The sequence below is a fragment of the Miscanthus floridulus genome, chromosome 9 (genome assembly GCF_019320115.1).
Source record: "Miscanthus floridulus cultivar M001 chromosome 9, ASM1932011v1, whole genome shotgun sequence".
Classification (NCBI taxonomy): Eukaryota; Viridiplantae; Streptophyta; class Magnoliopsida; order Poales; family Poaceae; genus Miscanthus; species Miscanthus floridulus.
Window position 1 is genome coordinate 373,189 of NC_089588.1, and position 70,569 is coordinate 443,757.

General features: G+C 43.6%; 4 protein-coding genes, 2 long non-coding RNA genes and 1 pseudogene across 6 annotated transcripts; 3 read left to right on the forward strand and 4 right to left on the reverse strand.

Annotated features, from left to right (window-relative positions):
• Window positions 1–33,892: 33,892 nt before the first annotated feature.
• LOC136481175 (uncharacterized) lies at window positions 33,893–35,178 on the reverse strand. The gene is made up of 3 exons (XR_010764641.1): window positions 35,130–35,178; window positions 34,773–34,910; window positions 33,893–34,682 (listed from the first exon to the last, which is right to left on the reverse strand). It is a non-coding gene; the product is annotated as an uncharacterized lncRNA (long non-coding RNA).
• Window positions 35,179–35,298: 120 nt separating this feature from the next.
• On the reverse strand, window positions 35,299–36,481 carry LOC136481174 (uncharacterized). The gene is made up of 5 exons (XR_010764640.1): window positions 36,248–36,481; window positions 35,977–36,054; window positions 35,792–35,872; window positions 35,435–35,511; window positions 35,299–35,348 (listed from the first exon to the last, which is right to left on the reverse strand). It is a non-coding gene; the product is annotated as an uncharacterized lncRNA (long non-coding RNA).
• Window positions 36,482–43,057: 6,576 nt separating this feature from the next.
• LOC136481176 (ethylene-responsive transcription factor ERF110-like) lies at window positions 43,058–45,620 on the forward strand. The gene is made up of 2 exons (XM_066478528.1): window positions 43,058–43,374; window positions 44,631–45,620. The coding sequence occupies exons 1-2, from the start codon at window positions 43,200–43,202 to the stop codon at window positions 45,395–45,397; spliced, it is 942 nt and encodes a 313-aa protein (XP_066334625.1). The 5' UTR covers window positions 43,058–43,199; the 3' UTR covers window positions 45,398–45,620.
• A 3,200-nt stretch (window positions 45,621–48,820) lies between these two features.
• Window positions 48,821–50,031, forward strand: LOC136483993 (ethylene-responsive transcription factor ERF110-like; annotated as a pseudogene).
• Window positions 50,032–60,489: 10,458 nt separating this feature from the next.
• On the reverse strand, window positions 60,490–61,363 carry LOC136483994 (uncharacterized). The gene is made up of 2 exons (XM_066481155.1): window positions 61,039–61,363; window positions 60,490–60,959 (listed from the first exon to the last, which is right to left on the reverse strand). The coding sequence occupies exons 1-2, from the start codon at window positions 61,361–61,363 to the stop codon at window positions 60,490–60,492; spliced, it is 795 nt and encodes a 264-aa protein (XP_066337252.1).
• Window positions 61,364–61,961: 598 nt separating this feature from the next.
• LOC136483995 (L10-interacting MYB domain-containing protein-like) lies at window positions 61,962–63,840 on the reverse strand. Its single transcript, XM_066481156.1, has 3 exons — window positions 63,472–63,840; window positions 63,072–63,377; window positions 61,962–62,555 (listed from the first exon to the last, which is right to left on the reverse strand). The coding sequence occupies exons 1-3, from the start codon at window positions 63,838–63,840 to the stop codon at window positions 61,962–61,964; spliced, it is 1,269 nt and encodes a 422-aa protein (XP_066337253.1).
• Window positions 63,841–64,936: 1,096 nt separating this feature from the next.
• Window positions 64,937–68,326, forward strand: LOC136481177 (ethylene-responsive transcription factor ERF110-like). The gene is made up of 2 exons (XM_066478529.1): window positions 64,937–65,269; window positions 67,261–68,326. Exons 1-2 carry the CDS (start codon window positions 64,960–64,962, stop codon window positions 67,983–67,985), a joined length of 1,035 nt encoding a protein of 344 aa, XP_066334626.1. The 5' UTR covers window positions 64,937–64,959; the 3' UTR covers window positions 67,986–68,326.
• Window positions 68,327–70,569: the final 2,243 nt, after the last annotated feature.

Genomic DNA, 70,569 nt, shown 5'->3' on the forward strand with positions numbered 1-70,569 from the left:
TGGTTTCTGTGGTTCATATGCATTTCGGTGTCGTACTGGTCTCAAACTTTTTCTCAGGCTTGCAGTGCCATAGGTGAAGGAACCACCAAGATTGGGATTTTTCTGAGATGGTTTGGTACTTCCTACTATTTAATTGAATTTCCGCGCGACGTCACCAATTAATTAGAGGTTGAACTGAGCCTACCCCCGAAACGATCCAAAATGGTGCTAAACTTTTGATCTAAAATGGTGCCAAACTTTTCCACAAGATATCATGTGCCCTAGGGACCAATTTTTGGTAGAGGTGGATGCAAAATTCTAGTGTGTCCAACATGTAATTGCCTCTTTTGTCCCGTCTAGTACAAAGAAAAATATAATAATAATGAAAATGATAGAAAACCCTAAGATCTTGTGTGGGGCCATAATTTGGATGTACATGCTTGTAAAAAAAATTCAAGCCATTTGGATATAGGTGCAATAGGAATATAAATGCATGAATTTATTCAGTTTTAAAAAGAAAAAAGATTATATATCATCATCACTGTCGGTTTCACAAACCGGCAGTGATGGGCCCAAAACTGACAGTGATGGCAAGTATCACTATCGGTTCCTTGTTGAAAACCGACAGTGATATCTATATTTTTAAAATCAAAATCAAAAAATTGTGCCCAGCCCCCAAGTCCAGAGTGCGCGGAATTAACCGCTGCGGTAGTCTAGGGAGTTCGTTAGGTTTTGTATTTTTTTTCTTTTTTATCCTATTATAACGCACTATTTTAATTAGAAAATAAGAAAAAAAAGTTTGGCCCACCTGGACATCAAACACGGGTCTCGGGGTTGATAGTGTGCGGCCTTAACCGCTACGGTAGTGTAGGGAGTTCATTAGGTTTAGTTTTTTTTGTTTTTTATCCTGTTCTAATGCACTATTAAATTATAAAATAAAAAACAAAAAAGTTTGGGCCGCTTGGCATTCGAATGTGGGTCTCAGGGTTGAGACTGCGTGGCCATAATCGCTGCGGTAGTGTAGGGAGTTCATTAGGTTTAGGTTCTTTTTGTTTTTTATCCTGTTCTAATGCACTATTAAAATATAAAATAAAAAACAAAAAAGTTTGGCCTGCCTGGGATTCAAACGCGAGTCGTAGGGTCGAGAGTGCGCGGCCTTAAACGCTGCGCTAGGATAGGGAGTTCGTTAGTGTAGGTTGTCTTTTTGTTTTTAACCTTTCAAACAAACCGGCAGTGGAGTTGCACATCACTGTCGGTTTGTCTTTGGCACCGGCAGTGATGCTACATCATCACTGTCGGTTTGCCGTTGGCACCGGCAGTGTTGTGCCATGAGTATATAGCCCGATGGCGCGGGGTGAAATTTTTCTAAGCCATTTGAACCCCGCACCATCCAATTCCTCCAAGCCGATGGAGCACCGCCACCCCCCCCCCCCCCGCGCTGCCGTCCACCACCCCCGTGCCACCGTCCATAGCCCGAGCGCCCTCCTCTTCTTCAATAACGACGTCCGCGTGTCCCCATGCGGCCCGTGGTAGCGAGGAAGACACATGACGCTATCCTCCACCCTGGCATCCCCCACCGCGACACCAGCAACTCCCAACGCCAGCAACCCCCAACACAATGTGGATTTGAAGGAGCGTGCGGACAGTGGCGTCCCCAACAAACAGGGTGAGCACCTCCCTCATTGTGCCCCTTAGGTGTTCGACGGATTGCTGCTGACAGTCGCTGTCATCCTAGCCACACCCACACCGTCATCTTCCTCCACACCGATGGAGCTCTACCACCACCCGCACCGCCGTCCGCAGTCATCGCGCCATCCTCTTCTTCAACGCCCAATGCCGTCCCTGCCACGCCAATGCCCTCTTCTTCCTCTACACTCCTAGAGCACCGCCGTCGCCCTCGTCTTCCTCGTCACCCCATGGTACTCCACGACGTAGGCTGTGCCCCCACTACCACACCTGCATCTCCCAAGACTGAGGCCCTCAGGAGCGCACGGAGAGCTGCTACTACCCCCCACGGTAAGTGTGCCTGGCACTGCCCCTTAGGTGTTCATTGAAATGCCCGTGAGGATGACAACAGCTTATTTATCCCATTTTCACTTCATTTCGTGTATAAACACTTTAAATTTCCTTAGTAGCAAATGTTCTTTGATCTATGGTGAATAAATTAGCTTAAAACACTATGGTCGTTTGAAGCATGGTTGAATACATACTAGTGCTCAAACATACATTGAAATGAGTTAGATGTTGAAATTCATGATTTCGTTGTGATGGAAATTGAAGTTTGAATATTTGAATATAGTCTACAACTTTGCTTGATGCACTAAACTTAGTTTGCTTGGTCTACAACATGTTTGAATAACATAGCACTATTAACCTATTTTGGTTAAATGTATAGGCAACCATGGCATGGTATGTAGTGCGTGTTGGTCGGGTGCCTGGGATCTACTAGATCTGGGAAGATTGTTATGCTCAAGTCAATCAATACCCAAATAATTGTTACAAAAAATACAACACAGAAGCTAAAGCTTTGAGGGCATACTATGGTCCAATGAGTGCAAACCATGGCCATCCGCCGGCACTGGAGATTGAAGAGGAGCCACCCACCGGAGATATGAAGATTAGGAGAATTGTTCCATGGTCTTGGAAAGAAGCTATGCTTTTTATTTATGGTTATGGTCATTACTTTTCTTATTTGGAAGTTGATGTAGGCTTTGTTTCATAGAACAGTAGGTGGACTTTGTTGTATGGAGCCAATCAAACAATGCAATTGTTGTACGTGAACTGTATGTGGACTTATTATTAGACTTTGAATCAAATCTCTATTAGTTGGGTAATATATATATATATATATATATATATATGCACAAATGCTACTAGTAGTTGTACGTAGCCAAAACTGACCACGATCATGTCACAGCCATGACTCCTCGTCGCCCGTTAACCCGTCGCCTAAGAACTGATAGGCAACAAGAAGCGGTTGATATCGGTGGGACGGGAGAGCAGCATGATCTGACAAACGGTGGCGGTAATAATCAGGACGGTGAGAATGAGGTACCATGGACCCCTACCACTCTTCTTGAGCTGGATCAAGATGACCAAGATGACCAAGTAACTTAGGTATCATGTGACGAGGTAGCCACACATGCTAATTAATTGAGAGTCTATTAGCTTACTTGGTGTCTCTAGCAAGAGGTTCAGCCGACCGAGCAGCTAGATGGTTTGGGTAGCAGCAAGGCCAGAACCAAGCAAGGCTTGTCATAGCTTCCTACAGGTAGGAATACACACTGGCACATCACTGAGTTTGACCAAGTCGGGGAGCTGCTCGCACCTAAAAAAGCTATGGCCAAATACAAGACTATCATCGGGGCACTTGTAAGGGACTACATCCTGATTAAGTATAGGAAGTTGATTGGGAAAGTTGATGACCCGTGGAGGGTTCCCGAAAGTGAGAAGGATGACATATGGGAGAAATGGATCCCATAGTATTTCACTTTCCCACAGGACTATGGCAAGGAGCAAGTCAAGAAAAAAACAAAAGAAATCATGGGGACATGCTTCAAGACTTCCAAGGGGACATTGTACAAGAAATTTATGCTCGAGGATAAATAGCCAAATTGGGATGGTGGAGAGTATGCCAAGCAGAAGGACTTCTGGCAGGAATTCAAGCAATACAAGCAATCTGAGTACTTGGAACTGAGCAGGAAGAATAAGGAGAACTCGCTTAAAGCGATGAATCCTCATAAACTCGGCTCTCATGGCTATGCTAGTAAGATGGATGAATTTGAATGGGAACTTGAGGTGGTGGAACGCCTTGGCATTGAGCCTGAGACTGCCAATTGGTAGCCTAGATTGATATATTTTTGTATGGCGAGGGGGGTACACCATGGCCCGGACAGGAGCTTTAGCTCCACAAATCTAGCCATGAGCAGCCTCGTCTAGAGGATCTCTGAGGTAGATGATGAGGTGAGGAAAGGGACCCACAGTACTAATAGGGAGAATGGCGTGCTCACCCAAGCACTTAGAAACAAGGAGCACCCTGGTTGCACTAGAGGAGCCAGTCTTGTTCCTTGGAAAATAGCATTCGAGGAAGAATCTTGCACTTATCGGAGCCGCTCAAGGGGTAGAGCGGCACAAGAGGCAGAGTATATGAGGGTTGTGAAAGAGATGGAAGACAAATTCGAAAAATATATTGATGAGAGGGTTCAAGAAAAAGTCAATGTACTTATGTCGTCCATGGGATTAGGAGTAGTACCACAAGAACCTGTTTCGACTAGCTTTAGCCCACAGTTCAGGGGTCGCAGCAGCTATGGATCGACCCTACTCGATGATGAAGAGGCGAATGCACCTCACACTACAAGAAATCCTTTAATCCATGACGGATTCTTCATGATGAATTATAAGAACGTCACTAAGTAATTGAACACGTACCACTACCGGTTACTAAGGCCCATTCCAGCCCACTACCGGCGTTGGAGTATAAGAACAAAGGCAAACCCTAGCCCAATACTCCTCCCGGTCTCCCACAGCCGCACACTTCTCAGTCCTTCCATCCGCAGTCGATACTTCTCCCTCCGTCTCCTACCTCCCGATCCTCCATGAGTCGCTTAACTTCACTTACCGCCACCCGGCCACTGCGTCCTCTCTCTCCTCAAACTCCCAAAACGGAGCAGTAGTAGTGTGGGGCTACGGCAGCACGGTGGCTACTGGCGTCGTGGAGTAGTGGCGATGCGGAATAGTGAGCTAGGTTGCGGCGGCACGGAGCAGAGGTGGCGCAATGCTACGGCGGCGCGGAGAAGCGGTGACGCTGTGGCGTGGGGCTGCAAATTGGGTGGCGCGCTGGTGCTACTGGTTCAGCAAGAGGTCCAGCAAGGAGATTGATGACATCAGCATAAGTGCCCACCCATCCGCTTCCCTCCTCATCCATCTACTGTGTGTGCCTCTTAGGAACTCAATTCTTTACCTGCAATGCTCAGCCTGCTCGAGGAACCGATGTTCTAGATCTGGCGTCTTGGTAGGTTCTAGATCTCGAGTCTTGGTTGATGAAGATCCTTATTCTTACAAAATATCAATAGGCAATACATAGAGTAATAGATAGTGAGGCTTCAATTTAATAGAGATCATAGGGGATAGAGAAGCTAGACATTCTAACTACATTGTAACAACCTTGCTTGTAAGCTCTACCTGAAGGTCAAATGAATGTGACAGGAGGTAGTAGTATGTTCACAGTATTTTGTCAGACTCCACCTACAAAATAATTATGTAGTTACTAACAATATTCTCTATTGATTTCTGAAAATGTAGAACTACTTGTTCAGTTGTTTTGTTTCATTACTTGTGTTTAGTAGTGAGGACAGAAAGAAAGAGTAGATCAGTAGATAGTTTACCATAGAAGAGAACAGAGTGCTTTGTTCAAATGTTGTCTTACTTGCTTATTGATATTTGTACTGTTTCTAAGCTGAAAACGAGCCAGATTTGTCTAGTCTTACAGTAGCTAAAGAAAATAAATAGCCTGTAGCATATCTTCATGTCACCTAAATAGATTTAAGTTCAGTTGGTGTATGAACCTATTGACAATTGTACTTACATGCTCATATGTGCTTGGAGGAAGCAGGCATGGCTTGGGCAACAGCAGTGACATGGAAACCCTATCAAAGAAAATCAAGAACAGGTTTGTTCCCTTTCTATTTGATTTCTGTGTTATATTCGATCAATCTGGGCCTGTGTTAAGAGCCACATGTTGTTCTGCTATATCTTTAATTCTTTGTTCATATCTTGACTTTGTAGCATTGCAAGGAGTGCTGATTTACTTTGCTATCTGTTTATTTCCTAGCAGATTTACTTTGTACATTCTTTCAGAACAAACCATTTGTAGAATTGCAAAGAGTGCTGATTGACAGTTTGTAGGGAAACAAGCAGGTCGACATCAACATTCAGTAAAGGTGCAGCTCTCAACTTGTAATTAAATTCTGAGCCAATGCATATACAGGTTCCACATTACTGAATTCTGAGCAAATGCATATACATGTCCCACACTGAATTCATATGAATATTCCCTGCTACTTTGATCTGTACTAGTTAGATTTCATGAGCTCTGTTTCTTCTGCTCTTGTGTAAACTATAGACCTGTAGACTAACTGCACATGGGATCTTTACATTTTCTTAATACATGAGCAATGGACTGCAGATTAGTATAACTTTATTACCAAATACCAATACTGCCCCTTCCTTTTTTTGTGCTTATTCACTACTAATTGCATTTGACTCTTTCTTATGTAGTGCCATTTAATTTGCTTGCAAGCAAATATCAAGTACAGATTTATCATTTTCTTCCCTTAGTTTCAGTAGCAGCATATTATCTTAAATTTCTGTACTTGAAATCAGCTGGTGGCTAGAATTTGGAAAGACAATGACCTGTATGCTTTCAAGATAAAGTTTCGAGCTTACACACCACCGGCTGCACTCTCAATTCTTAACTGTATTCTTTGAAAACAAAGCCACATGAACTGTTAGAATGATTAAATTAGAATGCTACCTACACAAGGTTATAACAAAACCATCTAAGTATATTTCAAACCAACCTAGGATGGAACATATTGTTTTACTCATGCTTACATGAGAACAGGGAAGAGAGCTGATTGACATTGGACACTTTACATGTATAAAAAAGAGAGGAGAACAAAAGGCCTTCAGATTTGTAATGATAGTCATAATGTGATAGCAATGGGATAGCAGATTCACTAATAGATTTACTTATACCTGTGATGTGTGGCGTTCAAATCTGAATGTGTCTAGTGTTTTTATTAAATTATTACCAATCAACATATGTTCAAGGTTCCTGAGTAAACTAGCTAGGACTATAGTTTAAGTTTTTCAGAGATTGCTGATTGCTGTAGAGACAGTTGGTGTGACTGTGATTAATTTCTGAGGCCACTCTCTTGGAAGTAGAATTAATTTTTTGTACTGTTTGTATAGTACACACATATTAATCTGCAGTTATTTTATTGATGATAATTTCTACTCTCTAGAAAGAAGGAAGCGACATTGCATAGGAAGGTCCAAGATGCAGCCTACAGAGTAGAAAGGTATGTACTGCCTCCATGATATTTTACCTCTGCAATTCAGAGCAACTGAAGCCATCAGCTAGACCACTGTTGGGCAGCATAAGCAGCAATTTGGCACTACATAGCTTAGCTCTGTTTTCTGCAGGTTTGAGCAGCAGCATTTTTATCTCATGATGCAGGGTAGTGTGGATTCACATAGGTGAAATGTCATGTTCAAGCTACAAGGTGAAACGGTGAATTAATTCTCATGTAATCATTAGCTAATGATCAGTTCCTTGCTTGTGTGATTATTCAAGCTTTATCTCTGGTCTAGTAGCATTTATGTGCTGTTTTTCCTTTGCCAATTGACAATAGTAGTTGCTCCTGACCACATTGATTTGTATTTTGTTCTGCAGCTTGTTAGTTCTAGAAGCAGGTCTGCAGCAGGGAGATCAGTTCCTTGCTGTATGTATTTTTCAAACTGAAAACCTATAGGGTCACTATCAACTCTACCTTTCTAGATGTAGATGGGTTATTTTAGTTATTTGTTGGTTCAGTGGTTTACTTGTTGGTTCTAGGTTAGTTAGCTACCTCTGCATTTATCTTTCTGCCAGCTCTAAGACTTGTATGTTTTCCTAGGACACCATTGTTGTAGTTGGTAGAGCAAAAGTAATCGCTATTGGGATTGGTTCTTCCATTGAGATAAAAATTATGCACACCCATCAAATTGAACATATCAATTTGTTCATTCCAAACCAGCATTTGTTACTCTTAGATCATTATCTGTTGTTGCATTGTGAGATAGTGTTGAGGTAATTTTTTTTCCTAATGAATGGTCTGAGCGACTGAAAGAGTGCAATTAAGGTAGTCCAACGATGGTTTTTTGTTAGTCCAATGATGGCAATATAATATTTAAGAAACGTGATGGACTGAATAAAATAAAGCTGCAATCTCATATCATTCATGTCATATTTGTAGAAATGGGAAGTCTAGAAGAATTATTTGTTAGAGGGGATACTCTTTGTCCGACCATTTTTTCTTTAACTAGTTAATTTCATTTATTTAATAGTGGAAGCTATAATGGATGATCTTTTTTGTTGCTGCTCAATAGCACAAATTTTCCCTGGTGCCATCATTCTTGTTTGTATGATTTTTGTCCCATCGGTGGTCTTGCTGCGAGCTTCACAAGTATGCCAAATATCCTGCAGGTTGGCAAGATCGTTTATTGTTGTGGATAAGTCATATGTCCACGGCTGTCATCGCGTTCAACGCAATGCATCACGTCGAAGGATGAAGTACATGAAAGTTTATTATTTTTTCTATCATGTATATTGTATTTTTTAGCCTATAAGTTTGTATATGCTGAATCCATTATATACATCAACTCATTATTACCATTGTATACATCTATTCATTATTATATGAATAAATAAATGTCTATTGTATGATTGGTGTATCTTGTGATGAATGTTATTATACTATTGATGTGCTAAATACGTGGCAATTGGTTGTGATGTCAACATCCACGTCATTGTATAAATGATGATGTGGCTATTCAATCTATGACGGTTATATTCTATCACAAACATTGGGCTTGGGTTGGGCTAAGTGGGTCTCGGGCTGAGCTATGATGGTCTATAACCGTCATGGATTGTGTTAATCTATGATGGTTTTCAAATAACTGTCATGCACATCAATCCATGACGCTCAATACATGACAATACCTAAAACCATCATGGATGCTATTTTGTGACGGTTATTTAGCGATCGGTGACTGGAATTGAACCAGTCATGTATTAATAGGTTTCTTGTAGTGTCATCTGGTGGATAGCATCACTAAACCCGTCAATGTCAAGCTTTACATCCATCAGCAATGGATAACTGACAAGGTGGCGGTCGGCCGGGCCTAGCCTATGGGAGACAGGACCATTAATGGCCACCCAATTCCAATGGGGTATGCCCATGTTAGCATTGATACTATACTTGATAAGAAGTATAACAAGATGCAGATTGATTACCCCGCACAGGAAGATAGGTAACGCCTTGTTCATAACAAGGGCGCTCATGTGGTCAGGCGTAAGTGCTTCATTAAGCTTGATCACCAGTTGTCTTCGGATGATGATGAGGACGACGGTGAATCTTCGCCGCCCAGAGATGATCACTCATCATCTCCCAACAGAGGAGATCACACTACCTTCCCTGGTTCCTCGCCGTCACCCTCGAGAAGACAAAAGTCTCCTTCTCTTCCTCCTCGTCCTCCATCTTCATCAGCCCCAACAAAAGAGAAGACTCCTCCTCCCTCTTCATCACCCCCGAGAAAACATAATTCTCGTCCTCCTCCTCCACAATAGCCAAAAACAAGACTAAGCCATCCTCGAATTCATAGAAAAGGTCCTCGGATTTGGTCGCTAATGCGCCCAAAGTGGACCAACAAAAAAAGAAAAGGACGATGAGTGGCAGCATTACAAACTTGATGAACCAACAAAAGCCAGAAGTAGCCTCCAAGGAAGACAAAGTTAGATTCTGGAATCTATTTGCCTCACTACCTAAGTGGAGGGTGCAGTCCGAATTCAATAGGCAAACAGAGAGTAAGCACAATCAATTAAGAGTCAAAAAATACACCATGAAGATCAAAGGAAGATAAACAAGATTATCAAAGACAACCCTGGATTAACCAGGGATGATGTCATGAACATCTATTATGATTCACTATATGAGACGACAAGACCGGCAATGTAGTTTCAAAGAGGCAATTTCTTGGTGGACGAGGAGTATAAAAATTTGACATATACGCGTGACTTGCATGATTATTACATGGCCCAAGCACTTGAGACAGGGCAGGCGGGTTTCAAATATATTATTCGCCCACCGCATGTTTTCCATGATCCTAATGAAGAGAAGCACTTTGTCGGTTGGGATCACTTGTTTTAGCTATTCCAGAGACACGATCTCGATACACAAATGTTGATGTTGTGGACTATGTAAGTACCCTACTCACACAATATTATAATTAACTATTCTCCCAATACATAAATAGTTAATGACTGTGCATTCCCCATGAATTATGCAGGTGTGTAGCAAAACATTGCTTCAAAACAAAGTACGCTCATATGTCTTTCCTGGACCCCGAGCTAGTCAACGAGAGAACATGCGGAGGCATGCATGGAAATAAAGTGGAAGATCTTACCGAGACACTGACTACCATTTTTGAAAATTTCAAGATGAGTAATAAAACCGAAATACTTCTAGCCTAAAACTATGAGTATGTGTTCTCTGCTCTTATTTTTATGCTTGTTTTTTGTAGTTACGATTATTCGTTAACTAGGGTTTTGTGATTGTAGCAACCATTTTATCTTCATTGTTGTCGATATTAAAAGAAATCGTATCAAGGTGTGGGACTCGAAGAAAAAGCCACTTTCTTTGTTCGATCCCCTAGTCAAAGTGCTTAATGCCTAAGCGAACCTAATAACATATTTTTTTCTAATCGCACATAGCATATTCTAATGTTGCCCCTTTTTCACACATTATAATGTGGCACAGTGTCCAGGAAAGAATGGTCGGTGGGATGAATGTCCCATTCTAGGTTGCACCAATACGTAGCAAATATAAAGCGAAACCCGATTCCACAAAAAAAATAAAAAAATTATATAGACCAATAAAATGCAAAAAAGAGATCACTGCCGGTTTGTATGTCAAGCTGGCAGTGATGTCTTGAGCAACACTACCAGTTCAAAGCTTAAGCCGGCAGTGTTGGCTTGAGCATCACTACCGGCTCGAGCCACAAGCCGGCAGTGTTGGCTTGAGCATCACTACTGGCTCGAGCCACAAGCTGGCAGTGTTGGCTGGAGCATCACTATCGGCTTGTACCACAAGCCGATAGTGTTTGCTTGAGCATCACTATCGGCTTGTGCCCCCAAGCCGGCAGTGTTGGCTCAACTAACATTGCCAGGTGGTGCCAGGAACTGATAGTCTTGCCTACACATCACTAGCGGTTCTGAGTACTGGCAGTGATGTACATCCGGTATGACACTACCGGTTCAAAATCTAGCAGTGAAGGGGGATTTTGAACCAACAATGATGTCCTGATCTGGGGTAGTGAAACTTGACCAATAATGAACTTGTGCTGTCAAATGGTCGACGAGGGGTTGAGTCATGGCAAGAAGGTGGTGGTTTCTTGAATGACATAGCTCGCTAATTGTTTGTGGTAGTGGCAAGCTGAGTAACTGATTGTGACTATTTTGTTCGCAAAACGGCAAGAAAGTGGCGCCAGTTCGATGGTGGTAGCATTAACTGGGAACCAATCGAACATTTTGTGAACACCTTGGCTGGATTAGGGAAAATTTGAAACATTGAGGTATCCCTTTTGTACCGACGGGTCTTATGGGCAATATCCCTTGTTTCGAGTGGGGTTAACTTGTACCCCTCTACAGAGTGTTTATTTAAAAGCAATAAGTTTTAACTTCTATATGCGGACTAGCATTGGTATTGGAATTCAGGACTTGTGGAAGATCAAGCTCCAACTTGTGAATTGCTTAAATTATTTACTTATGCTATGCTTGCAAAGCTAAGTCTCAGGATTTACTTGTTATTTTTGATTCAAATGGTTTTATGCAAAACCAAACATTCCTTGCTGCTATCCAAATGCATAATCCTTGTTTATTATATTGGGTAAGTCCTGCAGAGTACAATTGAGTACTCACCCTATATGATTTTAAGTTTTGCAGGTGATGTAGTACCCTTACATGGTTTCTTCTATGCTCCCGAGTCCCAGCCAGATCAGGAGTGGTGAAGGGGTTCATGTTCCGTAGATGTATGGATATGGCACACCCATGCATCAGTTATCTTAAAACTATGTTATGTTGAAAGACTTTCACTAGACTTCGATGTAGACATGTGATGTGTGACCATGTGTGCTGAACTAAGTTTATGAACTATGGCTTGTAAACTAAAGTACTTTGATCCTATGATGTAACCTAAGCATGGTTGTGATGTACTCTCTCTCTCTCTCTTGAGCTGATCTTGGATGAAGGCTGGCACAAGTACATCTCATGGGGGGTGTACCGGGATGACCAATTAAGGGGTGTATCCAGTGTAATAGCCCCTGGTGGACTATCATATTGGGTACTCACTTAAGAGAACGTTGATCCTGACAAAAATGATACATGGTATGTAAAGAAAGAATCTCATTCTATGACTACTCTTGATGGTCACTTTTTGCTATGTATAGTTCGATTTTCCTCTGATACTAAGTCGTTACCATACACATAAGTGAGCAATTTGCTTTTTATGTAGTGTACTATTCTATCCTAATGATATATGTTCCAACAACATTGACCATGTGCATAGAACATCATTATATGTTCTCTTTAGTGGTTAGCCATGAAGTTATGGCATCAATGTGTAATGACGTCACCCAGTTTCATTCAAGTGAAACACTTCTGTGATGGCCACCAATACATATAAAGGCAAATTTGTTTGAACACCACTAAGAAACAGTGAGGTGTGAAGAAGAGTAACAAAAATCCACCTAACATCTAAGCTAGGTTGTAGATTTTGGCTAAGGTATGGTGCCCATTATTGTAGCAGTTTAACCAGCTATTCTTGGTGAGGACTTCCATAGCTTTAATAACATCTAGTGTATGATATTGCAGTGGACTAGACCTTGGAATGACTGCACCATTTCCTTTTGTTTTACCAATCTTTAGGTAACTTCACATCACCATCGGATTGGACAAAGTACAGAGACCTTTTCTAGAAACCTTAAGACAAGCCTTCCGTATGAATTCTGAAGGCCTTCGGTGCAAATACCATTAGAATGCATGTTTGCATGAAGAAAGGGATGTGCCAGACATGGTGTCACTATTTCGTAAATCGGACTAGTAAATTTACACGATTGCCGCGCTGCTCTAGGAAGACGATGGTAGCACACGAGGATTTATACTGGTTTAGGCCAGAGCCCTACGTCCAGTCTCAGAGATGATCGAGTGCATGTTCCTCGCTTGAATGCTCCAAAGTTCTTACAATATGGGGTGCAAGAATGGTGGTAGAGGTAGGAGATCTAGTGCTAGGAGATGGGCTACCCAAAGGGAAGGTTCAGAAGCCCTTCGATGGTTAAGAATGAGTGAACTAAGTTGGATCGAATGTCTTTGGATGGGTGCCCTGGCTGCCCTTATATAGAGTTTGGGGCCAGGGCGTATACAAAGAAGAAGGTTCTCCCAATTGAAGGGTCGTGAGCCTGAGGGAGGTCCTAGCTAACTTGGCTTGCAAGCTATGCCAACTTGGAGAGCGCGCCTAGGTGTGGTTGTCATCATGGTCTTGTGGCCATGTCATGGCATCATGGCATGGTGTGACGTGGTGCTACTGTGCCATCCGTGGCGGCACTGTAGGCATGGTGGTGGTTTTGCCAGTCATCCTGTGCGACTTGGTCCTCACCGTTGTCTTCATCATCGCCTCCTTGTTTTTGGGGCATCGTACAGGAGTTGGTAGCTGCCCTCGGGTCGTCGATCACTTTGTTGGTTTGAGGTGTTGAGGGCCACGATCCTGATCGTTGGGGTCATGGCTCCTGCGGATTGGATGGCCTCTAAGTCAAGGCCTTCGTCATGAGTCCCATCCTGTGGTGGGTAGAATTGTACATGTGTCTTGGGCAGTGTTGTCTTGTCTGACTAGCCTAGCATAGGGATGCCGTCTATCCAGACTGAGGTGACCGCTGTCCCCTCGGTCCTTGCGGGGTCAGAGTGGCATGCCTAACCTTATCAGAACGGGCGTGCCTGGCTGTGCTCGACCTCTCCCCGTTCCTCCTAGGGGTCAGGGCGGTGGAGAGGTCATGCGTCTCTCATGCGTCATATGGCTAAGGCGGAAGGAAGCGTCGTGGCCAAGCCTGGCCTTGGCGTCGGGTCCGTTCAGCTTGGCTTAACTGGGCCTTGGTCGTTCGGGCCTTCGTTAACTGATGTGTCATGGGCCTCTTGACCTACTAACTAATCAGTGCCTTGAGACACCCCGGGGTTACAACCCCGACACATAGCTATATGTCTCATCAAGTTATAAGATGACCATTTTATCCCCATGTTTGGGGGAATATTTGTTAATAGTCAAATGTGATCGAGCATGTCAAAAATATACAAATGATATCTATTCAGTGAATTGGAAAACGAATGTTTTTAAGAAGATTAAATTCTAGACATTCAAGTACACAATTTAGCAAATATCTTAGCTCTTAGGAAGGATATCATCAGACTTTCCTAGACTATGGCACTTACTCATATTTTTCTATCTTATATCCATCCATTAAGTTAATGAAAAAGTTCAGCTACTAACAACTTATCATGTTAGCAAGGATGAAAATGATAAACTGGTTGGCATGAGTTCAAGCTTTCAAAAGACTTCAAACCATAGTTAGAAATTTCCTATGTCTATATGATGAGCAACAGGGTCAAAGGACTTCTTGCACTGTTTGCTGCGTGAGGTTCTTACATGGTGTCGATGAAAATGTCGCCCGTACAAGAGTTATGTTACCAACTTGATAATACTTTCCTGTTGCCTCCTTTTTCTATTGGATTGTGGCTAAAGGTTCCCTCAACCTTTGGTTGATAATCTACATCTCATCCTTTGCTACACCACCTATTATCTATACTGTATAATACCAGCACAACATTTGTGTTTCACCGAAAAGAAACCAGTATATATATGCAGATAGTGATAGCAGAGTTAATTTTCTAGTTGCATTTGATCAGCAGCACAGCGCATATGTATATTACAGACTACAGTTAAAGCAAAAGGCAAAGGACTAATAATCAAAGATATTCTTTGAAGCTCCACACATATGAAATGTATATATATTACAGAAGGTATTTCAAGCAAAAGCGGAGCAGAAGAAGTCTTTTGACAAATGTATAACATGGAGCATTATTCAGCCAGCAGGTCGAAGACGATAAAGGAAATGTAGCAGAACCAACAAATTTATAAGAGCAAAACTACAATGGCAACCCGCAAGCGGTCGCACTGTCATACTTGAGCCCATATAAATCCGGTAGTCCATCGAGTACAACGAAGGATCTCGATTAACCATCAACATACAACCAAGATCGTACATGATTCAACATACATGTCACACGTTACATAAAGTTCACAAATACAGTCCATCCATCAGAGTACGAATTTAGGTTATTACAATCCAAGTTCAGTAAAATAGTAGCGAAAGCAAATTAAAGTTTGAAACTAACATTTGCCATCATAGTTCAAATACAGTGCCAGCTCATGATCACACCCACAAAAGCATATGAGAAGGATTAATAAGAGATGCCTGCCCAGGGCTCACTCCTCGTCCACGGCGGGACAGAAGCAGTTCTTGCAATAGCCATGATAAACTGTACCATCTGCAACAATGGGAATAAAACCCTGAGTACGAGAAGGTACTCAGCTAGACTTACCCGTCATAAACCAAAAATAAAATGACTCCAAGGATTATGCAAGGCTTTATAAGTGGAGCTAACTTAACAACATTTTGAATAAAAAGCTTACCGATTCAAGTATATTGTTATAATTCAGTCATCAAGTTAATTATAGCTATTTACCTCTAGAATAGTAACTAGCCTGTGCCAAACATGTGGTATATTATTTAGTAGAATACAGTAGTAACCATAGCCGGTATAATAATTCCAATGTTCATCATAACCATCATTCCAAAATACAGTTACTACGATGTTGGAGCTAGCTAAGTTTCTCATTGTCCGGGAGAGACGGCGATTCGAATCGATTTCAACTAGCTAGGAATTTATTCCTAACACAAATCTAGGCAAACCAGATCAATGGTCATCTTAAGTCACCTTTGGTATAACTCAGGTCCATATTTCGCGGGTTCGATCAGCGCCGCACAATCAGGGAAAACCAGCTGCTAGGACGATCAGGCCCGGCCTGCCCTTGGGCTCACGTCTGGCTCCCCGCACATCCTTACTACCATCCAGAGTGCGCACTTTTATAGAATAGGGCCCAGCCTGAGTTGAGCTACTCGGTTTCATGGTCGGAACGAGTTATCCGGCCAGCTAAGTGAGAGGCGTGCGTTCAATCTTGGTAGAAGTGCCAACAATGGTACGGTCCTTAATTGGCACAAACGGAATCACATGAGTCAACCTACACATAGACTCCACTCGGCCTCCATTTATATTACCCCATGGTTCTTTTCCACGATAGCAAATATAGCCAACCGTGCTTCGGTATCCACCTATATCTCGTAGGTGACAGGAAATCACCCGACTTCTACTGGTCTAAGCATGGCTAAACATATATTCTATCCTAGACCTACATAGGATTAAAGGTATATGTAATTGGACAAGGTAGTTCTATGCATCAAGTGTTTCCAATCAACTCTTATAACCTAATGCATCAAACATAAAGGACTCAAATGATATTTTGTAAAACATAGGAGACTTAGAATGCTATGGGGCTTGCCTTTGAGGAAAGAGGTTGGCCGGTAGTCAAGACACTTAGGGAGGTCCTCGAGAGTTTGCTCCTCTTCTCTTGGAGCTATGGCCTAAGGTGTCTCCTACTGATCCCCCTTCTCTTCTTCGTTGAACTCCAAAAGGGTTTTCCCTTCGGACGATCCTATATGCATGAGCATGAAATAAGATATCACGAATGCATATATGATGACATGTATAATATGATATGATGTGATTCATGCATCCTCATAAGTGTTTTCAATAGCATTGCATTAAGGTGATAACAAGTTACATTTACTTTTACTGAGTAGGTGCATATCTCATCTCTAGTAACTTAAACAAACATTTATGTAAATCATTTTCTAGACTACAAGACAGTAGCTACTTGTTTTGATCATAAATGGAGTTATACACATCAAAATAATATGGTTCTAAACATTCTGGAAAGCTTATTAAATTGCCTACAGCTTTAGTTTAATCCTCTTAATGTGATTCAGCAGTTGTCTAGGTCAAATAATTCAATCTTTCAGATCTATCCAGAGGGCAAGCATTTCTGATAGCAGACTTCTAACAGCCATAATTTATAAACCACAAGGCTTATCACTATGAAAATTTAATACAAGGTAGATCTGTAAGTTATCTACAACTTTGTTATTAACCATCTTTATAGAAAAGATCACTATCATCATGAAATCATCACCAAATAGAAATTATACATGCAGCCATCTAGTTAAATTATAAAGCGATAATTAAATAGTTGCATACAACCAAATACTTCCAAGCTTAACTAATAACATCAACAGACCATATGCATCACAAGCACCACAGAAAATATCATGGTTAAACATAACTAATTTATTTATATTCATTTATTAATTTTCTTAGATAATAAGGTGATTTAAAGGATAAATATTTCTATTGCTTAATAAATTCTAAGAAACTTAGAGTAGCCTACAAATGACCTTAATAGGCTACTGTACAAATTTCATACCATTTAGATAAGTGTAGCTACCTCTACAAAAATGACAAGTTACATAGGCTTATTTTAGCAAAAATAGTTTAGCATAGTGAAAAGTGCCAAACAACGGATTTACTATTTTTCTTACTTTCACCATAACACAAGAACACTATACAAATTTTTGCATGAGCCCAAGTTATGTATTTTTGCCTTATTTATTTTTACTAGAAGCTAGCATTTATTTAGGATTAAATAAAAAGACCATATCCAAACTATGACCACTGCAAGTTTAGTATTTTTCCTAGCTAGAGCATGTCAATACCAACTCAACAAAATTGGAATCACAATTTCTGCACATACCAAGCATAAGTTATGCATTTTCCAAGATAGAAACCATTTAAAAACATTTATCTAGCTACATTTTATTCTCCTAGGAAAATACTAGAAGCAGTGCATTTCATATCTTTATCAAATACTACACTTCATGAGGAATCCAACAAAATTTAGTTCACCAAAATTGGACACTCCGAGCTTGAGATATGACTTTTTGAAACATGCATTCAAAATCTAGAAAAATAAATCAGAAAATCAAAACATCACACAGACTGACAGCTGAGGCCCGCGGTCAATGGGACCCACCCGTCAGCGAGACCAAGACAGGGGACGGCGTTGACCGGTGAGAACTCGCCGACGGCAAGGTCTCCGGTGGTAGAGTCTTCATCGTTGCACTCTTCTCTCCCCCGCGCATCGACTGGTAGGCTTAGTTGGCTCGGTGGCTCGCCGGAGCAAGCTCGACGGCAGCCATGGCGGACCATGGAGGTCAGGCGATGGTACGTCGGCCATCTTCGGCTATGGCACACTCAGGCGAGGATGGCTACTCCATCCTGGTGACCTAGCGAAGCTACACGGTGTAGGTGAGGGCTCGAGGTGGCGTCAGTGAGCTTGGCCGCATGCACGGCGAGGCTAAATGCCGCTATACCTAGGGTCGATAGGTGATGTTGGTGGCTCGAGAAGGTGGAGGTGATGGCGAAGCAGCTGTGGCCCGAGAGGCAGAGCAAGTGGCGAGTGCGCGGCGCTTATGTGCCCGCTTTGGCCTGATCGGTCGGGCCAACGCCGGTGTATGGCCACCACGCGGTGACCATGGCCTGTGGCCGGTCGGCCACCGGGGTGCGTGTAAACGCGGCCATTAGGGCAGATTACGATGACTGACAGTGCATTTTCATCCCCACATATCTCCTAATCCGTTAGTCCATTGCAAAAACTCCATTAAGGAAAGTTGTAGAGCTACATGCCATCTACAACTTTGCCTTAGGGAGTATTCCTTAATTCGCCATGATTTGCGAGTTAAATCATCCCAAAGTCAGTTACTTGTAAACTGAAATCAGGCCAACACTTAGAAAAAAATTGACCAAGTGTAAAACAGCATTTTCTTGTTAATTGTGAGCTATTTTTGAGCATGCTATGCACTGAACTAGACCTTGACCCAAAAATAAAAGTTGTTACCCTAGTTAAGTACTACAACTTTTATTTAGGTCACACAGCCATGTAAACACTCTAATCTACTCTTCAACTTTGGTCAAACTAGTATCATGAAAATGGCATTTCAAATGAAACCAACACTTAGAAGCAAATTTGGCCTATGTCATGAATACAAACATTGTTCCATTTATTATTCTAGATGTGTCTAAGGTGTTTTCATGACCTCCCAACCATTTCTTACATTGATCATACATGATTGCAATCATAAGCATATATATAAAATCAACATTTCATGTGATATTGTATAAAAATGAGATGAAATTTCATATGATCATGTTCATGAATGCTGGGATGATGCTTGTGCTCATGAAATGCAGATGCCAAATGCAATGCTTAACACTGGGGTGTTACAGCCCCTCCCCCTTATAGAAATCTCGTCCCGAGATTTAAAAGACCTACCATTCCTCATAAAAGGCAGGATAAACCTCACGTAAATAATCCTCCCATTCCCATGTGGTGTCTTGTTCACTGTGGTTATTCCACACCACTTTGTAGAACTTAATGACCTTGCTCTATGTTACTCTTTCCATTCCTTCTAGCACTCGGATTGGTTTTTCTTCATATGTCAAATCTGATTGGATCTTAATGTTGGTGGGTGCAATGGCTTCCTCAAGTATGCGAAGACATCTTTTCAACTGAGAAACATGGAAGACATCGAATACCGTACTCATCTCTGGAGGAAGTTGTAACTTGTAGGTGACATTTCCTTTCTGTTTAATAATCTTGTATGGCCCTACATATCTAGACGCAAGCTTTCTTTTTACTCCCAATCTCTGCACTCCTTTCATAGGTGACACTTTTAAGTATACATAATCTCCCACTTCAAAAGTTAGTGGTCTTCTTCTTTTATCAGCATAACTCTTTTGTCTTGATTGAGCTACTTTCATATGCTATTGGATAATGCATACCTGTTCTTCAGCTTCGGTGACAAAGTCAATGCCAAAATATCTTCTTTCTCCGGGCTCAATCCAATTCAAGGGAGTTCTACATTTCCAACCGTACAAGGCTTCAAAAGGAGCCATCTTGATGCTCGCTTGATAACTGTTGTTGTAGGAGAACTTGGCTAACGGTAGCCATTTCTCCCATGAACCCCTGAAAGATATAACAAAGGCTCTCAACATATCTTCTAAGATTTGGTTCACTCACTCTGTCTGTCCCGAAGTTTGTGGATGATATGCTGAACTTTTGATTAGTTTAGTTCCTAAAGCCTAGTGCAAGTGTTCCCAAAAATGAGCTATAAACTGTGGTCCCCGATCTGAGATTATAGTCCTTGGTACTCCATGTAGTCTCACGATCTGAGAAACGTATAGCTCAGTGTACTTCCCCACATGATACACGGTGTTAACCGGTATGAAATGCGCTAACTTGGTAAGGCGATCTACAATGACCCATATAGAATCATGACCTTGCTGTGTCAGCGGAAGGCCTGTAATAAAGTCCATACTTATTTCCTCCCATTTCTAGCCTAGAATAGGCAACGGCTGAAGTAATCCAGCAGATTTCAAATGAATGGCCTTGACTCTACTGCAATTATCACACCTAGCAACATAGGCGGCGATCTCTTTCTTCATCTTGGTCCACATAAAATGGGTTTTCAAATCTTGATACATTTTGCTACTATCCGGATGGATAGATAACTTGGATGAATGAGCTTCATCTAAGATTTGATTTCTAAGCTCGCGGTCTTTCGGTACCATGAGTCGGTCCTCAAACCATAGCACACCTCTTTCATCCAACCTAAAATGCTTGGATTCTTATTCTTTCATCTTTCATTTGATGTGAAATACACCTACATCTATCTTCTACAGTTCTATGATTTTGCTCTCAAGTGAGCAACTGATAGTGATATTGTGCAGCACAACGGGATGCAACAAATTAAATCCATCTTCCAACAAGGCTTCCAAAGTGTTACAATAAGGTTTCGGACTAAGTGCATCTGCTACAACATTAGCCTTTCCTAGATGGTAGTGCACTTCCAAATTGTAGTCCTTGATCAGCTCTAACCATCTTCGCTGCCTCATGTTCAGCTCAGGTTGAGTAAAGATATATTTGAGACTTTTGTGGTCAGTATATATGTGACATACGTTTCCCAACAAGTAATGTTCTTCATATCTTCAACGCATGAACAACTGCTGCAAGCTCTAAATCATACGTAGGATAATTGACTTCATGCTTTCTCAACTACCGAGAATCATAGGTAATAACTCGACCTTCTTGCATTTGCACACACCCCAAACCTATACCCAATGCATCACAGAACACATTGAAAGGCTTTTCAATGTCTGGTTGTGCTAGAAGAGGAGCTATAGTTAGTAATTTCCGTAGGGTGTGAAAAGCATCTTCACACTCTGGCATCCAATTGAACCTTTCATCCTTCCTAAAATAGTCTGGTCATGGACTTAGCTATCTTGGAGAAATCAGGAATGAAACGACGATAGTAGCCTGCCAATCCTAGAAAACTCCGAACTTCATGAACCGAAGTTGGGGCTTTCCAATCCATGACTTCATGTACTTTAGATGGATCTACAGAAATTCCATCTCTAGATAAGATGTGACCCAAAAAAGGTACTTTGCTCAACCAGAATTCACACATGTTGAACTTGGCATATAACTTATGTTCCCTCAATCTGGATAAAACAACTCTCAGATGCTCTGCATGGTCTGCCTCATTCTCCAAATAAATCAAGATATCATCAATAAACACAACCACGAACTTGTCGAGCTTGGGCATGAATACCGAATTCATCAAGTACATGAAGTAGGAAGGAGCATTTGTCAGTCCAAAAGACATGACCAAATACTCGTACAAGCCATACCTACTGGAGAAAGCTGTTTTAGGTATATCCTCTGGCCTGATCTTAATCTGATGATAGCCTGACCTCAAGTCAATCTTAGAGAATACCTTTGCTTTTGCTAGTTGATCGAACAAGATATCGATATGAGGCAAAGGATACTTGTTCTTAATGGTCATAGCATTAAGCAGCCTATAATCCACACATATTCTCAAGGACTTGTCCTTCTTTACAAATAAAGCTGGACATCCCCATGGAGATGAACTAGGTTGAATGAGACCTTTGCCCAACAGTTCTTATAACTAAATTTTAAGTTCAGCTAACTCATTTGGTGGCATCCTATAGGGTCTTCTTGAGATAGGTGCCGTACCTGGCACTAACTCAATCTTAAACTCCACATCCCTATCAGGCGGTAAATCCGGCAACTCATCTGGAAATACATCAGGAAACTCACAAACCACTGGAATATCACAAAGGGTAGTGGCTTGGATAGCACAAGATAAGTTTTGGAGATCAAAACTTCGGGGAAGTCGTACTAGAAAAGCATTACCTCCCTTTGGTTCTCTCAACATAATTGTCCTAGTGCTAGTGTCAATGAGAACCGCATGTCCACTCATCCATTTCATGCCTAAGATCACATCTATGACTCATCCTGGCAATACTATCAGATCCATAGTGTACTCTTTCTCTTGTATAGAGATGAACACATCTCTGACTATTTGATTCATTGAAATAGTAGCCTCAGCTGAACTTATACTATAACCACCCTTGTCTACCTCAATTATCTTCTTATCATACTTAGATGCAAATGCTTGGCTCATAAATGAATGAGAAGCTCTAGAATCAAATAAAACAATGGCGGGATGTTTGTTAACAAGAAACATACCGGCGGTGATAACTTCTCCCGCAGGAACTTCTTCAATAGCTGTGTAATGCATGTATCCAGGACGTGCCTTTGGATTTGCCTGTTGCTGATTACCTTGGTTTTGATTGCCATTCTTCTTAGGATGGGGGCACTCCTTGGCCCAATGGCCCAACTGATTATAGTTGAAGCATGGTTGATTGCTCCTTGGTCCTGCTGAGCTTCCTTGCCCTCCGTTTCCCTTGGGTAGCGCAATGGTGAACGCCTTGCGAAACACCTTCTGAGGTTGGCTGGCCTAGGCTTTTGGTGGAGGAGGCCTGAACTTGGGCACTGGTGGATGAAACTATGGCCTAGACACCACTGGAGCTCTGTACTGGGAAGATCCTGAGGCGCCTACCTCATTTGCTCTTTTACAGCCCTTCGCTGCTGCATGCAAATTGTTCTAGTTCTCCTGGGTCAAGGCATCACTAATGAACTCATTGTATGTGGTACACCTTGAGTTGGCCATAGTCTTCATTAGCTTAGTGCCAAGGCCTCTCTTAAAGCTTTCTATCTTCTTTTCCTCTATATCGACGAACCCTGGGGCGTAGCGGGACAAATTGATGAAGGCATGCATGTACTCGGTAAGGGTCTTGGTCCCTTGTGTGAGTCGCATGAACTCGGCTACTTTCATGCACATTAGCCCCAAAGGAATGTGATGTCCCCTAAAGGCTAACTTAAACTACTCCCATGCCACCTAGACGTCTTGGTGCAGCGAGGATCATCGAGCGGAGGAAGGTGCTTGTCTCCGGCTCCGATTGTGGTGATTGTGAGGGGTTCTTGACCTTTCCCCGGTGAAGAGCCAAAAGGTACTCTAGTAGATTGCTCGTGGCTTATGTGATCCTCATCTTGTATTGGTTGTGCGGCACCCTATTGAGGGTTTGGCGTGTGCTGCCAATTAGCGCGTGAACCTCCAAGTGAGTGAATCGCCAAAAGGAGGACTAGCTTGCCGGTAAGCAAGTGAACCTCGGTAAAAAAATCTTGTGTCATCTGTCCGAGGATTTCTTGGCATTCGTTGTGATTGATTGGCTAGATCAAAGTGATTGGCTCAATTCCTCTACACGGCGGTATAATCATCACATCCCCTAGCTTGCATTTACATTTCTAGTGTTGCTTCGCTCTTTAGTGTAATTAGTTTTGACAGCAAGCTTGTGTCAGGTCTAGTGGTTAGTGTGGCTCTTTAGTTAGTCTTTGAGAGTACACTAACTTAGTGTAGTGACATAGCCATTGTGTGCTTAGAGATCATAGACACTAGAATTGTGGTAGGTGGCTTGCATTTTAGTAGGCTAGCGCAACACTCGCTTCGCCGTTTAATTGTCTAACATCTTTGCTAAGTGTTGTTGTAGAAATTTTTAATAGGCTATTCAACCCCCCTCTAGCTATTAGGACCTTTCACCCTCAGACTAGGTAGTGTCAACTTTCCTTTGGCCTCTCGTTCTCAACACATCATGCATGAGCCTTTATTTCTTATTCTACTATTCATCCATCTATCCTCTTTCTTTTGGCCGCCAATACTATGCTAGTGTTATTTTGGGCACTACACTTTGTTGAGCTAGAGGTGGAACTGGGGACCACTACTATATTTATATTGAGTTGGAGGTGATTATTTGCTTTTTTCTTATCACTACTATATACATTGCAAATTGCTGGTAGGTGCTATTATGTTGCTATGCATTTATTCATAAAGGATTGCTCATCTGCACCATGAATAACCCTTATGTGTCTGCCAGAAGTAGTGATTTGAGAGTGTCACAGTTAAGATAAAGCATTGCTAGTCATCCCAACTCATCAATGCGAGGGACCATCTGTGTCGATACCAAGGGGTGAACCAACAAGCACTAGTCATAGAAGTATAGCAAGTTAATTACTATTGTATAATACTCCCTCCGTTCCAAATTATAAGTTGCTTTGACATTTTTGATACATCGATTTTGCTATGCATCTAGACATATTGTTATATCTAGATACATAGGAAAGTGGATGTATCAAAAAAAAAAAAGGTCAAAGCGGCATAATTTGGACGGAGGTAGTTATACCATTCGGTGAGCAACTACTAGACTCCTTTGTTTCAAAGTCATGCCTATTTAATCAGGGGTCGTGACAAAAATACTACACCCTTGGTATCCTCAATGAACAACTGTTGTGATATCTCTGAAGGCTAGTGTAGAACAGAGAGAGTAACACCTTTGTTGTTTCAGAGCCATGTGTGACAACGCCCAATAATAAACAGTGATCTAGAAAGTACGTGACAACACCCCTGTATCAAAAGTCGTCTTTGAAAATTTTCTTCTGTGTGGTAGCAACGCCATTAATGATAAATAAGATAATTAAAACGTGTGAGAACTGCCACTTTATTTACACAAGAACAAAAATTGATCTCTGTAGAAATTCTCCTTTAATTTGTTCAAAATCAACATTCACAAAACATTATTTGTGAGATCTTGCAGTACTTTGCATTTATATGTATATTATATTGTTTGTGGTCCTGGTATTAGAACAATATTCGTAGGCAAGATTAATTTAGCGGTGATGTATAGTGACAATTTCTCATTGATCCTAGGCAATCATTCCTGGATAAGTCTCAAGTCTGAAGTTGACCTATACGGCCTACATCATCGGATCTGAAGTCTTAAGTTGCCACACAGATCGTCGATAGAGCACGTGTGCCGCCAGTCAGATCAGATCAGAGCAAATAAAATGTCAAAGTCAGACTAGATCTTGAGTTGACCGGATGTGGTGAAACAGCTCGATGACAGTATTCGCTGAAGCAAAGTCTTCAGTTGCATACTTCATACTTATGATTCAGGGGATCGGACGATGATGAACTTGTTCGTTTTGCGTTGTCAAACTAGACAATTCAAATCATCTAGTCTCACAAACCTTTTGGCATCGCGATCACGTCTCCATCTGCTTATCAGTTTTCAGAGAGGGTGCACTGCAGTTTCGATTATGGTGACTGATATTACTGACGCTGGATAGCTATATATATGTCAAAATCGATAGGCCTCTTTTGACTTGTCTCCAACCCAAAGATTGCATCTACTCCTATGTTACAGTGGCAATGATAGAAACTAGGAAGACTTGATTTGCAGTCGTATGCAGCTCACATGATCACTTTGTCTCGCAAGTCTCTACTAGTCTCCAGACAGAGCTAGCTAGCTATCACTGTCAGCGGGCACAAGTGCCAATCAAAGCTGCCGTCATGGGCACGGCAACGTTAGTTTGACCGGAGCGTGCGCTGTGGTGCAGCCAAAACGCTAGCTAGCTGCTAGCTCCTAATAAGTCAACGTTGAAACCGTGTCTGCGGTAATGATCTTGGTCTCCATGGTTATCACAAGCGATATGCAAATAAGCTTGTCATCGTGAATAATTAATTAATGTTACTTTCAACTAGTACTATTTCTAGGTACTTACGTCGTATATGTATTGTGGATTCATAAATGCATGTCCATATAGACTTGCATAGACGTATGAGCTGACGTGTACATACAGCGAATAGCTGATTTGCGAGAGGAAGTCAACAGAAGAATCAATCACCATCCAGTAATTAATACCGTATACCTTATTTTTGTGCTTCGATCGTTGACGAAATAAACAGGACATTCAGAAAGGAAAAGATGTTTCTCTTGTGACAATGGCCGGCTGGACGGTCACGAATTGAACAAAAGCGCGTTACATGTATGGGTAAGAGCATCTCCCGAGTTGCTAAATCCTTTCCGAATTCTTGGTTTTTAGCAAGATGAGAAAAAACCCATGCCCAACAACTCATAATCCATCCTCCTAATCTTTTAAAATTTGGAAAAACTCACCTTATTCCTCGTAAAGTTACGCGCTTCCGATATCCTCTCTCTCCCGTGCGTGTTTGTCGACTAATCTAAAGGTGGAAGGGCGTGCAAAGAATAAAGAGTAGGAAAGAGTTCCTGATGCAAATGTATAAGAGAGAAAGAATATATAAAAGTGATTAGCAAAATTTAAAAATAGTATAGGATTCCTGGTGTAAAATTGTCTTCTATATTTTAGGATTTATTACCCTGAAGGATAAAATTTATTTGTTTTGCATAACTAATAAATGGTCAGTATGCATGAAACATATTGCTCTTGTTTATACCCGTATTATAATTCATAGAAGAATTATGAGCCCAACTTTTGAAACATATAGTATTGTGATATCACATACCATTAATTAAGCACAGAGTTATAAAAAGTGTTATTGGAACAATGAAGTTCAAAGTACGGCTATATGAGGGGGAGCAATTTGATTGAATCTACCTTGAAGGTAATTAAAACCACTAGAATTACAAAGATTAAGTAGATCATATATGCTAAAACAGTGAAGATCAATATCTATTCATGAATATTAGAATATCTCAAAGAATGAATGACCAAGAAGGTTAAATGTCGTACTCTTTTTTCCTATATGAGTTTTTACTTGAAGGTTTCTCACACAAAGTTTTTAATGAGACAACATGTGCAATGCAAAATAACGAATGTCGTGTACTCTTTTCTCCAAAAACCGTTTTCCCACTGGGTTTTTGGATAGAGTTTTTAATGAGGCATGTGCATATCGTGGCAATCGTCCAAGGAGGTGTGTTGTGAAACATATGGACTTAATCCTAGAAGGAAAGGAGAAGGAAAAATCCTAATCCCAGTCCATTTATATGTGAGCTCTTACCAAAACTCTTAAGCCTTGGCAGGACTATATATACACGTGGGAGCTCTACTATGTTGTAATCGTCAATATTCAGAGAAATAAAGAATAGTCTCCCTATCTTGTCTATTTGTTCTTCTACTTTCATCTACTGTGTTGATCGTAAAAAATGAAAAGAAAAAGATCCTAACCATTGCAACATGTTTTATAACATTACGAATGTGAATGTCTGAAGGTGTCACGTCAAAGGCGCGGCGGGAGCTTATGCGCCGGTACTGTCCTAGTCCTCCTGCTTTGCGCTCACAGTGCAGTTCATCTTTGTATCTTTGGTTGGACTTCAGACAAAGAACGGCCATGCTGCCGAGAACGACACGCACACTGATACTGACGGATCAGAAGAATTCAGAAGCTCTCGTCGTTGTCGTCGTCGTCGTCGGAACAGGGCACTGACTTGCAGATCGGAACGCACGCCGCCTGCGGATATGACGACAACACCGGCGGACAGTGCAGGTCAGGTCATTGACCAACGGTGCAAATGAGCACAGCGCCCCAGTATGTCGATACATAGAAATTTCTATATATCAAAATAGTCAAAGCAACTTATAATTTAAAACGGGGGAAGTAGCTAGAAATAGTACTAGTTGAAAGTATCATTAATTAATTATTCACAAGGACAAAAGCTTTAATTTGCATCGCTTGTGATAACCAGCGAAACCAAGATTACCAGCGACACCAAGCTTTAATTTGGTACATAGAATTTTCTATGTGCATATTGACTTGCATACACGCGTGTATGAGATTACGTGTACATATAGCGACTAGCTGACTTGCGAGAGTGGAAGTCAACAAAAGAATCACCATCCAGTAATTAATGCCGTATATACCTTATTTCAGTATTAATTATTTGTGCTATCGTTGACGAAATAAACTGGATATTATGATGGCCGGCCAAACGGTCACGAATGGAACAAAAAGCGCGTGTACATGGGTAATCTAGAAGACTAACGCAATGTGCTAACGACGCTATATATAATGGCACCCCGATCTGCCGACAAAGGGCGCTTTCGTCTGCGTCACCATTGACTCGTCTTCACCACAATTCCGATTTGTGTGTGTATTGTGTGTTTTGCACGTCAACTCATCTCATCATCGTTGTCTTGTAATTAAATATGCCACATATTTCTTAGAGCTGGTTACTAGCCATGCTAAAAATTAACCTAAATTAGTTAAGGTTGGCCAACTAGTTGGATGTTTGGCTAATAAAATATTCCGCCTATTATTAGCCCCATGTTTCAATGGGTAGGGCTCATTTTTAGCTAGCTAACAAATAGCCCTAGATATCCAAACAATCACTAAGTGATATATTAACTACATCCAGTATAATGTCTCGCGGTGCATACAAGGCATGGACAATTTAGTGGTGTGGGTCTCAAAATAATGTTTAGTGGTTTGAGTCTCAAAACCATGACTAGCGGGCTTCAGTAATTTGGTTCGTAACGAAGATTGGGTCACGATGAAGCGAGATCATGAATACACTTCGTCTGTCCGATGAAGCGATCAAAGATTGAACCGTACATGCTGCCCCTGCAGGCCGGGTACATGGTTGAGAGATGTATGCGATTTTGTAAAATAATCTAATGCATGGGATATGGTTGATGTACGTCTGTTTGGAGAGGAGACTTTAAGGTGGTTTTTGTGGTGTGGCTCTCATTTCTCTGATTGAGAGAGTTTGGACTAGGGTTAGGCCGTTAGGGAGAGGATGAGACGACAGAGCAGCTCTTGTTCTTAACCTTTTTGCGATCTAAAGTTGCGATTAGCTAGGGCGGCTTATATCGGAACATCTATAGTTAACCCAAGGATTATGCTTGCTCCAATCTCTATCTCCATCATGTCTTGAACGTTTCAGGATTTCTGGAGCCGTTTTTATGTATTTTTGCTCTTGTGATTTCGATGCAATTTCGTTTTAAATTATGGAGGGAGTTTTGATATGCTAGGACATGTGTGAACATCACTAGGGAGCTCACCTAGCAAATCCATCACAAGAGGACCACCAATTTATGTTTTACCAACATTCTTTTTGTATTGTTTTCCTTGTCAAACCCATGGAATTTAGGGTGGTAGCAGGTTTGGGTCAGGATTCTGTATCAGATGGAGAAACAGCGGTTGTCAAATCTTTGGATTTTATCGCATTTATTTCATTTTACAGATTTTGTCCTTTCTCATGTCTCCCTTTAGGGTTCCTCCTAAATCCATGATTATCGTGAAGTCTTGATGTCTTTTTAGGATACTATTGGTAACAGACTCAGATTGTCCTTGAGAAAATACGGTTAGATTTTATGGTTTTGTGAGGTTTTTGATTGTGTGAGCCTATGGCGAGGCCGAAATTGGTTTTAGGCTTAGCTACATCTCCCAGAAAAAATGGGCTTGGCCGGTTTGTAATTCTATCTTAGCAAATTTTCTCGGTGTTCTCAGCATTTGCTTCGTAAGGACAGTATAGGTATTTTGCGACTACGTAATGCTATCAATAGCTTGAAGAAAGGCTCATTGATCATCTCGGGATACAGGCCAAAGTTCCTTGACAACGAAATTTTGTTGGCATCCATTGAAAACAAGCTCACCATCTAGTCATTGTTTCTAAGATTCAACTCTTTTTTCTAGTAGGTCAGGCGATAATTAACATGGAGATACTATTGAGAACCAATCAAATCCAAGTGATCTCATCGCACGAATCGTCAAAGTGCCAAAAACACTACTAATATATAATCTAGCCACATTTGAGAAGCATAATGGATGTGGGGTCATGGAAGTTGGGACCTAGATGCTGGATCGCAAGGACATGGGTTCTAGAAACCTACATATATACTGTCCCTATGCCCTGATGGATCGCCGGTGCACGTAGGAGAGCTTCCGTATATAAGTATGGCAACCTTCACTCTAACTAGCAAGGTGGGACTAAAGTTCCCTACTTCCTCATTTGCACATATAAATAAAGCCTTTGAGATTTATTTAGAACTAAAAGAACAGCCGACGCGTTTTGCTACTGGACTCTCATATAGAAATAAAATGGTTGTATTGAGTAAGCTAATGGAAGATCAAATAAAATGCTTATAGAATATTACATCAAATTAAAGGAGAACTTGACGGCCATATAACCATACAAGAATTAAAGGAGGACTCTCAAATGTAAGGTCTCAAAACTAAAAATTTGTTGATCTCAACGATACCTATAACTTTGATATAAAAAGTATCTTTATTTGACAACCATACAAGAATATTAGATCAAATTAAAGAAGGACTCTCAAATGAAAGGCCTCAAAACTAAAAAGTTATTGATCTCATCGAAAACTACAACTTTGATATTAAAAATATCTACATTTGACACCATACAAGAAAAATATAATTTTCGTGAGGCGATAATCCTTGATATACAATTAATATGCTACTAAAACATTATACTTTTTTCTCGAGCATCTTATCGACCTCAAATGTAAAAACTCAAAACTATAAAGTTGTAGATCTCATTGAGAGCTACAACTATGATATAAAAAGTATCTTCATTTGGCATCATACAAAAAAAGTATTATTTTTCTAATGCGACAAGCATTGGTACGCAATTATTATGCTGCTGAAATTTATATTATTTCATGTAAAAATCATTTTCATCTGATGTTGTATCGAAGAGTTATGATTTTTCTAAGGTTGAGCCTTGTCACGCCTTTTCCGGTGGCGCGACAAAACAATACCGTCACGTTAATGGGAGTGGGATGACAAGGTTTTCCACGTCGAAAACACCGTCGAACGTGACAGATCTTGCCGTGCCAACACATGTTACATGAAAACGTGATTTTGTCATGCTAGCCAGATCGGCGCGACTAAGGCTGGACGAAAAACTCGAAGCTCGTTAGCTCGCTCGGATCGTGGCGGGCTCGGCTCAGCTCATTATGATAACGAGCCGAGCCAAACCAAGATTTTAGCTCGTTAGCTATAACGAGCCAACTCGAGCCAGCTCGCGAGCCGCTCGCGAGCTAAACGAGCCAAGCTTCCAGAAAAAAAAAGTATCAAAACTTATATTAGTTTTTGTATTACTTCATGTCTTGCACTTTACAATTGATTGGTAACTAGTCTAGACCCTATAAATTGACTGGTAACTGGTCTAGATGCATTTCTTTTATATTATTATTATTCTCAAACTTTAGGTAAATGCAAATATTATATTTTGTGTATTTTTTATACTTGGCTCGCGAGCTTAACGAACCAGCTCGAGCTTTTAACGAGCCGAGCCAAACTGGCTTTCTGGCTCGTTACGATAACGAGCCGAGCCGAGCTAGCTCGTTATCTTAACAAGCCAGAATGAGCCGAGCCGAGCCGAGCTGAGCCAGCTCGTTATCTAGCCTTAGGCGCGACCAAAAGGATCAGATAAGCAAAGTTCTTCTAGGAATGGTTATTTTTAAAATATTGAATAAAAATGATTAAATATAAAAAAATCTCCTTGTATGTTGATAGACTAAAAATATGTAGTGTTGTAGCACTTATTAGGTGGATGATGTGGTATTTAGTGGTGTAGGACACGTGGATAGCTTGCATATGTAAATTGAAAGATCTAGGTGTTTTGCTTTTATAAGAGATATAGATTATTGGGAATTTTCGTTGGGCCGAGCCCATATATTCCTACAGTTTCGATCAGCCATAAACAAAGAGGTGAAATAGTGGCGCCTTTCTTTCCATTAACAAATTTACGATCGACACGCTTCGCCATCTCTGTCCCATTTCCATTAGCGCTCCTCCCTTGATGTTGCAACAATCTAGACTAGAGCTTTTTAGCTATGGCGTCCACCGGTCAACTGGGAGGATAGATTATACAGTACATGCCAATCGAAAGTTCAAGGCTTGACATGCGGACCATACTGGACCCAATTTTACTATTGCTTTTCTAAGTTTCTAAATTATGGCGTCCACAGGAGCGGATCCAAGACGGGAACAAAGAAGGGCTAAATAATGAAGATTTAGTACTAGAGCTAAACATTAATAGTAATTCAAAGCTAAGTAACAGTGATTTAAGGTAGAAACCAGGCTCACGAGTGGGGTTGCAGCCCCGACAGCCCCACCCGTGCATCCGCCCCTGGGAATAACCATACTGAAATTCTTTGATTCACTTTTTGAATTTAAGTAACTAAACCCATTCTTAATTTTGGAATATTTTAATGAGAGAAATTGGAAAAATCCGGAATTCCAGTATTTTTTCTTTTTCTTATTTTGTTTTTTGAATTCCTTTAGAAAGAGATAAGAATAGGTTTGGTGAATTGGAAACAATTTTATAGAAAAATTGAACTATAAATTTAAACTAAAAATTGCTATTTCTTTTCTTATGGAACATATTTAGTGGACTAATCTAACATGACCAAGTCTCCTAGAGCTTTCTTCATGATAATACACTACTGAATTCAGGTTCTTTGCCGAGTGCCTGAGGCACTCGGCAAAGGCCAAATTGCACTCGACAAAGCCTTTGCCGAGTGCGGCACTCGGCAAAGACCACACGGCAAAAATCTGATCGGCAAAGCTCTCTTTGCCGAGTGTCTTTTATCGGGCACTCGGCAAAGGTTTTGCCGAGTGCCCCGGGGACACTCAGCAAAGAAAAGCGACCGTCACGGCGGCGGTTCCGTTGACGGTCACTTTGCCGAGTGCCAACCCTGCAGGCACTCGGCAAAGATTTTTTTAATTTTTTTTTTAAAATTTCTTTGCCGAGTGCCAACCCGTGAGGCACTCGGCAAAGATTTTTTATTTTTTTAAAAAAAAAAATCTTTGCCGAGTGCCAACCCGTGAGGCACTCGGCAAAGAGTTTTTTTTTTGAAATTTTTCTTTGCCGAGTGCCAACCCGTCAGGCACTCGGCAAAGATTTTTTATTTTTTTAAAAATTTCTTTGCCGAGTGCCAACGCGTAAGGCACTCGGCAAAGAGCTTTAATTTTTTTTAAAAAATTTCTTTGCCGAGTGCCAACCATATAGGCGCTCGGCAAAGTGTTTTTATTTTTTTTAAAAAAATTGTTTGCCGAGTGCCAGCCATCGGGCACTCGGCAAACGTTTTTCATTTTTTTTAAAAAAATTTCTTTGCCGAGTGTCAACCCGGAAGGCACTCGGCAAAGATTTTTTATTTTTTTTAAAAAAATTTCTTTGCCGAGTGCCCTATGGGTGGCACTCGGCAAAGTTTTGATTTTTTTTAAAAAAAAATTCTTTGCAAAATGAAGTGCATTATTGGTCTGTATAGAGATTGTAGGCACAAATTAAAAAGAAGAGATCCGAACAAAATGAAGTGCAAAATACTGTTAGGTTTTGCCTGATCTAGAAGCTCTTGCCTTGTATTACAAACAATTTCGCCAGCAAGGAAACATGATAGATTGCAAATAAACTTCTATCTAGAGACTACTTGTAGATAATTTAAAAGGACTAACGTAATCCTAGAGTCGGACTGAAGTAATTCTTTTTGAGGCAACATGCAGAAAATGGCTTCATTTCAGACAGGTTTAAGTTGCATCATTGTCAGACATCAATATATACATGCTATCATTGTCAAACAGCAACAGTTTTGGTCACAGGATTAACATGGTAAGATAACAAGTTTAGCATATATAGATGCTATCATTTGGCAAGAAACTACGACTGTTGGTGACTATGACTGGAAGCAGGTAGAGGTTAAAATGGTACATGAGACTCCAACACGTATATCATTTGGCAAAAAACTATGACAAAAGATCCAATGGTCATTTAACTGAAAATCATCAAATATATGAGAATGTCAGATACAAAAAAGTTGAGCATCTCAAGCATATGTCCCTGCCTTATATCACTCAAACAGTGAGGAAATTTCGGATGCGGCAAGTTGACAACATGGTAGCTTTCAAATCAAATAGTACATGTAGAAATCATTGGCCGTGTCACATGGAGGTGATGCAACGCATAGGATGACTACTTTCAGGTTTCAACATGCACACATAACATAGAACAAATGAAAACAACCAACTGCGACATAATTGACTTTGTGATGTTACGTGCAATAAAACTCCACTGGACCTACAACTATTACATGCTGCAACCCTGTCCTTGAGATGTTCAAATCTAAGAAAGAGATTTGAATCACAATCTCACAACTTCACGGGAATAATGAGCCATTAACTCTAATTTCACAAAATCTAAGAGAAGTGGCGGCCTTGCTAGCTTCAAAGCAACATACATGTGTGTGTGGACTTGAATTACAAAAAAGCAAGCAGACCAGTAACACAATACAACTCTCATCAGAAAAAGGGAATAGGAACTCACTGCATTTTTCCTTGCTGAGTTTAGAAAATCAATAAGCAAAGGATCCCCACTCAGAAGTTTTGGAACTAACTCCACAAATATCCTGTAATCAGTGTAGTAAAATTTTATTAAACAGAATGTCAGGTATTATTTGTTTAGACAGAACACAAAAGAATAAAGAAACTCCCATAACCTTGAGCTCCCAGCAGCATTCGATATTATGTCATAGATAATTGATGGATGAATCCCAGCTCGAACACCAAGATACATTGCTTCAATAGACGCAACAAAATGAATGCCCTCCAGCAAATCATTCACCACCCTAAGTTTGCTGCAGACATAAAAAAACATATATATTTTAAACTGACGTATGATAGTTGCATTAATTGGTATGTATACTTTTTTTTTACTGTTGATGTTCCAACTTCCATAGCATGGCTATAGGGTAGTATTGGACTGTTTGTCCTTCTATAATGATATGATATGTAATTATCCTTACGTATTCTTGAAATAGAACACTATTTACTATTGTCAGAAAGGGTGAGCAAACCTGCTAGTGCAAAATTCACCTTCAGCAAAGTAAACGGTATTGTATAGGCCTGAAAATATCACCAGGTAAATTAGAATTTCAACATTATTGCACCTTAGCACATCATAAGATATAAAAGAAGATGGAAATATTGGCAAAGAAATTTACACATCTTTTGACTTACTATGGAAAAAACTTTCTAGCTCTTTCTGATACGTCCTGTCTCCCAGATGCAACAATCTGGCATATACAAGGTAGGTAGTGATAAGAGAAAGGGAAAATGAAGATGCATGGTACTCAGATTCCCAATATGCTGTACTGCTTACAATAATCTGTTGCTTTAGTTCATCAGATAAACCACTGAAAATGTATCCATCCAGAAGGAAGACATCCTTCTTCTCATCTGTATGGTAAATTAAGTTAGCTAAGTACCACCAAGCTAAGGTCCTCCATATGACCATGTGGATCTCAATGGGTATATAAGTGGTAGCATTCAAATTATCAAATATACTCACTCGAAAAATGAAGTCACATTTAAACTCAAACAATTAAACATGAAAATTTGATGGTTTAAATGTGCTGATTTGCTATGTCTATAACAAAAAAAAAATGCACATAGAGCTCTTGGCACAATAGCCATTCCAGGCTGGGAAGCGAATGGCATGGCATGCAAAGTATTTTACCTGTAAGCTTCTGCTCCAGCTTCTCCAACTGGCTAAGCAGCAATGTCGAACGAATCAATACAATAGAACCCGCGCGTAATCCTAAAATGCTCAAATAAACCTTATATATAAGTTATACAGTACCTTGTAGAGTAGATAGTTAAGGTGGCCAGAAGCAGTCAACGGAATAACTCAAGCACACATACCTTTCGCGATACCCTCAACTCCGAAGAACAACTCGTCAACGCCACCAGCATCGCTTAGCACGACGACCAGCGCAGCATCTGCAGTTAACGAAAGACGCGATCAGCTTAGCCCGATGACCCGATCACCTCGGCATTCCAACAAATGCATCGCAGCCACGCAGGAAGCATAGCAGCGTACTCCACAGTTGCACACCCACCAACCCAAATAGGCACGCATCCCGCACAACCGATCGAATCGAGCCAGTACTGGAGCCCAAGAGCGCAGGCTCACCTCGCGCGGCTTCCACTGGGCTCGCGCACCGGAGGAGGCCATTCAACTCCGCGAGCCGCCGCAGATGGCCTCGGGGACGAACGAGCGGACGCGGGCGCCGGAGCGGAGGAAGGAGGCGGCGAGCTCGACGCTGAGCTCGTCCGCGCCGATGAAGGCCACGGGGGCCGCGGTCGACGACATCGCACCGTCTCCCGCCGGCGACGACTCGAAGCAGAACCGAGACCGAGAGCAGAGCAGAGCAAAGCGGATCGAGTGAGCAAGCGAAGTTGGCCGGCGGTGTTAAATTCCCTCCTTTGCCGAGTGCTCCGATCCGGCACTCGACAAAGGGTTTTTTAATTTTTTTAACTGTCTCTTTGTCGAGTGCGATCTGACTTGGCACTCGGCAAAGAAGATTTTTTTTTAAAAAAATCTTCTTTACCGAGTGTCCTAGATCTGGCACTTGGCAAAGTTTATTTTTTTTAAAAAATACTTTGCCGAGTGCCTCTGACACGGCACTCGACAAAGAGGAATTTTTTTTAAAAAAATTCAAAACCCTCTTTGCCGAGTGCTTTATTTTTGGCACTCGGCAAAGACCCCCTTTGCCGAGTGTCATGCCCCGGCGCTCGGCAAAGTTTTTTTGTTTTTTTTGTTTTTGGCATCCAAATTTTTTGTGCATCCCTTTTAAAGCACCAGGAACTCCTAGTTAGAATTTGGGAATTTTTTGTGGCTTTTTGATATATTTAGTTATTTTATTTCTTTTACTTGAATTTTTTTCGAAAAATATAAATTTGAACTGCACGTGGTACGAATAATGGAATTTAATGATTCAAAAAATGATAGTCATGTTACTGAGTGTAGTGTGAGGCCGTATCCAGGAACGGACCCGAAATTTCGGACATCTTGTTCACGAAACATGACCGCGAACTTGCGTGCGAAGTGTTTTTAAATTCTATAAAAAGCAAACGAAGTCTGAAAATCATGAAACTTGTTGAGATGTCGTGATATCATATGTGGAGGCTATGATAAAAAAATTCAGAAGATTTCGTGCACGTTGTCACATACGATGCTTACAAACCAGAACATCTCTACATGAGGCTCATGTAGAGATGTTCTGGTTTGTAAGCATCGTACGTGACAACGAGCACGAAATCTTCTGAATTTTTTTATCATAGCCTCCACATATGATATCACGACATCTCAACAAGTTTCATGATTTTCAGACTTCGTTTGCTTTTTATAGAATTTAAAAACACTTCGCACGCAAGTTCGCGGTCATGTTTCGTGAACAAGATGTCCGAAATTTCGGGTCCGTTCCTGGATACGGCCTCACACTACACTCAGTAACATGACCATCAATTTTTGAATCATTAAATTGCATTATTCGTACCACGTGCAGTTCAAAATTATATTTTTCAAAAAAATTCAAGTAAACGAAATAAAGTAACTAAATATATCAAAAAGCCAAAAAAAATACCCAAATTCTAACTAGGAGTTCCTGGTGCTTTAAAAGGGCTGCACAAAAAATTTGGAGGCCAAAAACAAAAAAAACAAAAAAACTTTGCCGAGTGCCGGGTCATGGCACTCGACAAAGGGGTCTTTGCCGAGTGTCAAGAATAAGGCACTCGGCAAAGAGGGTTTTGAATTTTTTTAAAAAAAAATTCCTCTTTGCCGAGTGCCCCTGACACGGCACTCGGCAAAGATATTTTTTTTAAAAAAAAATAAATCTTTGCCGAGTGCCGTGTCAGGGGCACTCGGCAAAGTATTTTTTAAAAAAAAAACTTTGCCGAATGCCAGATCTGGAACACTCGGCAAAGAAATTCCAAAAAAAAAATCTTTGCCGAGTGCCAGATCTGAGACACTCGGCAAAGAAAAAATTTTTAAAAAAATAAATCTTTGCCGAGTGCCTAACAGTAGGCACTCGGCAAAGAAGGACGTGGCCAAACACCGTTACGCGTGACAACCTATGCCGAGTGCCGAGCTTTTGCCGAGAGTTTGACACTCGGCAAAGAAGTCCTTTGCCGAGTGCTCTTCTCTGCCGAGTGCCCGGCACTCGGCAAAGAACTCTTTGCCGAGTGCGGCACTCGGCAAAGAAGGTCTTTGCCGAGTGTCCGATTTTTGACACTCGGCAAAGAATTTTGTACTCGGCAAAGTCTCTGTTTCCGGTAGTGATATGACTACAGCAAGTCAATAAATTTGCTCTTCTTACGACACCACAATGACGTATACTCTACTCTACTCACATGTAGGCTCTAGAGAGTATGCATGCATGTCGATCTGCATGTGATGTTTGTTTGCTAGGTTTCCCAAATTTCTTATAACTTTTCAAAACGTGACCTGAGAGTACGTCAATGGAGCTTGATGTCTCAACTGACGCATGATTGCAATGTCTCCATGTGTTTGACTACTCCAAAGGGTGTTTGGTTTCCACCTCCTAAAATTTAGTCCCAATCACATCGAATATTTGACACTAATTTATAGTATTAAATATAGACTAATTATAAAATTAATTGTACAGATTAAGACTAATTTGCGAGACGAATCTATTAAGGCTAATTAGTTCATGATTTAACAATATGGTGCTACAGTAAATATGTGCTAGTGATAGATTACTTAGGCTTAATAGATTCGTCTTGCAAATTAATCACAGCTTCTGTAATTAGTTTTATGATCCATATCTAAACACCATATGACACCTCCTCAACTTTAGCGTAGAAGATGCGTTCGGGGTACTGCTAGCTAGGAGTAGTTAATAGCGTGCAATCAGGTCGGTTAATAGTACTAGTCGTAGCTACTGTGCTGCAGCTCAACGGCGACATTGCTTTCTAATAAGGTGCTGTTTAGTTTCCAAAATTTTACAAAATTTTTCAAGATTTCTCGTCACATCGAATCTTTAGACGCATGCATGAAGCATTAAATATAAATAAAAAAATAAAACTAATTACACAGTTTAGACGAAATTCACGAGACGAATCTTTTAAACCTAATTAGACTATGATTGGACACTAATTGCCAAATAACAACGAAAGTGCTACAGTACTATTTTCTAAAAAAAATCGCCAACTAAACAAGGCCTAAGTCGTCAATCGTCTGCCATCTGGTCAACTCCCGACCGAACTACTAAGTCACACGTTTGTAATCTTGCCGTGGTCTCCAATTCCAACACAAATATTGTGTAACTGCAACATCAGCGTTCCTTGTGATTGTTGGTTAATAGAGTTATGAAATGTCCAGAAAATGGAATGAAAATGGAATTGCATGCTTACCACTGCTACATCAACTATTTTTTTAGAGGCTCCATTCTTTTTAGGCGGAGACGACTCTATCGAGAACCGTCTCTATAGATGGTTTAAGAACCGTCTCAACAAATGGTTTCTAGGATGATCTGCATCTAGAAATCGATTTATAAAATTGGCTAAAAGCATCCGAAGGGTCATTCTTAAACTCACTTTCTAAATCATCGTTATTTGAAGAGTTGTTGAAATAAAAATCATTCTCTATATCTTTTCATCATAATTATAAGGACCGGACTGGAGACTGAAATAGCCAAAGTCTCTGGTTCATGGTTTGATTGAACTGTTTGAACCTATTTTAGAACCGGTGACGGCATTGTTGTTGTTGTTGCGCCAGCAGTAGTGGGGAGCCTAGGCGTCGACGGCATGGAGGGGCGAGCGAGGGTAGGGGCGGGAGTGGCAATGCACAGTTAGGAGCTGGGTGGGAACTGGGGCTCTGTTCGGCTGGCTGGAAAAACGGTTGATGTTTATGCGTATTTGTTGTGATAGAAAAATACTATTATTTTGCTGAAACAGTACGGCTAATAAGCTTCTGTGGATGTAGTACGCGCAACCAGATGAAGCATCAGCATCTGGATGCATTGCAAACCAAAACGCAACGATTGCAAACATATGTTTGCAAAATGTACTACTCTATATCATGTGCCTGCCTATCACGAATATGATGCAACTAGTGCCACTGTACTCACATGTAAGGCCTGTTGACGCTTTTTATAGCATTTTTGTTATGATATACAGTACTCCCTACCACAAGAAGGAGTACGTGTTTAACCATATAGTCTATCACATATTCACATGTGTAAAACGTCAACCTTCTTAGAAACTCGATCGTGCTCTCCCTACCACGAATGCAAGTAATTTCGCAGTACTCACATCACATGTAAGGCCTGTTAGATTAATTGGACCTTGGAAAATTTGTCTACCTTACACAGCAATTTCATATGTCCATTAATTTTTTATGTGTGGTTAATAGTGCAAGGGCATGCATGGAATGAAATTCCTTAATATTACTAAATTCTAGGTTTAGGATATATGATAACAATGTCTAGATTCACAGAAAAATATTTTAGATACAAAAGAATAATGTCCAAGGTTCATGAAAAAATTATTCTGCTAGGGGAACAACTAGTATTTTAGGTTCACTAATAAAAATATCAGGGGTTCTCTAACTTCACGAGAAATTATGCATGGTGTTACAGGCATAAACAATAAATGGGAAAATAAAAAATAAAAAAACAATGGTAGCTTTAAAAAAATGAGAAAAAAGAACAAATCATCCCGAAAATGTTTCGTAAGAGCAATTTTCTAACTTCAAAATAAATAAATGTTCCAGGTTATTTTCAGGAAACACAATGTTCCAGCTATAACAATAACAATGTTCTAACTTTAAAAAATATTATAGGTTTATGACAACAATGTTCTAGGTTTGAAGGAACAATATTCCTCATAAGAAACATATTTTAGCTTCACGTGAAAAGCAAAAATGGTTTGGCTTCACAAGAAAATATTCTGGCTTCACAATAAAATAAAAGTATTCTAGCTTCACGGTAAAATAAAAGTATTCTAGCTTCATAAAAAAAATTGTTCCATATCAACAGAAGAGTGTTCGTGGCATTAATTACAAGGAAAAATTAAGTTAATAAATTACGAAATAAAAAGTAAAGAAGCAATGAAGCGGCACGATTAGGCCTCTTGGCCCAACATTGCAAAAGAAACGGGCTAATCTTGTAACATGCATATCGGCACTACTGCTGGCGGCAGACTAGCTACTGGATTCCGGATAACTAACTAAATTCAAAATGCAGAAACCCATCCATTCTTGACACACGTACTGTCCATCCTACCGGAGTTTTTTTTTTCACACACTAGCTTCTTCGCTCGATCAGTCAGTCGGAAAATGTATGTACCATTTACGACCCTATTAAGGTCTTGTTTGGATGTAATCGGATCTCCATCAATCTACATGTTCGGGTATGGATTAGAGTAGAACTTAAACTAAATTTTCCACCCTAGTTCATCCCAACACATGTGTTTGAGATGAATACCATAACATCCAAACAATGCCTAAATAGTAATAACAGAGACTGGCGACTCTAACGATTTATAGATGTGGATAGGCCGTATCTGTAAAAGACCTGATAACATATAGCATTTAATCTACGTGGTTGGTCTGCCTAGCTCTATAAAAACGTCGGGCACTGAAAATACTTTTGGTAATAGTGTTGTAGAAGGTGGTGAGGTCATTAGAGAAGAATGGAAGCACGAATGATCCCCGGAATATGAAATGGTATATGTGAAATTGTACAAGTCGTAATCATCGACGGATAATTGGATGTGTGGTTTAGAGAACATCGAGGGAACTGTTCTATGTCCTAGAGGTGGGGAGTGTGACTCCATATATATTGTGAAGCCACTGATTATGCTAGGAGTATTTAGTATTCAAGTTCCTTTCTAAAATAAGGAATGCGTGGTTTACAAACGCTGTGCAATACTGGTGCATAGGAAAAAAAAACACACACACACACACAAGCTATGATATTTGTGTTTTGCCTAATTGGAGAAGAATGGAGAAGACTCTATTTGCTGCCAAGTGTCCACCAGCAAGAGGCAAGACTAGCTTGGTTCTGAGGAAAACGAGTTGGGACAAGGCAACAGCCTATTCGGGTTTCGCTACAGCTTTCTCGGCGGTTCGTCGCGGCGGAGAACTGGTAGGTAATTACTGTAGGAGTATTACTGCAAGTACGAGTGTTATTATTAATTTATTACAGCGACGGCCAGCGGTAATCACAGTCACAGTGGCACCGCAACCACCAATCTGGACGCACAATTGTGGAGGTGTGGTCAGACCAATTTGTGGTGGTCAACCATGCGTCGTCGGCCGTGTGTGAACGCACCGAATCACCGCGAACAATCGAATTCCAGTTTAATATATTCGCAACCAATTTGCTCCCGAATTCTCCTCCGTTTTATTTTACTCATGTACATACTCTATCATTTTTATGAACCAACAAACAGAGAGTAAAAAATATATATATATACTGATCGTCCTAACCTAGAGCCTGTTCGGTTAGTATTAAAGTCGTCTGATAAAACAGTCAAAGTTGTTTTGTTGCGATAGAAAAATATTGAGCTGATAAGCCGGCTGGATTCTAGACGTTCTCACTCCACAGCGTCAAACAGAGGCGTCCGTCCGGATGAAGCGAACTTGCCATCCAGCTCCTGCCGACCGACCCGTACGTATGAATTTGCCGTACGGACGAAGGAAACGAACAGACCGAGCCGAAAGGATGATTCGCGCGCCGTGCCGTGCGTGGCCGAATGCATTGCACCTCCTCTGTGCTACTGCTGGCTCACTGTACGCAAAACGGCTGAGCTGCCTTTCGGCACAGGAAAAAAGAAGAAGCAAAACTCCGTGGAAATTCCAGGGCCGGACACGTGCCCATGCGCCGCCTATATATAAACATACATGGCGCTGGTCGTCCACTCCAGACGAGACGAGAGGAGGGAAGCACAAGCCATATTGTCGTTGCACGCCCAGGGTGGCGAACGCGGAGGGAGGAGGAGGAGGAGGAGGAGGAGGGCCGCCGCCGCGGCTCTCCGGCGAGGACGACGACGACGACGGGCAACAGGAGGCGGCCACGTGGCGAATTCTGTCGGGGTACGAGCGGAGCCGGGAGGCGTCCATGATGGTCGACGCGCTGTCCTCGGTCGTCGCCGGCGGGGCAGCGGCGCCGGCGCCGGTCAGTGGCGGTCACGGTCAGGTCTCGTCGGCGGAGGGGCAGTGGTGGAGCGACTACTACGATGGAGACGTAACGCCGCCGCCGCCGTCCTCTCGTCCTACGACGCCGGCCGCTCACGGTAACCGATCGATCCTCTTGTCGCTCAAAACAGAGCAGCGCTTGGCGTACTCTGCTCAGCCCTTGCGGTTGCTCGGTTCCATTGGCCATGCCACCTGTTGTTCCTATTCTCATTTTTCTTTCGTTTCTCTTTACGTGCTGGCTTCCCGTTGTGCATGCATGGAAAAATTTGGCAACTACATGTAGTACGTACAGCACGTCATGGAATTTGTTGGCATGACCTGCATACTTGCTAAAAGGACCGTAGCAGCTACGGCATCCGGGTGGAGTACTGCACACTTACCAGCCGTCACGGACGCTGATCAAGATAAGACGACTCTGTTTGGCATGGCTCTCGAGATGTCCTCGGTTTCATGACCTGACGTTGATGCTATAACACAGAATCGTTTCACTTCTAAGAATGAAGTAGGATTTATCTAGTCACGCTAGTTCTTTTAGCTTCACTTTCGCCTTGGTATCCACTGCAGATATTCTGGCGACTAAAGCTAACAGGAGTGTTGCCAAACAAGATCTAACAGAGCATAATGTGAAAACAAAAAATTTATAGTTACGGCCCTAATCAGTAGTGCTAGATGTAGCTCTAGATAGTAACCGCTAGGGCATACGATACTGCCCTCTGCCGTGTCTACTTCCCATATAATATCTGTGAGCTCAGAAGACAAGAGAAACTTCGCTTTCCCACCACTACCAGCATTCTTTGCCGTGGTACCTAGGGCAGCCATAGAAAATAATCATTTGTCAACATAAACATGATCAAATATGCTATATGATGACAACAGATGGGTACCTAAATTGCCCAATGCTTCAAATCAAGCATGTTCTTCTCACTTCCTGGTTAAACAGAGCCGGACGGATGCACACACACACTCGAGATTCCTCTGCTTTAATAAGACGCTTAGTGTGAAACTGTTCCATTGAGCACCACGTTGATTAACACACCAAAATCCACTGCTCTTGACAGTTCATCCACACAAAACACGCATCATCCACACTTAATAATTGAGCAGAAATAAAACGGATTCCTATTCTTGACCATTGAGATAAGTAAAGTCATACTATGAAGTTACAACAGAAGAGCAGATAGAATGAACAGGTCCCTCTTTTGTGTTTAAAAATTAACTGCGTGCGTATGTTGGGAGCTGTGAATTGTGACTGATAGTAATTCCTATGATTGGGAGACGAGAGTAAAAACGTAATCTTTGAGCAGGTCAGTACTCGTATTGACTAATTGCGATATTGTCGTTGCTCTGTTTTCAGGAGCAGAGCACGGGGCGGCAGGGATTCCCGCGCAGCACTCGCCTGCGGCGGCGGCGGCGTCACCGGGGCCGAGCGAGCAGCTGCCCTCGCCGTCCTCCACCGACTCCGCCGGCACGCCGCGGCGACGGTACCGCGGCGTGCGGCAGCGGCCGTGGGGTAAGTGGGCGGCGGAGATCCGGGACCCTCACAAGGCGGCGCGCGTGTGGCTGGGCACCTTCGACACCGCGGAGGCCGCCGCGCGGGCCTACGACGAGGCCGCGCTGAGGTTCCGCGGCAGCCGCGCCAAGATCAACTTCCCGGAGTCCGCCACGCTCGTGTCGGCGCCGCCGCCGATGGTTCGTCCTCCGCCTCCGCCTCTGCCGCCGCCGCAGAGGCCCGAGGCGCTGCTGGAGTCGCAGGCGCTGGCGCTGGCTGGCGGCGACGGGGAGTACTCGGAGTACGCCAGGTTCCTGCAGGGCCCGGGCGAGCCACCAACGCGCCTCTGCGACCAGGTGGCGGCGGCTCCCGCGCGCGCTGTCCGGCCGCCCGCAGTGACCGCGGCTTCCGGCTCGTCGTCTTCGTCGCCGTCATTCCCGGTGCTCTTCAGCCTTGGAGGCGGAGGTGGTGGTGAGAGCAGCGGCGCGGTGGGACGTCACCGTCAGTGGTGGCCGCAGGGCAGCGGCTCCGCGAGCGACGGTGGGGCTGGGACTGGCTACCCGTCGTCGCCGACGGCGAGTTGGGAGGACTCTGGGTGGTGGCCGGCACCGCCACGGGACCCGTCACGATGACGTCGATGTCAGGCTTGTGTCTCCGCAAGCCAATCTGCCCTCTGCACGGAGCGCATTACGAAATTTTTGGCCGGATCTTGTCACGTTCGTTGACACGTGTACCCTTTTTTATATAAACAAATACGCTCACGCGTCAAGTAGAAACTTTAGGCTTTTTATCAGGTGTGTCACTTTTTAGAGAGGATGCATTCAAAATTCGTATTCTTGGATTCTTTCTTTTTGAGATGCTTGTTTTTTGTTACTTGCTTTGTTGGTTCAGTTTTTATTTTTTTTCAAAAGGCGGCAAAAAGCTTTGGCGGGACGAGAGAAAAGAAAATAAACTTGACAAGAAAACCACATCAACTGTACGTTTTATGTACTTTTTTTGGAGGAGAAATAGTTAGGGCGCGTTTAGATCCAAATTTTTTTTGGGGTTTTAGGTATTGTAGCACTTTCGTTTGTATTTGGCAATTAGTGTCTAATTATGGACTAATTAGGTTCGAAAGTTTCGTCTCGTGATTTCTTACCCAACTGTGTAATTAGTTTTTTTTCCATCTACATTTAGTACTCCATATATGTGCCGTAAGATTTGATGTGATGGATACTGCGTAAAAATTTTTGGGTTTTGGGTGAAACTAAACGGGGCCTTAGTACGGTGGACAGTCCCGCGTCGTCTGGTGGACGGTCTCCGGCGCCGGCGACGGCCCCGCGTGGACCACGCGCCGGGAGATGATGCTGTGGACGCGGCGTGCCGAGTGCCACCATTCATCACCGCCGTGGAGCCTTGCCTGTCGCACAAATTTTCTTGGCTTGTTCTTGGCTCCTTGCACGCACTAATAATAAGCCGTACGTTTGATGTGCTTAGTAATAATTGCTGGGCATGGAATGTGAACTTTCACTAGCTGTTCGTTTATGGTCGGTTCAGGGATTTTGGCGATAGCCAGCTCGTGCCCCGGCCGAACACACCAGTCTTGATTGATGTAGTTGCTTTCACACTTGGAATAATACACGGGACAGTGTGACAACAAGTTTTCTTTCAGTTCTCAGTTTTGTGGCTGTGAGGGCGATTGCCTCGGTCGGTAGTCCGCCGCAGGAAGCAATTTGCGCTGTGCACGGGACTCTGGAGAGTCCCCGAGAATTGTCATGAAAAAAAGTGGCGTGGCATAGTGTTACAACCCCGTGTACCAATTTAATTAAGATCGAACTCAGTTTCCTTATGTCAAGATATAAAACCATCAGATTTGTTACTAGTACGGTACTACATGCTGGAACGATGCTAACAAAACAGAAACCGAAATTTCAGTAGGGCTCGTTTTCAAGGTTTTCTGTTTTTTTTTTTTGGATAATAGAAACGGTAGCACTAACCGAACATAAGGAAATGATAGGAAAACGGTTTAAACTATTTTCGATTGTTTCCGTATTCTCCCTTTTTTTTACCGGTAATCTCCCGCATTTTGCCTAGTGCTCCAACCAGCAGCCCATCTAGCCGTCCCAGGCGGGAACCGGTTCCGCTCCAACGTCATAGGCGAACAGTAGTTTGAGTCTACCGGCACAGTAAGAAACAGTGATTTCTGCAGCACTGCTCAATTGGGCACTGCATCGATTTTACTATAGCAGCAGATCTGAGCTTTCCATTTTACATCCAATGGTTAAAAGCCATTCAAAGTCAGGGGGGGACTGTATCCCCAAGACGTTGAGCTCCCAACGTCAGAGGATCTCGTTCTACATGGAGATCCACTGCAAATGTTGGGACAACGGAAGCTCATGAGTTGCCAAACAACATCTAACAGAGCATAATGTGTAGTTTTCACCAAAAAAGAATCGAGTTACGGCCCTATTAAGTAGTGCTAGATGTAGCTCTAGTTAGTAATTTCTCCAACAAGGGACCTATATAGATATCAAAATCTAAAATGGGTAATAAGAGATCCAAAATCAGTCTCCAACAGAGTACCTATACGAGAGACCTATTTTGGGTTGCTTGAGAGGCACAACCCAAATATGGGCATCCTCTCTCCTAAAAACCCATTTACAGAAAAGATTCTCTTTTGTGTCTCGTTGTTGGAGAAGATGCCGAATATGTATTGAACTTTTTGCCTGTAGCGCTATCAAAATATTTTAGGTGTTGTTGTTGGAGATAGCCTAAGGGCATACAATATTGCCCTTTGACCTCAGAAGACAAGAGAATCTTCGCCAGATAATTGAAACCATTAGAGCTAACCAACGATGTCTTGCAAAGTTCACCAAAACCTTGAGCTCTAGACATGCACCTAGCTAGTGTGTACTGTACGATGGTGCGTGACCCTTTTTTTTCGTTCTTTCTTTAGTGTGTGTAATGTACGACGCTACCTGAACTTGTTCAGCCTCTTCACATATTTGTCACGAGTACAAGATACATGGATGAGAACGTGCTTTCCCACCAGTACCAACCCAAAGCATGCAGCCTGTTCGGGAGGCCGTATCGTATCGTGGATTATTTACTGCTGGCTGGTTTGGTGTGAGAGAAAAACACTGTTTCTGGCTGGAAATTTACGATCGTTTACGGGCAAGCGAACAGGCTGATGATACATGCTTCGTCGCTACTACTAGAAAACAAACAGAAAAAGCTACTAAAAGACATGTCAGTGCCAAAGTGCCATTGTGGCTCCACACTTTTAACCAGTTGATACCAAAGGTTTGGCTCCTCTTATGTGTTACGTAGAATGATAGCGCGATTATATTGTGTCACTGTTGCATTGGGAAGAAAAGAGAGAAGAAGCTACAAGAGCATTCTCTTTGCCGTGTCACCTAGGGCAACTATAAGAAATAATCATTTGGATCAAATGCCTCAGATAGGTACCTAAATTGTCCCTTGCTTCAAATCAAGCATGTGCTTCTCACTTCCTGGTTAAACAGAGACGGATGCATACACACACTCGAGATTCCTCTGCTTTAATAAGACGCTTCGTGTGAAACTGTTCCATTGAGAACCACGTTTAATTAACACACCAAAATCCACTGCTCTTGACAGTTCATCCACACGCAACACGCATCATCCACACTTAGTTGAGCAGAAATAAAAATAATTCATGTTCGTGACCCTTAAGTAAGTCATACAAAGTTACAAGGTACAAGTGAGGAGCAGAGTGAATTGTGACTGAGGCCTTGTTTAGTTTTAAAAAGTTTTCCTAAAAAGTGCTACAGTAGCCATCACATTGAATCTTGCGATACGTGCATGGAGCATTAAATGTAGACGAAAAAAAACTAATTGCACAGTTTGGTTGGAAATCGCGAGACGAACGTTTTGCGCCTAATTAGTCCATGATTGAATACTAATTGCCAAATAAAAACGAAAGTGCTACGGTAGCCAAAATCCCAAACTTCACCCAATTAAACAAGGCCTGACAGTAATTCCTATGATTAAGAGAAGAGTAAAAAAGTAATCTTTGAGCAGGTCAGTGGTGACTAATTGCGATATTCTTGTCGCTCCGTTTTCAGGAGCAGAGCACGCGGCGGCAGGTACTCCCGAACAGCACTCGCCTGCGGCGGCGGCATCACCCGGCTCTAGCGAGCAGCTCCCGTCGCCGTCCTCCACCGACTCCGCCACCACGCAGGTCAGTGGTGACTAATTGCGATATTGTCGTTGCTCTGTTTTCAGGAGCAGAGCACGGGGCGGCAGGGATTCCCGCGCAGCACTCGCCTGCGGCGGCGGCGGCGTCACCGGGGCCGAGCGAGCAGCTGCCCTCGCCGTCCTCCACCGACTCCGCCGGCACGCCGCGGCGACGGTACCGCGGCGTGCGGCAGCGGCCGTGGGGGAAGTGGGCGGCGGAGATCCGGGACCCGCACAAGGCGGCGCGCGTGTGGCCGGGCACCTTCGACACCGCGGAGGCCGTGGCAGCCGCGCGAAGCTCAACTTCCAGGAGTCCGCCACGCTCGCCGTGGCGCAGCCGCCGATTCCTCTTCCGCATGCGCCTGCCCCTCCGCCGCAGAGGCCCGAGGCTCTGCTGGAGTCGCAGGCGCTGGCGATGGCCGCCGGCGGCGGGGAGGAGTACGCGGAGTGCGCCCGGTTCCTGCAGGGCACCGTCGAGCCAACGCGCCTCTACGACCAGGCGGCTGCGGCGGCGGCGCGCGCTGTCCGGCACCCCGCGGTGAGCGCGGCGTCCGGAACGGCGTCTTCGTCGTTCCCGGTGCTCTTCAGCTTCGGCCGAGGAGGTGACAGCAGCGGCTCCACGGGACATCACCGTCTGTGGTGGCCGCAGGGAAGCAGGTCCGCGTGCGACGGCGGGGCTGGATACCCGTCGCCGCCGCCATCGAGTTGGGCGGACTCCGGGTGGTGGCCGGCGCCGCCGCGGGACCCGTCACGATGACGTTGATGTCAGGCTTGTGTCTCCGCAAGCCATATGCAGTCTTTCACCGAGCGCACTCGAAAATTTTGGCCAGATTTTGTCACGTTCGTTGACACGTGTACCTATTTTTTTCCCCCATCTAAACAAAATACGCGCATGCGTCACGTAGAAATTTTAGGTGTGGCACTTTTTTGGAGAGGATGCATTTGTAATTCGTATTCTTGGATTCTTTCTTTTTGAGATGCTTGGTTTCTTGTTGCTTCCTTAGTTCGCTTCGATTTTTCATAATTGGCAAGAGCTTCCCATTGCTTCACAGAAAGATTTATTAGGAATCTGAACCCAGAAGCTGTCACGTCAATGGCGCGTCCGAGTCGTGCTTTGTGCTCGGTTCATTTTTTTTTTTTTTTGAGGAAGTCATCTTTGCCACTTTGGACGCAGAAAGAACGGCCATGCTGCCCAAAACGACGCGCACACTTACTGCCGGATCACAAGAATTCAGAAAGCTCTCGTTGTCGTCGTCGTCGGAACAGGGGACTGACTAGCGGAGCGCGATCAACGCCGCCTGCGGTATGACGACAACAAACACCGGCAGACAGTACGCCGCCGCCCCAAAAGTTTATTGGACGCATTGCCTTTGCCTTTGCCGGGACGCAGAGCGAGCCTGCGAGTGCACTGAGCTGGTGCCTTGGTATTGGCGGGCGGCGGCGTACGTACGAGGAAGCTGCGGTGTGAACCCTAGCCGCCGGAGCAACCTGTACCGTCGACAAGATGTAGGTGCGTCTGCGTCAAAAACTGAAAGACTGGCATATGGAGTTGAGTTTTGGCAACGCTGGATGGTACTCCCTCCGTCCCATATTAGGTCCTGTTTGGTTTCCACGAGTTGTTTGGTTTCTATAAGTTAGGTGACTTATTAAGTCAGCTGATTGAAAATCAGTGACTTGTAAGTCATGTCTGTTTGGTTGTCGATAACTTATAAGCTCATGCCTGTTAAGTGAAAGGTGTGGGCCCCACGTGAAAAAGGGTGGCTTATAAGTTTTAAGCAGGGATGAACCGGCTTATTTCTTATAAGCAAGGGTGACTTATAAGTTGGTGGTATTTGACAAAAGCAATCACTTATTTCACTTTTTAACTTATAAGTAGGTGACTTATTTAGAACAAAACAGGCCTTGTATTAAACGCACGTCTAGGATTTGAAAATTTTCCCAAATTAACGTGCATGTATTGGATGTCATCTATGCTGTTCCGTACTAGTAGCACTGCGGCAGCATTCCTGGCCATAAGTTTACTGGTGTGTGGGACCTAGGAAAAAGGGCGGGGGGGGGGGGGGGGGGGGGGGGGGGGGGGGTGAGGAAGGCTCCAGAATGTCCTCATCCACTCGTTCCTCTCTTTCACGCGTTCCGCACCGGTGCTCTTAGCTTCTTCGTCGTCGCCGCCGCACCTGCGAGCACGACTCCATTCTAGTACAGAGCTCCTCTTCCGTGGCTCCTCCCCATCCAGCGCTCCTCCGTCGTGCGTGGATGGCAGCACAGCCCCGGCCCGCGCGTGGAGGCATTGGGAGGCCATGGCGCGTGGTGCCGCCGGCGCGGAGAGGGCGGCATGTACGTTGCCGACTACGAAGATGAAGATGGCGCCCGGCCCTGGCCACTACGGGAAACACAAGCTCATCCCCAGCACCACGCGGAGAGGCCTAGGCGCGGACGGCCAGCGGGAGACACGGCAACGCCGCGGGTCTGCGCGCGCGGCACGAGCTCGTCTCTGTCTGTCGGAGTGGAAGAAGAGGGGCTAGAGCGCGTTCATGAGGAGGAGTCGAGGTAGCCGCATCGAGCAGCCGAGGTCGGCTCGGGGGCGAAGGTGAAGGTGGCCCCTGAGCCTGAGGTGGAGAGGCGAGATGTTTTACAAGGGTAGTATCGTTATTTTACCTTCGTCTTGGTTTTCATGCCCAGACCTCTAATGTTAACTTATGTCGGGACTCAGGGTGGGCGTTCGGTTCTCGGCTCGGTTTCGGTTCGGTTCCCTCGGTTATTGATAAAATTTGGTTCCGAGAAAACAGTAATCGATCGGTTCCAAAAAAAAATTTAGAAACCGAGCATTTCGGTTCTCGGTCATTTCGGTTCGGTTTCGGTTCTAACCGAACTAACCGAATTTTTTCAGAAGACCTCAAGACAATAATAAATATACTTGTTCTAAGGCAAATTTATGCAACACTATATTCATTTTAATAATAATAATAATATATAAGAAAACAATAGCAATATAGTAACACAAGTTCAAATATAAAACACTACACATAAACCAAAATAATCCTACAAAATATAAGTAAGTGAAGTATAATTTATGTAATTCGGGTCATTCGGTTAATTCGGTTAACCGAGAGTAGGAATCGAATTTTCTTCAGTTATTTCGGTTCCTCGATATCAGGAACCGAATAAGGAACCGAATTTTTCGGTTCCGGTTCTTTCGGTTTCGGTTCCGATTCTTTCGATTCGGTTCTCGGTTTTCGGTTAAATTTGCCCAGGGCTAGTCGGGACGGAGGGAGTAAGAGAAAGAGAGCTCTGTACTGTATGGCATTAAGGAGAAGAAACCCTGTCGCCGCCGCAAGGAATGGACGGTCGCTGTCTCAGTGTTACTTGGCAGCGGTGACAGTGGCACAAGCCCACAAAGGTTTTTGTGGTGTAGCGGCCTGGGGTTCGAAAAGGCCCAGCAGCCCGAGTTTCTTGGAAAGAAAAGGAATAGTAGATACAAGAAAGGGCGAGGGGCCTGGCCTGCCTGTTTTCGGAAAGGAAAATGTCGCTACACGGCATGTACTGGCTATTCGGCAATGTGCTGATACGATCATATACGATTATGGATTATTACTATTGACTGGTTTGGTGTGAAAAAAAATACTGTTCTGGCTAGAAATTTATGATCGTTTACGACCAAACGAACATGCTGATTAGTGCTACCGCCTTTTTCGAAGAGAAGATATACGTTGGTATTCTTGGGTTCTTCTCGAATAAACTTTTGTTGCTTTCTCGGTTTAGTTTGCCTTGGCTAATAAATAAAATCTCAGTTGCTTCACAAAGAGGTTTAAGAATCTGATCAAAGCTGTCACGAAACAGTGAAACAGCAGGGGAGCGAAGAAAGGCCGGGAACAGAGCCGCACCATCGTAGGTCCGGATTGACTCTTCCACTTGATTTGAGTGACACGGATGGAACCACTTAATCCTGCCCTGGAATGAATAATGGTGGAGAACGATTTCAGCCGAACAAGGCCTAAAGAGGAGTAAAGAGTTGCTCTGGTATTAGTCGTCGTTGAGGGTTCTATGTCAGTGGCTTCTTCGGTCACGGCGGGCCATGTCACACTACTATCAGGTAGCTGGGACTGTATCTCGATAAAGCGAGAATAACGGCCCTGTTCGCTTGTCTGAATTCTGAAGGAATCTGGATGGTTTGGAGGAATACTGGATGAATTTGTGAGAGAAAAACACTGTTTCGGATGAAAAAAAAATAAACGAATTAAGCCAGGTTTAAGGGCACGCAAATGGGCCAACAAATTTCATACTACCTTTTTGTCCGAAGCTGAATTTGAGCATATTGTACGGTGGGGTCTCGCAGAGGCCAAATGCATTAAAGCTATAATGGTCTTCGCAGTAAAGCGAGAGCATCAAGCTTCGAGATATGAAATTCCATAGGCCTGGGGTGCAATTTTATGGTCTCTCCGATGATTTGATGGAGTTCAGTCATAATGTTAGCGGTGGGCTCAATATTAGACGTTACTCGTCAAGTTGATTTGAAATTCACAAAAGAGTTCAAATATGGACAGAACAGAGTGGCGGTGCTTAACCCTAGAATTATTCTCGAGTTTGTTGAAGTGGTGACAGGAGACTATGTATACGATTTTACAGTAGTGGACTTGGACGGACTCTTTTTTACACCAGTACAGATGTAACACCTTAAAATTTGCATAATTTTGAAAAAAGGTGAATTTAATTTAATTATATATTTCGTGAGCATTTAAATTTAGAAAAATAATAGCTTATTTAAAATTAAAAATCAAATATAAGGTCTAGCTACATGTTTGTGCATACATGCTGCTACATATTATTTTGCATTGAGTGGTTTGATTCAAAACTCAAAAGAGAATTCAAGACTCATTTGAAAATTTGCTTTGAAAATTAAAAAAAATGAAAAACTCTCTCATGTCCCTCTCCCTTTCGCCGAAGCCCAGCCGGCCTGCTCCCGCCTCTCTTCCCCGCGGCCCGCTTCCTCTCCTTCCTTTCTCCCTCTTGGCCCGGCCCAGCAGCCATGCCGCCACTCCCCTTTCTTCTCTCTCCCTCTGACTGCCCGGCCACGCGCTCCGTGCCACTGCCACCTCGGGCCCGCATGTCAGCGTCGTCTCCCTCCTCTAGCTCGTCTCCGCGACGAACACAGTCGCCAGGAGTCTGCCTCCGCGCCGACTCATCGTTGGCATGTGCCCCACGCCGCTGCCCTCTTAAATACCGAGCCCCGCACCGCGTCTGCCTCCCCGTTCTCAACCCTAGCGCATGCGCCGCCCTAACTTGAGCTCGCCACACCGCCGAAACCCTAAGCCGCTGCCACCGAGATCGCTTCGCTACTTCTCCGTTGTCGCGACGACCTCTCCGAGTTTTGCGCGGAGGTAAGCAAGCCGCAGGTTCCGCATACGCCCTCCTTCACGCTCTTTGTCTCTCGCTTCGCATCATCGGGGTTCCACTGACGAACCCTAGCCGCTTGAGCGAGCTCCACGCCGCCTTGGTGCCGTTGCGGCCCTCTCTGACCTCCTAGTTGGTCTCGCCATTGCCTCCTCTTGCTCCCTGTGTTTTTCCCGTGTTAATCCGAGGTCTCTAGGGCCTGTTTTAAGTTCGCTGACAAGCTCCTTCGCCGCCGGCAATGGCAGCCACCGTGGTGGTCATCTTCTCCGGCCAGCCACGCCTCTCTTTCCCTCCTTGATCTAATTAGCGTCGTCTAATCTCAATCCAAGGATCTAGATCACGCGATACCCCTTGGCTGTTCTTTTTGCTAAAGAGCCCCTGCAGTTTCGCGTAATATAACCCGCAGTCCATGGTGCACTTCTAGAATACGTTTTCCTATTTCGAAAGCGTAGTTTCTTTCTAGTAGATTCATAATACGTTTTCTCTGTCAGAAAGCGTAAAATCCCTTTGTTAGATTCAAAATACGTTTTCTTCTTTTGAAAATGTAGTTTCTTTGGTTAGATCCAAAATACGCTTTCATCTATTTACAGTTTTGCCACTAATTTTATTTTAGCCATAAAATCTTTGTTTTTACACCGATTTGACCTGTTCAAGTTGCGTTAGATTCGTAATTGCACAATCTACATATTTATACTACTGTTAAATATATTTTTAACTTTTAAAATTTGACGTTAAAATTTAATCTATTATTTTATTAAAGAAAATCTTGTTTAGTTCATAACTTTTCCGTTATAGCTCTGATTAGCGTGCTTTTCGTGTCTGTGTGTTCGTAGTAACGTGTAGAACATCTTTAAAACCTTTTTATTTGATGTTTCATATGTTTGGTGTACTGTTCTAATTTAGTTTTATTGTTTGCTTCGTGTATGATTGCAGGGATGCTTGTGTGGTGCTTTATGATCATGTCCAGTCGGTGAGCTTTACGTGTTGATGAGGAAGGAGTTCCATTGAAGGTTTGGACAAGAAGAAGGACCTGAGTTTAAGGCAAGTATAGCCTGGGATCTTTCTTTTTGTCCTATTCACTTTAATAATTTAATCATATATCTGTGTCTACCTTGGCAACCGTGGTAAGTTTCCTAGCTATTTAATATCCAAGGTAGACACAAGTATATGACTAAATTATTAAAGTGAATAGGACAACAAGAAAGATCCCATGCTATACTTGCATTAAACTCATATCCTTCTTCTAGTCCAAACCTTCAATGGAACTCCTTCTTCATCAACATGTAAAGCTCACCGACTGGACATGATCATAAAGCACCACACAAGCATCCCTGCAATCATACACGAAGCAAACAATAGAACTAAATTAGAACAGTACACTAATGGATTATGCAATAAAAACTAAAAGATACTTTCTCCGTTCCTAAGTCTCCAGCGTATTAGCCATCAGTGACCAAGTAGCAGCAAAGGAGCGCCGATTTGCTTTTAATCGCCGCAGTCTTCTTAATGTCCCGGCATCCGTTCGTTTGCCCAATTAATCATGCGCTGATGCCGCTGAAAATGCCATTAACCCGCTCACGTACTCCGCGCGCTCATGTACGTAACCTTGCGCGGCAGCGCTCACGTAATTTCACGCGCTCACGTACGTACCCCTGCACGGTCGTGCTTTTTCAGTTGATGCAAGTTGCATTAGAGCATGAAAGACGTTAGCATCATCTTCTTCGGTAGGGGCAATCTCCTGCTGATCCTCTTCTTCTTCGACGCATGAATCCGGCGCCCAGTTCACACCACGAACAAGCTTCTCTGGCACGGGCCATTCCTGTTGATCCTCTTCTTCTTCGTCGCATGAATCCGGCGCTCAGTTCACACCATGAACAAGCTTCTCGTCGACGGTGCCGAACAGGCCATCCATGGCTCAAGAGGCCACGATGGCGTTGAGGCTCGACGATGGTTTGGGCACTCGATGGCGCGGTGTCGTGGTCACGGAAGAGGCAGTACATGGGAAAACGGAGGAAACGTCGGATACATATAAAAGCTAACAGAGCTGGCGGCGTAGTAAAGACTGCGCAGATGAAACCAGGCGACAGAGACCGGGAAAGAAGCCTACACTACCAAGAAAACCGGGAAAGAAGCTAATACGACAGAGACTAGTAGAAAAACAAAAAACGCTCAGGCGACGGAGACTTAGGAACGGAGGGAGTACTTTTTAGCAACATGGAACAAGGGGCTAGAGCATTGTGCTATTTTATGGTGCTCTAAATTCCTCTTCTTAAGAACTTATCTATAAGCATCTAAAAGTTAGCAAAAAAGCATCCCAAGACACACTTAAAAAATCGATTAATAAAGTTGGCAAAAAGCATTTGAAGGGCCTTTCTTAAACTCATTCTCCAAATCATTATTATTTGGAGACACACTTAAAAAAATCACTCTCTTTATCTTTTCATCATAGTTACCAGGACCGGACTGGAGACCGAAATAGTGAAGGTCTTGGTTCACGGTTTGATTCAACCGTTTGAACCTTTTAGAACCGGCAATGGCACTGTTGTTGTTGCGCCGGCAGCAGTGGCGAGCCAGGGCAGGGGCAGGAGTGGTAGTGTGCAGTTAGGAGCCGGAGCGACGATGCCGAGGGGCGAGGAGGGTGGGAACATGAGCGGCGAGAAACAATGAGGGCCGACATGGCCATGGGGCTTCTGCCTTTGCCGGCAAGGGACAAGGCCATGAGCCAGCTGTGGCACCGACAGCCGAGGCACGCATGCTCGCCTAGTTTGCGGTAACGGTAGTGGATGGCCAGAACAGGCAACTATCGAAGATGGGTAGGGACGGCTGCAGGATGGTATCAGGAGGCCTGAGGCACGGGGCAGATGCCCGAGGTGCACGGGGGATGGCCGAGCGGCGTTACTGACCATGTGGCCGAAGAGGATGGCCTGGTGCTGTAGGCATCCAAAAGGACGGAGAAGAGAGACGGATGGAATCAGGAGGTGGAAGACAATTGTCGTGGCAATATTATCTATTCACACTCCTTTCTCTCTGCCAAACCATGAGAGTGAATATTTTAATGAGTGCAGTGTCCTGTGGCAAGTAACCTAGTTTTCATGATGGTACTATGCCAATTACCGAGTTGACAATGTCCTACAACATATTCCCCGTTTGAGCGGTGTCCTTGAGCAAAATTTGACTAAAATAAATTATAACTCTAAAATAAAGTTTATAGAAAGAATGAAACATAAATAGACATGTAACATGTCTGTCATCGTCTTCCATGAATGTTAGTAGCGTTTTCAATCTCGTTGCAATATATGGACATGTTTGCTAGTTCAGTAAGAAAACATTAACTTAAAAACCTTAAAAAAAACTGGTACTCCCTTCATTCCAAAATATATAGGTTGTTTTAATTTTATCATAATAATTCTGAAACTTTTCTAACTTTTACTGACTATATACAAAATTATATTAACAACGACAATGCCAGAAAAAAACATTAGAAGGACATAGTTAATGGGTGATTTAATCACTAATTCGATGCTTGAGATTTTAGTTTTTTCTTACAAATTTGATTAAAGTTGAAATTTAACTTATGATAAAACTAAACTGCCTATGTATGTATTACAGTATTACCTACTGTATTATTTTATTACGGGTCTCCGTGATGGCACGGTAGAAAGTCATGTGAATGCATAAGTAGCGCGTGTATTGCTTGCACGGGTCCTGGTTCTTTCTTCTCAAATCTGAAGAAACATGCACGTACCGGGTTCTTCTTTCCTGCTGAACAAGAAATCCAGGCATATGCAGTCAATGTCAATCAAAACGATGTAATCATATTATACAATATGTAAGATATCTTGTACATTACCGTGGGATGGATAGAGACGCAAACCGCTGCTTGTTAGCTAGTCCCAGGAACGTGCTTATCGGCGATACTTTTCTTAATATCATAGTTGAGCTGGCCCTATATTATATATATTATATTATATTATATTATATTATATTATATTATTATATTATATTATATTATATTATATTATATTATATTATATTATATTATATTATATTATATTATATTATATTATATTATATTATATTATATTATATTATAAACTTTCTCTACGTGTGTGGCCATTGATGCCGCGCGTCCATGCAACTTTGAGTAACGAAACTTCCCCACGAGGCCACGACGATCATGTCTGGATAGGGATAACGACTAAAAAGATTAGTATTTTGAGAAGAACTCCAGCAGGTTTCACGAGGACCTAAACATATTTAAACGCATGCAAGGGGGCCTAAAACATATATTGTCAGTGTTCGTTTCAGTGAAATTTGGTATATGCCGATGCTTACGCTAATTTGTTATGAGAGAAAACATTATTTTTTCGCTGAAAAGTACCGATGAAGTGTTATCTAATTGTCTAGACATTTCCCCCTTGTGAAATTGAAGTTCGTTTTTAAATTAAGGAATGCGTGGTTTACAAATGCTATCGAATACTGTGAACTAACCTACGATGCAAAAGGGGAAAAAAAACACAAGAAGCTATGAATATACTTGCAGCAAAGATACAAGGCTAGCTGTCCCGGAGGCGACAAGTAAACGAAAGGAACCTCGATGCAACAAGTACACTAGTGGTAGGCCCTGGTCGTCAGCACTGCACCTGACCCTTTTTAACGCACGTGTATAAAGGAGGAGGAGGAGGCTTGGCATGGTTTAAGGCCTGTTTGGTTCCTTTAGTCCGTGGACTAAAGTTTAGTCCCTGAATTAAAGTTTAGTCTGGACCCTGTTTGGTTTCCAGGACTAAAGTCCATTAATGCAGTTGTATAAAGACAATATTACCCTTGTTGTGATGAAGATATTACAGCTGCTGGGCACGGGTGGGATGGGGAGTAACGAGGGACAGGATTGTCTCCAGAACACTTTAGTCCAGTTTAGTCACCCCCTCATAGACTAGAGGACTAAACCCTTTAGTCCAAATTTTAGTCCATGTGTTTGGCATTTTAGGGACTAAAAGTGAGCATTTTAGTCCACATTTTAGTTTAGTCCATGGAACCAAACATGCCCTTAGTTGGGTGAAATTTGGGAATTTAGCTACTGTAGCACTTTCGTTTTTATTTGGTAATTAGTATTCAATCATGGACTAATTATGCTTAAAACGTTCGTCTCGCGATTTCCAACCAAACTGTGCAATTAGTTTTTTTTCGTCTACATTTAATGCTCCATACACATATCGCAAGATTCGATGTAATAGCTACTGTAGCATTTTTTGAGAAAACTTTTTGGACTAAACAAGGCCGAGAAAACGCGTTGGGACAAAGGCAACGCCCGATTCGGATTTTGGTACAGCTTTCTGGTTATGCTTGTCGCGGTGGAGAACTCTGCTGGTAGGTAATTACTGTATTATTACAGAGTACTTATTACTGCAATTACAAGTATTATTATTGCTATTAGTATTAGTACAGCGGTGGACCATGGGTAATCACATCCACAGTGGCATGGCAACCACCAATCTGCAGTGTGTTGGTTTGGTCGTGGCTTATCGTAAATGATCATAAATTTTCAGTCAAAATAGTATTTTTCTCTCACACAAACTAGTCAACCGTACTTCTTTACGAACCAGCAACCATACGAACCAGCCGACCGACTAGCTGCTGGACGCGCACACTTGTGGAGCTGTGGTCAGACCGATCAGTGGTGGTCAACCATCCGTCGGCCACGTGTGAACCTACTGAATCACCGCGTACAGTCGAACTGCTGTTTAGGGCCTGTTTGGCAGAGATTCACCACTGTAAAATGTGAATCTGAATCTGGGATTCACCGTGGATCAGCTCCACCGTGAATCTGAGATCCACCATGCATGTACCAGGGAACTGTTTGGCAAAACAACAGATCCAAATTCACGAAAATGAGGTTTTGGTGGGAATAGCCTGTTTTGCCCTTAGGTTGTAACATGAGACATGTGGCTCACGTCTTATTACTATATTCATTCAAAAAAGGTATATTTTTAAAACACAAATGCAATATGACACACCAAATAGATAATTAATTAACTAAGGTCAACAATATTTCGATTGTCCATACATAAAAATAACTAAAGATTAACTAAATATTACGATTGTTCATGACAACTTCTGAACATTAGTCTTCCATTACATGCTAGTTGTTCCAGGCTAGAGCAAGAGCCGTGGCCAAGCCGTCACGAAACATATCCATAGTGGCGGCATTGGCTTCCGAAGTAGAACCATCCGATGTAACTGCATATCGATTATACCTTTCGGGTATTGTTGGGACAAAATGAGGATCAAGATCGAAACGAGCAAAGTCCGGATCTTCACTACCATGTTCACGAATAAAATTCTGAAGGACCATACAAGCAACAACAACCATTTTTTGCTTCCACATCGGGTAGTTTGGCATCTTGTATAGAATTTGCCACTTCATTTTCAAAACTCCAAAAGACCTCTCAATAACATTTCGAATAGAAGAGTGAATTCGATTGAATTTTTCCTTAGGTGTTTTGGGTTCCATACCTCGATGCCACTCCGGCATATGATATCTTTCACCTTTGTAAGGAGCTAGATATCCGGGCCGATTAGGATATCCGGCATCAACAACATAGTATTTGCCTAAACATGATCAAAACAATATAAATTAATATTTTGTATCATAAAAAAAAGAGACCAAACGATTAATCATTTTTATTACCTTGTGGAGGATGTGGGAAGAATTTTTCATCCACTGAGATTGCATTGTATAGCACACTAGTGTCATGCATAGATCCCGGTTGACCGGTGGATACATATGTGAATCGCATGTCAAAATCACAAACTGCTAAGACATTTTGAGTGGCTATCCCTGTTTTCCCAATATACCTCACTTGTTCATCGGGTGCAAGAGAAACTCGAATATGTGTTCCATCTAGAGCACCAATACAATCCTTAAAATGTGGGAACGCTCGTCTATCATCTCTTATCCTCCTATGAACTGTAGGAAAATTGGGGTCCTTAGGTCTAATGAAATCCTTTGCCATGGCCATAAGAGAGTTAAGGACCTCATCAAATTTCCTAGACCATGTCTCACCTGAATGCTTGAACCGATTTTGAACTTTTCGACTAGACTCATTTCCGGCACATGTAAATAAAAACATGGCAAGCATCTCATAGGTACTCATATGATAGGATGGTTTCAGCCCATACCTCTCCACTAATAAACCATGGATGTCCTCGAATATTTCATTGCTCATACGAAGCTGTGTATGGCATTCCCCCGGAGTGTTCAGTGTCTCTAGCAACCAACCCATACCACTAGTGGTTGAAGTCCTTGGTGGGTTTTTATATAGGTACATGTCACAATATATTTGGGCAAGCATAGCACCACTTAAGACAATTTTGAAAAAATCATCACTCTCATCACTGGAATCATCACTAGACATCTGCAAGAAATGATAACATGTCCACATGAGCATAAAAAATTGACAGCATCTCTAAAATAGCACAGGAAAGCGACAACATGTCCAAATGAGCATAAAAAAATGACAGCGTCTCTAAAATAGCACAGGAAAGCGACAACATGTCCAAATGAGCATAAAAAAATTACACTTGCGACGACATGTCCAAACAACTAGGCCTTCAATTTCTTCCATACATCACATTGTACTTCCTCCTAAGCCAATCGAGCCTTTCATCGATGGGGAGGGTCATGAACATTTCTCTTTGCTCTTTCTTCACAAACAACTCAGTTGCCACAAAATGCTCATCGGTCTTATATGCAGCCCCACATGCCACAACATGTTCCATAACTTGCTCAATGGTGATCCCACCTTGCCTTTTAGACACAAAAGAAGATGCAGACTCAGAAATCTTTGAGATGTGCTCTTGGATAACAAGGGCTGTGCTACTCTTAGGTTTCTTGGTGGGCTTCTCCAAAATAACCTTAGCCTTTTTCTTACCATTGTCTGTGACAGGAGTGACCTCCTGAACATCATCTCCATTTTCAAAAGAGTTGTTGTCACCATCAAATGTGTGCTCGACAGTGTGGTGCTCAGTGGGGTGCTCAGCCTCTACACCATCAGTTGGAGTGTCATCATCAAGGGGTATGATGGGGTTGGAACTCATAGGATTCCAATGATCTTGCTCCTCATTAACAATGTTTCCAAACATCACCTTCAAGTCGTCTTCATTTTGGATAGGCTTCTTCTTGAACTTGCCAACACCACTAATTTCCTAAAACATATGAGAACGTCCAAAATAAGAAAAATTTCTAAGTTGCAGAAATAAAAATGTACATAGCAGATTGCACTAAGAGGCATAGGAGATTGCACTAATAAAAATGTACATAGCAGATTGCACTAAGAGGGTGTAGTTATTGAAATTTTTCCTAGTGGCTAAGGTCTACCAGATTAGCACTTTGTTGGAGTTTGTTAGTACATCTGCCAGCCATTAGGCCATATAACTAATTGAGAGTGGAACTGATATGCATTAGGGGATCAAGCAGGAAATTGAGTTCTCTGCCAGCCACTAGGAGTTTATTATGTTACAGTAAAGTTACAGGAAATCTGGGAAAATTACAGTAAAGTTTCACAGGACATTTTGTTATCTGTGGTTTTGTTCTCTATTTTACTCATGCATTTAGTTCGAAGCTGCTATTGTTCCTTGAAGCAGTAGATAATGCCCACACACACACATAAATTTCTAAGTTGCAGAAATAAAAATGTACATAGCATAACAAATAAAACTGACCTTTGTTATCTTCTTCCACCACTCGGGATCCATGTTGATAGTTCCTGTATTCCAATTGAACCCAACCCCCGTTTGCTTCCTCATTAATTTCCTCCAAGCACCATAATCCCTTCTCAACTTGTCCCATTTGTTCTTTAGTTGCATTTTACTCAACATTATTCCGGTGGACTGAAAAAACCTATCAGATACCTCGATAAAGCCTACATTGTTCAAATGTGTGTTCGGCCGATTTCCTTTTCTAACTTGCTCGGCAAAAAACTTACAAACAATTGCGGTATAACCATCAGTCCAGTCCATAGCATCACCCTGACATTAATTTCCCACAAGTATTTGATCACCCAAATCAAGATTTCCCCAGCACTGTACAATTGTTGCACAAAATTGAAAGACAAATTTATACCTCATCTTCTTTTGCCCTCTTGTTGGTCGACGGAGCGCGCGTCCTCGGTTGCTGCTGCGACGAACTACCGCCTGCTTGACCACTGGCCACACCCCCAGCGCCCATGGCTGCCTGCTGGCCAGCCGGTAAGGGCTGCTGGCCGGTCGGGAGGGGCTGCTGGCCGGCCAGGAAGGCTTGTTGGGCAGCCAAGGAATGTTGGTGGGCGACGTCCATGGCGGTCTGGAGGCCGCCCGCGCCTGCCTGAGCGCCGTCCATGGCGGTCTGGAGGCCGCCCGCGCCTGCCTGAGCGCCGGCCATGGCGGGGTCGACGCCGGCCGCGGCTCCCTGCCAGCTGACTGGGGCGGGTTGAAGGCCGGCCGAAGGGGGCATGTCCGCGACGCCGGGAAGAGGAGCTCCGGTGGCCGCGCCCTGTACCTGACGAGAGAGCCCAACCCTAGGTGCGGTCTTTCCCATGGATGTGGATGAAGAAGGAGGTGCAGGAGGTCGAGCAGGACCGGATCTACCGAATCCGGCCATGGAGGGCTCGCCGGAGTGGAGGGATGGAGGGAGGGGATGGGCGGCGCGGCCTCCCTGGCCGCGACGGAAGAGGAGGACGCGAGGCGCGAGTAGAAGGGCGTCGTATCCAGTGAGGTGGGGAAGAAAGGAAATAATCGAACCGGTAAGGATAAGGGGTGTGTAACCAGTGGCAAATGTGGGTAATTTTTATCCAACTTCACGAGGAGGTACGAAACACCTATTCGTGGAGCACCCCCTGAGGAGCTCCACCAATTTGGTGAATCTGGTCTCTAGATCCAACGTTTTGGTGGATTTGAATTTGGTGGATCTAGGATGTTTGGGAAATTTTTGGTGGAGTGAAGTTGAAAATAGTGAATCTGGAGCTGATGAATCCCTGCCAAACATGCCCTTAATAAATTCGCAACCAATTTGCTCCCGAATTCTCCTCCGTTTTATTTATTTTTTATTCATATATACACACCCTATCATTTTCATGAACCAGCAAAAAAATGTATACAAAAAAACACTGAGCGTTCTCACTCAGCGTCAACACAGAGGCGTGCGTGCGTCCGTCCCGTCTCGAGGAAGCGAACTTGCAGTTGGCAACGAGAACGATCCAGCTCCTGCTCCTGTGCAGATCGACCCGTTTTCTGTTCGCTTCTTCGTAAATGATCATAAATTTTTAGTTAAAATAATATTTTTCTCTTACATCAAACCCGCCAGCAGTAAATAATCCACGATTGTTTACGGCCTGCGGAACACGCTAGAACAAACAAACAAACACGACCGAACAGAACCGAGCCGGAGAGGATGGATTCCGTTCCGTGGCCAAATGCGTTGCACCTCGTCGGTGCTACAGTACGCAGCTCACTGTGCTCAAAACGGCGCAGCTGCCCTCGGCGGAGCTCCTGGGCCGGACACGTGCCCATGCGCCGCCTATATATATACACACACAGCGCCGCTGGTCGGAAGCACAAGTCAAGTCGTACGTTCATGTGCTGCGCGCCCAGGGTGGCGAACGCGGACGGAGGAGGACGAGGGCCGCCGGCGCCGGCGCCGGTGGTGAGGACTGAGGAGGACGACGAGGACGGGCAGCAGCAGGCCGCGGCGGCGTGGCGGATGATGTCGGGGTACGAGCGCAACCGGGAGGCGTCCATGATGGTCGACGCGCTGGCCGCGGTCGTCGCGGGCAGTGTCCATCAGCAGCAGGCGTCGCCGGAGGGGCAGTGGTGGAGCGACTACTACGACGCCGTAGAGGTAACGCTGCCGCCGACGTCCTCTCGTGCTGCGACGGCCGTTCACGGTAACCGATCCACCATTCCTGCGTATGCTCTGCATCTTCTTCGTCCCTCCTCTCGCTCCGAAACAGAGCTGCAGCAGCAGCTCATCAGCTCACCCCTTGCCGTTGCTCTCTTCTTCCATCGATGGCCCAGATCCAGCTCTTGATCCTTTCTCATTTTCTTTCGCTCCTTTCTGTATTTATTATTTACGTGGTACGTCCACTCGCTTCTGTTCTGGTTGAGTGGAGTCCGTTTGGACTTTGGCATGCCTCTCTGTGTCTTCGGTTTCATGACCTGACGTTGATGATGCTATAACACGGAATCTTTTCACTTTGTCTCTCCTAAGGATGAACTAGGATATATATTCACACTAGTTCTTTTAGCTAGCTTCACTTTCGCCTTGGAGATCCACTGCAAATATTCGGGCAACTAAAGCTAACAGGCAGGAGTGATGCCAAACAAGATCTAACTGAGCATAATGTATAAATGAGCTCAGAAGACAAGAGAAACTTCGCCAGAGAAACCATATTAGGGCCAGTTTGGAATGCGGTAAAATTTTCCGGTTCCCGTGTTTTTCCTGTGAAATTGAATCGATTCCTGTGAAATTTCTATACGATTCCTGTGAAATTCCCGCGTCCCAAACAGGCCCTTAGAGCGCGAGCCAAAGATGTGTTGCAATGTTCACCAAAAACTTGAGTTCTGGTCTCCAGCCTCGAGACATGCACCTAGTGTGTACTGTACGATGCTGCGTGACCCTTTTTTGTTCGTTCTTTCTTTAGCTGGCCACTATTCCTCGTAAACTTGTTCAGCCTCTTCACACATTTGTCACGAGTGCAAGGTACATGGATGGACGTGATTTCCCACCACTACCAACCCACAGCATGATACATGCTAACTAAGCAGCTAGAAAACAAACAGAAAAAGTATAAAAGAAATGGCAGTGCCAAAGTGCCATTGTGGTTGCACACTTGTAGTCAGTTGACACCAAAGGTTTTGGCTCCTCGTATATGTAGAGACAGGGAGTAGGTTTTGGCACTTCTAAACAGAGGATGCTAGCGCAATTCTGTCACTGTTGCTTTGGGAACGGAAGAAAAGAGAGTACTATTCTCTTTGCCCTGGTACCTAGGGCAACTGTAGGAAATAATCATTTCTCAACATAAACAAGATCAAATATACCATATAATGACATCAGATCCGTAGCTAAATTGTCCCATGCTTCAAATCAAGCATGCGCTTCTCACTTCCTAATTAAACAGAGACGGATGCAGACACTCCAAATTCTTATGCTTTAGTAAGACGCTTAGTGTGAAATTCCATTGAGAACCACGTTTAATTTTTAAGCCTCCTTTTGCTAGGCTCATCCAAAACGGCTTCACCGGTGAAGCCAAAGCCGGTGAAGCCAGAAAAACTGGCTTTTTCTGGCTTCTAGTTCATTTTAACCCCGGATTATAAAACGGCTTCACGCTACAGTGCCTCGATTTGCGCAAAATAGATGAAGCCGAAGCCGATAGAAGCCGTGCCAAAGAGGCCCTTAGTATAACACACCAAAATCCGCTGCTCTTTGACATTTCATCAACACACAACACACAGTATCTGTTCCCTTGATTTATAATCTGTAGTTTTTCAGTCAGCGAATAGTATTTTTCTCACAACGAATCAGCCAGCAGTATAACGGATGAAAAAGGATTCATTCATCGACTTGTTCGGGTGCAGCTGTTTGTTTTAGCTGCAGAAAAAGCGCTACGTTTTATTGTAGCGAATGCTACAAATGGCTGCAGATAAGCACAGCCAAGCAAGCACGAATAGATCGAATGAACACGTCGCTTTTGTTTTTAAAATTTAATTGTGTGCGTGTGTTGGGAACTGTGAATTGTGACTTGTAGTAATTCCTGTGAATAGGAGAAGCGTAAAAATGTAATCTTTTTTTTACAACAAAAAATGTAATCTTTGAGCAGGTCAGTAGTACTCGTATTGACTAATTGCGATATTATCGTTGCTCTGTTTTCGGGAGCAGAGCACGGGGCGGCAGGGATTCCCGCGACGGCGGCAACGGCGGCGTCACCCGGCTCGAGTGAGCAGCTTCCCTCGCCGTCATCCACCGACTCCGCCGGCACGCCGCGGAGGCGGTACCGCGGCGTGCGGCAGCGGCCGTGGGGGAAGTGGGCGGCGGAGATCCGTGACCCGCACAAGGCGGCGCGCGTGTGGCTGGGCACCTTCGACACCGCGGAGGCCGCGGCGCGGGCCTACGACGAGGCCGCGCTGAGGTTCCGCGGCAGCCGCGCCAAGCTCAACTTCCCGGAGTCCGCCACGCTCGTGTCGACGCTGCCGATGGCGGCGGTGGCGGTTGCTCCTCCTCCGCCGCCGCAGAGGCCCGAGGCGCTGCTGGAGTCGCAGGCGCTGGCGGGCGGTGGGGAGGACTACTCGGAGTACGCCCGGTTCCTGCAGGGCCCCGCCGAGCCACCGCCGCGCCTCTACGACCAGGAGGCGGCGGCGGCGGCGGCGCGCGCTGTCAGGCCGCCCGCGGTGACCGCGGCGTCCGGCTCGTCGTCGTTCCCGGTGCTTTTCAGCTTTGGAGGCGGAGGTGGTGAGAGTAGCGGCGCGGTGAGTCATCACCATCAGTGGTGGCCGCAGGGCAGCGGCTCCGCGAGCAACGGCGGGGCGGGCTACCCGTCGCCTCAGCCGGCGACTTGGGCGGACTCTGGGTGGTGGCCGGCGCCGCCGCGGGACCCGTCACAATGACGTCAGTGTCAGGCTTTTCTCCGCAAGCCAATCTGCAGTGTTTCACCGAGCGCAGTGAGAGTTTTTGGCCGGATTTTGTCTCGTTCAATGACACGTGTAGCCATTGTTTTTTGTCCATCTAAACAAAATACGCGCATGCGTCATGTAGAAATTTTAGGTGGCAGCACTTTTTTTTGGAGAGGATGTATTCGTAATTCGTATTCTTGGATTCTTTCTTTTTCAGATGCTTAATTGGCTTCTTGTCAACTGGTTTGTCTGTTAAACTTTTAACAACTGGAAAAGATTTTGGAATCTGAACTCTGAAGGTTATGCTCCGGTGCTGTCCTATTCCTCCTGCTTTGTGTTCAGTTCAGTTCATCTTTGCCCCTTTGGACACAGAAAAGAACGGCCATGCTGCCGAAAACGACACGCACACGAACTGCCGGATCAGAAGAACTCAGAAAGCTCTCGTTGTCGTCGTCGTCGTCGTCGGAACAGGGGACTGACTAGCGGAGCGCGATCAACGCCGCCTGCGCATATCACGACAGCAAACACCGGCAGACCGTGCAGGCCAGGTCATTGACTGACCAACGGTGCAACGCATTGCCTTCGCCTTTGCCGGGACGCAGAGCTCGTCTGCGAGTGCACTGAGCTTGGTGGCGAGCGGCGGCTCAGCTCGCATGCAGTCGCAGCGTAGGTACGAGGAAGCTGCGGTGTGAACCGCCGTAGCCGCCGGAACAACCTGTCCCTGTCCCTGTCCCTGTCCGTCGACGAGATGCGTCGTCTGCGTCAAATACTGGAAGTCTGAAACGGACGGCGCTGGCATGCATATGGGGTTTTGGCGACGGTGGTAAGAGAAAGAGCGCACTGCACTTTGACTTGGGCATTAAGCCATTGAGGAACCCTGGATCGTCTCTGTCGCCGTCGCAAGCAATGGATCGACGACCATCGCTCTCTGCCTGTCTGTGGTCTGTGTATCTCCTTACTCTTCTACTTGCAGCGGCAACACTGACACGGCTGTGCCGGCCCTCGCTTATCTTATATGCTGTACTTTTTCAGATAACGGACAGTATTTTCCTTTTACAATAAATTAGCCAACAATACTTTTATTCATGACTTATCAGCCAAGTGAACGAGAAGCACATGACGATGAGCCGATGAGGGGGCGTGGGGGAGTCAATCAGGGCCGAGAAATGGGCGGGCCAAGGTGGGGTGTAGCGGCCTGGGGTTGGAACAGGCCCAACAGCGGCCCGAGTTTGTTGGGAAGAAAAGGAATACTCCATTTGTCCTAAAATATAAGCCATTCTCGCTTCCAAAAAAGTCAGCATTTTCTGACTTTGACCAATTATATATAAAAGAATATTAATATTTATAATACATAATTAGTATAATTAGATAGGTCATCGAATATACTATCATAATAAATTTATTTAGAGACATAAATGTTGCATGTATTTTCCACAAATCTAATCAAAGTTAAAAAAGTTTGACCTACCCGCATCCCATAATGACATCTATTCTGGGACGGAGGAAGTACATGTGTTGGTAATCGTGGGATTCTTTTCGAATAAACTTTGTTGCTTTCTCGGTTTAACTTGTCTTGGCTATAAATAATAAAACCTCCTCAGTCGAGGTTTAGGGTCTGTTTGGCACAGTTCTCAATAGCTTCACGAGCTGTTGTAAGTTGTTTTATTTGCTAAACACTTATTTTTAAAACAGCTTCACCCGTAAAGCTGTTTTTCTCCCTCTCTCACAAAGTTATGAGTTGTGATGAAGCTGCAAAAAGTAGCTTATCCTAACTTCTCCCTCATTTCTCTCTTTCATTCATGCATGAAGCTGTTGGTGTAGCTGTTTTGACAAACAGTTTTTCAAACACAATTCAGCTTCACATAAAAAGTTGCTCGTGAAGCTGTTTTCTTTACAAGTGAAGCTGAGCCTCTTAGGAATCTGCTCGAAACTCGCTGTCACGGAACAGTGAACAGCAGGGGAATGAAGAAGCAATCCGGCGGACGGGCATTTGCCAGGAGAGACGATGTTGTGGTGGACAGGCAGGCAGGCACCGGTGGTTGTGGTTCCAACAGTTGGGCACGGTGGCAAAAAGATTATCTCGACAATCTCAGGTATGAAGGGTGCAATGGAATTGGTGGCGGAGGCTTCCACAGCAGAAGATACGGAAATTGCGAGCAGAAATCAGGCAACCACAACTACAAAAAGCATTTCTAGGGGCGACTGGTAACCCTTTGTAGGAGCGGTTTGCTCAGCCGCTCCTATGCAAGGGTCTCTACAAATCATGTATTTATAGGGGCGGTTCACAGGCTGTCCCTACAAATCGATTTATAGGGGCGGCTGGTGTTTCCAGCCGCCCCTACAAATAGGTATTTGTAGGGTGGTTCAATCTAGAACCCTCCCTACAGTACATTTTCCCGAAAAAAATTCAAATTTACAATTCAAAATCGCGTTGCCGAACGTCCCACGACCAACGTTCTGAACCGCGTTCGTGTTGCCGAACGCCCCGCGACCAACATTCCGAACCGCGTCCGCATTGCCGAACGCCCCGCGACCAACATTCCGAACCGCATTCTCGTTGCCAAACGCCCCGTGACTA

What these genes read in the sequence shown, in the direction of transcription:
- LOC136481176 (XM_066478528.1), top strand. Translation starts at nt 43,200, where the DNA reads ATGATGGTCGACGCGCTGTCCTCGGTCGTCGCCGGCGGGGCAGCGGCG. An exon ending in TACGACGCCGGCCGCTCACG is followed by an intron (nt 43,375 to 44,630) that starts GTAACCGATCGA and finishes CTCTGTTTTCAG; the next exon opens with GAGCAGAGCACGGGGCGGCA.
- LOC136483994 (XM_066481155.1), bottom strand. Translation starts at nt 61,363, where the DNA reads ATGGCAAAGGATTTCATTAGACCTAAGGACCCCAATTTTCCTACAGTT. An exon ending in CTTCCCACATCCTCCACAAG is followed by an intron (nt 60,960 to 61,038) that starts GTAATAAAAATG and finishes GATCATGTTTAG; the next exon opens with GCAAATACTATGTTGTTGAT.
- LOC136483995 (XM_066481156.1), bottom strand. Translation starts at nt 63,840, where the DNA reads ATGCCCCCTTCGGCCGGCCTTCAACCCGCCCCAGTCAGCTGGCAGGGA. An exon ending in AGAGGGCAAAAGAAGATGAG is followed by an intron (nt 63,378 to 63,471) that starts GTATAAATTTGT and finishes AATTAATGTCAG; the next exon opens with GGTGATGCTATGGACTGGAC. An exon ending in GGTGGAAGAAGATAACAAAG is followed by an intron (nt 62,556 to 63,071) that starts GTCAGTTTTATT and finishes CATATGTTTTAG; the next exon opens with GAAATTAGTGGTGTTGGCAA.
- LOC136481177 (XM_066478529.1), top strand. Translation starts at nt 64,960, where the DNA reads ATGTGCTGCGCGCCCAGGGTGGCGAACGCGGACGGAGGAGGACGAGGG. An exon ending in TGCTGCGACGGCCGTTCACG is followed by an intron (nt 65,270 to 67,260) that starts GTAACCGATCCA and finishes TTTCGGGAGCAG; the next exon opens with AGCACGGGGCGGCAGGGATT.